At 38.5% G+C, this 72,089-nt stretch overlaps 1 protein-coding gene and 1 long non-coding RNA gene across 2 annotated transcripts; both read left to right on the forward strand.

Moving 5' to 3' along the window:
- The first annotated feature begins 35,304 nt into the window (after positions 1-35,304).
- On the forward strand, positions 35,305-35,855 carry LOC148020648 (uncharacterized). The gene is made up of 3 exons (XR_015694731.1): positions 35,305-35,448; positions 35,558-35,677; positions 35,787-35,855. It is a non-coding gene; the product is annotated as an uncharacterized LOC148020648 (long non-coding RNA).
- Positions 35,856-50,871: 15,016 nt separating this feature from the next.
- Positions 50,872-51,925, forward strand: LOC148020649 (uncharacterized). Its single transcript, XM_087699424.1, has one exon. The coding sequence runs from the start codon at positions 51,036-51,038 to the stop codon at positions 51,558-51,560; it is 525 nt and encodes a 174-aa protein (XP_087555550.1). The 5' UTR covers positions 50,872-51,035; the 3' UTR covers positions 51,561-51,925.
- The last annotated feature ends 20,164 nt before the right edge of the window (positions 51,926-72,089 follow it).

Here is a 72,089-nt window from a genome sequence, read left to right on the forward strand (position 1 = left end):
CTATACTGAAATCATAAAACTGATAGATGAAATAAATACATGATATCGCATAAAATGCGATTGGTACAATCATAAAACAATATCACTAATACATAGAAAATGTCTACATAGATCGGGCGACTAAAAACTAAAGGTATGTGAGCGCTAAGGATCCGAGGGCGAGCTACAAATCGTCGTCCCCCGAAAGCTCGTCCCTCTGCAAAGGAGCATCAAACGGATTCTGCAGAAAAAGAAACAACATATCAATCCACCATACAATAATGCATTCAAATATCTCATGGTAACTACGGACATGAAAGATGAGAGACTTACTGGGCCGCCGCGTCTGTACAATCGGTCGATCAATGATCTGAGACCGTGCCTCTCTGCATATTGAGTCTCAAGGCCTTGCGGATCACGATTTGTAATGGAGTGCTGCAAAGAAAACAAAATGCTAACTGTTAGAAATATGATTGTCAGTACAAATAATATCTCAAAAAAACAAATAAGCAAAACAAAAGAGAAACTTACAAAGTCCTCCAAATATGTCCTGTGGCCGCCACTCCCAAGATGATGTACCGATCCGGCCTCGATTCGTGCCCTCGCCGCCTCCCGCTGCTGACTCCAACGTCCTGGCGAATTTGTAGCCTCCTCCCTCAGTCGGCGCCAGTCCTCTGCATCTAACCACTCGGGCTTTGGAGCCCCACTCTTGATTGCCTTGCGTGCGTCGGATCGTCTATGTGACATGTATGCACGCATGCAATCCATCATCCAGCCCGTAGAGAATCTATCCACTGCGGCTGGCACCGGGAACTCCTCATGCAAGGATGCTACTATGTACTCCTTGCTCCCCTCCGGTATGTTCCTCCAATGATCCAGGACGTTGTGCCGAAAAACTTGTTGGCACAACTCCCTCATGCGAGCTATCACCCTCCTCCCCTCATCATTCATGATGATAGCTCCTGACTACATCCCCTCGAGAACTCCCACTCCTCCATTGAGACCTCTGCCCCTTCGCTGGATGCTGCGATCAAGGCTCCATGCAACCATCGTGTTGACATAAACCGCGGCATCTCCTCCATGCCTTCGGGATATCGAATCGGTCGGTGACGCGTACTGCGTCGGAATTCAGCTCGCGCTTCCTCTCGATCTTGCCTTGCAATCTGGTACTTGGCGAGCCACGTCTCCATGGAGGCATGGTGCAACATACAAAAGCGATTCACTTTCTCTTCCATTGAGGCATCCATTCTTTTTTCTACCCCATTTCCAACCACCACATCTCCAGTCAGCCTGTCATCGTCCTTGAGCGTCCATAGCATTTCATTGTCTGGTTCCACCGTTGGTAGCCATTGTGAGATATGCACTAATGCCTCTGACACCAACCAACCCTCCGCCATGCTACCTTCCGGACGAGCTCGTTGTCGCACAAAGCCTTTCAGGGTTTTCATGAAGCGCTCCAGGAAGAACATCCATCGCGTATGGACAGGTCCGGCAATCTCCACTTCGTCCACAAGATGCACAAGAAGGTGAACTTGTATCGTGAGCATGCTAGTGGGCAGGTATTTCTCAAAGAGACAGACCGTCTCAACTGCTCCCCGCCTTGCGGATTCAATAGAGGACGTCTTAATCTCTTTCTGTGAGATCCATTGCACCAAAGTCGACAGCTTGTAAATGGCCCCACGAATTTCTGGAGTTAGGCATCCCGCGATCGCGATCGGTAGGACAAACTGCCACAAATGAGAAAGCATTAAGAATAATGGTCACTTTTCAAATTTCAAAATGTCCACGCTTATTAAAATCCATTCTGTTCACAAACCTGACATATCTTATGCCAATCATGGGATTTTAGCCCAGACATTTGGTCATCTTTAGAAAATGCGGACCTGAGAGAACGCATCATACCCGTCGGAGTGCGGATAGACTTGATTACTTGCTTCACAATGCGCTCTTCTTTGGTAGACAAAACCCAGGGAGCGCGAGGAAGCTGCACTCCCCCTTCAGCACTCGACTGCGGCCAAAGCGCCTCCATATTTACAATAATACTGTTTAAAAAAAAAACAATGAAGTCTGTATGCAAGGTACCTGAATAACTCAGTCACACTCGTATCGCTCCAACCGTATTTCGCTTGCACACTTAAGAGTGCAAGCAATGTCTTCAACCGAGATACTCGGCACCCATCATATAATGGTATGGATGCTTCCTCTCTAAGCGGGTCAGATGTCTCAACATCCATGGGAATGAATGCATCGATCATTGCCTCCATCTCAGGCTCCAAGATTGTAGGCAAGTCGGGAAGGTTGTCTGTCTCCTCTGGCATTGACGATATAGATGGGCCTTGCGAGTGGTCTATTGGCTCCTGCCATCCATCCATCTCATGTCCACGAACTCTTCTAATTGGCCGCAAAGGGTGCTCTCCCCCTTGGGTCGAGACATCACCCCCCTGGACACAAAATTTGCCAACAAGACCCAATCTTATTGTGTATGGTTTTCAATTAGCTTGAGAGTACAATGCATGAAAAATGCTAACTTGAAAATACCGTTTGCTGAAAATCTGCAATCGCCTGATCAATAATCTCAGGTTGAAACTCGCCAAATCGTCGTACGTGTTCTATAGACAATCGACGTTTTCGTCTAATTGCCAACTTGCATTGAGAGCAAGGACATGGGACACGCTGATTAAGATACGACTCGCGGTCTTGAACAATAGGACCTTCTTCGTTTGCCATCTTATCTACATTACAGCAAACGAGGCTTAAATGGATAGCTTTTTGGAGATGTACGTCAACTTGCAAGTTGACCATAAACCTTGCATTGTATATAGTAGTCGAGAGATTTTCCGATGTTATATCTCGGCCTTGTATCATGCTCAACGATTTGTTTGTCCCGGTAGATAATTTTTTGTTATATCTCGGCTTTGAGTATAAGTAATCCATTTTAAAATTAATGCGCGCCATCTATGAAATTTTACAACTATAGTAATAAAATTTATTTCAATCAATTCTACTCATAGTCATAAGACCTGAGAGAAATTATCCTATACTCAATTTAAGGGATCTCCACTTCTATAACAATAATTTTGGGTTAATTTTGATGAAGTACGTGGCCGTATGCAAAGCACATTGCATACCATTATCGATACGTATATTATCTTAAATTTCATTCCCTTCCCTCTCCCTCTCCCTCTCCCTCACCCTCTCCCTCTCTTTCTCTCACCCTCTCCCTCACCCTCTCGTTCTCTTTCTCTCCCTCTCTCATTTCCTCCCTCCTCCTCCCTCTCCCTCTCCCTCCCTCTTTCTCCCTCTTTCTCCCTCTCCCTCTCCCTCGCTCCCTCGCTCCCTCTCCCTCCCCCTCCCTCTTTCTCTCCCTCTCTCATTTCCTTCCCCTCCCCCTCCCTCTCCCTCTCCCTCTCCCTCTCTTTTTCTCCCTCTCCCTCTCTATCTCTCTTTCTCTCTCATTTCCTAAACAAGCAAAAAATAAAGTGATTTAAACATCCTCCAAGCAAAAGGGAGAGGGAGAGATACAATGCACTCTCCCTCTCTTTCTCTTTCTATCCCTCTCTCATTTCCTTCCCCTTCCTATCCCTCTCACTCTCTTTCTCTCTCATTTCCTCTCCTAAACAAGAAAAAAATAAAGTGATTCAAACATTAAACAAGCAAAAGGGAGAGGGAGGGAGAGAGAGAATGCACTCTCCCTCCTTCTCCCTCTCTTTTTCTTTCTCTCCCTCTCCTATTTCCTCCCCCTCCCTCTCCCTCTCCCTCTATTTCTCTTTCTCTTTCTTTCCCTTTCCCTCTCCCTCTCCCTCTCTTTCTCTCTTACTCTCTCGTTTCCTCTCCTAAACAAGCAAAGAAGAAAGTAATTTAAACATTAAACAAGCAAAAGGGAGAGAGAGAGAGAGAGAATGCACTCTCACTCTCTTTCTCTCCCTCTCCCTCTCTTTCTCTCCCTCTCTCTCCCTCTCCCTCTCCTTCTCTTTCTTTTCCTCTCCTAAATAAACAAAAGAGAACGATTTAAACCTTCAACAAGTAAAAGAAAGAGAGAGGGAGACTCACCAATGAGATATGGCGAGCGTGGGCGGCTTCTCTTTGCAACGAGGGCTCCTCCTCTCCTTCGCGAACAACGACGGTGGCGGTGGCGGCGGTGGCGGCAACAAGTCTCTTCCTCCTCTTCTTTCACAAAGCCTTGGCTCTCTCCCTCGCTCTCGCTCTCAAAAGGCGAAGAAAACAAAATGAAAACGGCGCTCTGGTTTCGGCCGCGCTTTTTTTTTCCTGCGGCGTCGCTATATGCGTCGCTATATGCGTCGCTATTTGCGTCGCTATTTGCGTCGCTATTTGCGTCGCAAATAGCGACGCAAATAGCGACGCGTATAGCGACGCATATAGCGACGCCAATAGCGACGCCAATAGCGACGCCGATAAACGCCGTCGCTAATCGGCGTCGCTATTGCCCCAGTCCCTTGTAGTGAGATACCACCACCGCCACTGCCATCCATGAAGAGGGAGGAGGAGACATGTGTAAAGAAAAAGAAGGGAACCTGTGAAGAAGAAGAAAAAGAAGGAGGGAAGTATGAAGGGATTCTTTCTCAAGTTTTAAGGTAAGAGCATTCTCCTGTCTCTCTTTTTTTTTCTCTTTTCTTCTCTTTTTCTTTTTGTTGATGAAGAGATGTATAGAGAGAATAAGGAAGAGAGAGAAAGGGAGAAAGATCAAAGCAAAGGAGGTTGAGAGAGAGAGAGAGAGGCCGCCGCTACTATCATTGCCACCGTCATCCATGAAGAGAGAGGAGACAAATCCAAAGTAGGAGGAAACCCATGAAGGAGAAGAAGACAAAGGAGAGAAACACAAAAGGATTCTTCTTCAAGCTTTGAGGTAAGTGCATTCTCTCTTCTCTCTTTTCTCTGCTTCTATCTTTCTTATTGTTTATGAAGAGATGCATACAAGGAGAGAGGGAGGGAGAGAGAAATAAAGAGAGTGAAGAAGAGAAAAATGGAGAGGGAAATACAAAGAGAGAGGAAAATAGAGAGGAGAGATAGAGAGAGAATATATATATATATATATACATATGCTATGGCAAGTGAAGATTGCTCAAGACCTCAACACAGAGCTACACTGAGGTGGAATTGGGACACTGCCTTTCGATCCAAAGAAGCGAAAGAGCGGCCGAACCATACTTGAAGAAGAAAATGAGAGCCAAAAGAGTCCAAGAGCTAAAAAATGGAGTGAAGGTGACCAAAGAAGAACTAAGGAGCCAAGTAAAGAAAAAACATATGAATAAAGATAAATAATTTTGGTCAGATGAAGATTGTGATGAAGAAAAGGGAGAGGATGAGCTCAGCCTAGATCTTGGAACACCTCATTCCCAACAAGAAGGAGCCAACTGCTATTACCTCAACTGCTACCATGAAGACTACTACCAAGAAGGCTACCCTAAAGACCAGCACCTATATAAATAATACCCTCCTCAAGGAGATGGATATTGCTACCCTGAATATTTCCCCATTGACTACCACCTAGGAGAATACCTCTACACCGACTACCCCTATCCCAAAGAATGTCAATCTGAAGGAGTCCAAGAAGAGAAACAAATGATGGAGTATTATGTTAAGGGAAAAGGATAGACAATGGATGTGTGTTTAAAGGCAGAAAGCGTTATGATGGAGTTAGGATACAAAAAAGAAGGCAAAGATAGGTGGACATGTTAAAAGGATGAACCCTTGCGCGCACGGGTTGTAGCTCAAGAAATAGATTTTGAGAAGGGAGAGGATGAGCTTGATCCTTTTGATCTTGAAACACCTCCACCATTTGAGATTGAGGGTGAGGCTAGGTTGGCACCCTCTTGTGAGTCATGAGAGACCTTTGATGAAGGGCGAGGCCGAGGAAGAAGAGATAGAAGATGACTTAAACATAGGTAAAAACAAGAAGGAAGAAGCAGAGCTCATAGACACTACTCCTCTCTATATAGGTGTTTTTGGATCCGGCACCATGGTATAACTCTTACAAATGCTCAAATTCTCCCCCAAAAAGACTTGAACAAGTTTGGAATAAGCTACAGTAAATAGAAGATCAATGGAACTTATTCATACCTCAAGGTCCTAACTACAATGAAAGCTTGAAGTGAAGCTCCTCTTCTTGAGCCTAAGTAAGTGATGAAAAAACTCCTTGAGTAATACTTTTTTGAATTTATTATATCTAGCTTTTTTAATCAAAAGCTCTTCTTCTTGGGCCTAAGCAAGTGATGAAAAAACTCATTGCATAATGAGGACTTTGTAAGTTTTCTTTTGGTTCTTCTCACTTTCTTATTTGGAATATCACTTATACTAACAATCTTGTTTCTAACAATGCTATTCTATTTTTTTTGTAGCACTCCATCATAAACCATGATCCCACAGGTTTGGAGACTTGATATGTAGAGAGACATGGTCTCACTCTACTAGTCAATAAACCATGATCCCACAAGTTTGGAGACTTGATATGTAGAGAGACATGGTCTCACTCTACTAGTCAATACATTGATTGTGCATGGCGGCCCAGTAATTCAATCCTCTTTCTTGTCGATGGTCACTAGTTTTTTTTAATGATGCATTATGTATAGTGGACTAATGTCTGCATGTTCATTTTACAGATTTCGTTTGATGCTACTTTACATCGAGATGAGCTTTCAGATGGTGAGGATCCATAGCACACACTTGGATTCGTGGAGCGCATGCCATCTTCTTTTTTGGTCTTGTGATTTGTGCAAGCCTCTTCCATATAGCATTCCTTTGATATACTTATCATCCTTTGTATAAAATTACACTTTGTGAAATTTACAAATAGATTTTTATGTTTGTTTTGGCTCTGCTCTCCATGATTCCCTTTAATTTCACGAGTTTTCATCACTAGTCTTGTACTTATTTTATGAGTTATCAGTCTTGTGGTTTTAAGTAGTTTTTGTGCCCGTCTTGACAATGATTGCATATCCAATATGTAATTTTTTTGTAGAATATTATATAGCACATGGTGCTATAGGTGGCAAGGAAGCTTGTTGCCCTACCACATTTCCCCCCCCCCTATAACCGTCACTATTTGCATCGTTAATTTACTATACGCATTGCTACTAGCATAGCAGAGCATCACTATTAGCATCACAATTACCATTGCAAAAGCGATGCTAATTAGTGGTTTCCCACTATGACGAATTTGTAGAGAGGCTTATACTAATGCTTTTAGCGATAACAAGGGTAATTTTTTTTAATGAACATTTGCATCGCTTTGAACATCGATATGAGGCTAGTATCTTGTAGTGTAATTTTCTATCAACAATCCCTACTAATATCTCCGAAAAAAGTCAATAAATATAAGGCCTTTAATACCTTCAAATGTTACTACTCTAGAAGTTATTGATATGAAATAAAATAGGCAACATCTTTGAATAGTTTTATTACTAAATATTACATAATATCTAGGGTATGAAGCTAGGTGTAATGTTGAAAAAATTTGAGATATCCTCGTCTCTATAGAAACTAGGGATACATTCTCAAAAGTGATTCACTCTACTTAAGAATGAATTTCTTCTCTTGGAGTTCACTATGCTTATATCTAGACATTCATGAGGTTATAAAGTACATTTTATCTTAGATTCTCAAGACACCATGCCATTAAATTCAATAACTAATTTAGTGTTGAGGGTTGAAATGATTAGATTTTTTGGTAGATTTTTGTTGTTTTTGAGGATTGAATGGTTGATTTTTGATGAATTTTATATGATGATGAGTTTTTTTGGAATTTGGGATTAGTTTGATTAGGTTTAAGAAGCTCATGATGTTTTTTAGTGGAGATATGATGTTCTTACATGTCAATTGTTAGTGTTTGATAGTGACTGATTGAGTCTATTGGGATTCTGTTTTGCTGAGTTGTCTTCTGTATGAGAAGTTGGAATGATGATTGGTGAATTTTGAGAGTGTTTGGAAGTTTATTAATTGATTTTTAATTATTTTTAATGATTTTAGTTGAGCTAAAAGCTTTCTAATGTCTTTCTGTTAACCCTCTGTTGACCATCTACAGTGCCTCTATCTCTGTTATGTCTTGTTCTATATGCCTCTATAAGTGTTATATTGGATGAATGCGTAGCTTGGGGAAGTTTTCCAACCTTAGGAAGATATTAATAAAAGTTAAGAATATCTCAAAGAAGTGGAAGAAGTAGCTCCTGAAGACTCAAGTAAAGACGAAAGTGACATTGACATTGTTGAGCTACGAATGGACACTGTAGTGGCTCTGGTGACCTTTCATATCAGACATAACTACTGGAAGGGGTATCCATAACCAAAGAGATGTTATGAATTATTATTCTTGATTATCCCATTGTACTATTTAGAGAGAGCATGTACGAGAGAGTGAAAGTGAGAGATAGCAAGATCTATGCAAAAAATGTATCTATGAGTGAGAAATTATAAGAGAAAGATATGACATTGTTGAAAAACAATACTATGTGATGATTTCCATTCAAAGTTGTATATTTTCTTGTGTCTTTTTGATCTATTGATGAATTCTATGAATAATATAAAGAGCCTAATCAAAAAATTTCAAGTTAAGACCGTGAGAGAACTATTTTTATAAAGATGTGTGAAGATTTCTTATTCATTGTATTCTTTTCCTTGGTCACATAAAATATGAAATGAATGCTTATTAATGATATAAGATAGATTTTCTTGCAATAGATTCCTTATTTCCTTGGTGTTCCTCTTGGGTCTTCATGTTTTTGGTACGTAGACATGAAACACTACCATCAACAAGCATCAAAAGGGATTGAAAATGAAAGAAATGGCATTGTTGAGAGGAGAAGAATTCAATGGATGCTTGCAAAGTTCATTCTACCACTGAAGAATTGAAAATCCTCATTGCCAAATCCACGTTCTACAAGAAGTTCATCCCATAATGGCGAAAACATATTAGCATCTTGATGCAGAGTTGGAATCTATTTGTAGATGCTCAACAGTAAGATACATGGGATGCTTGGTGTATTGACAACCTTCTATTTGTCCAATTAGCAACCCACTGGAAGCTATTAGATAGAGTGTTCTTCACAACATACACTATTGAAACCATTAGAAGCTAGCATTACTATGATGATGACAACATAATGATGCTCAGAAGAATGAGTTTTGATACCTTCAGAACTGAATATCTTCCTCTTTGTAGTGAAATGAAAGTTGAATTTAGAGACGTTGAAAAAAAGGAAGTAGAAGAAATTTTGGCAAGAGAGTCCTCCAGATACTAAAGCCCTTTATTTCTATTCTCTTGAGTATAGACAAACTGGGTGGAGCTAACTCCCTGATGAATGATGTGATCAAGAGGCAAGCACTAAAATGAGTCGAGAGGTATCTGAGAAGAGAGAAGGCCAAAATCAAAGTTGAGAATGAGCTAGTAGTGGCACCCTCCTTTGATGCCCTAGTGGCACTCTTTATAGAAGTCCCCATGGTGACTGAAGGTTCCCTTCCTAATTAGATTAGTCTTGGAAATATTGATGATATGCCAGCGAATGTAGTCCATTGCCCATCTTTAAGGGAGAGTACAATGAAGACCCTGATATTCATGTACCAGAGTTTATGGTAGCATGTGTAGCTAACAATGCCTGAACCCTCAAGCATTGTTTGGTAATATTCCCTGTCACTTTCAAAGATGCAGTGTTGCACTAGTATGAGAGGCAAGCATAATAGGAACTTTTGGCACATGGAACAACATGAAGTTGGCCTTCCTCTCACTGAATTCAAGTGTGAAGGTTTTAAAGAGTGGATGCGAGACGAGTTTATGGACTTAAGTGAGCCATCTAGTGAATGGGTGAAAGCATATGTCTTTAGAATGGAATCCATATTGAAGAGATGGACCAACCATCACTTGGACGAAGGCATCTAGAAGGGAGTTTTCCTTAGAGGCCTACAACCAGAAGTTCGTAAGTTTATGGAATTAAGAATACCAGTCAATGTTCAAGCTACAATGTTTGTGGAAGATGCAAGAATATATGATGAAGTTGAAGCAAGGCTGTCACTTGATGACCTTAGGAAGAGGAGTCTTACCTCCTCCCATGCCAAGAATGGTATACCCACCAAATGTAGTCCCAAGGACGCTGCCCCTACCCTTAGAAGCTCTGAATCACAATTAGAACAGAGGACCCTCTGAATCAACCCAACCAATTTATGCACTGATTACAAAGGCTTCTCAAAATCCTACCACAAGTACTCTAGGAGGTGAAAACTTGAAGGACTTCCTGTCCAATTCTATTGCAATCATCAAGAAGGAGTTGATGGATGTGATTACAGGATAGTTGTATATGCTGAAGGTCAATACCGCCAACATATCCACTCCTACAAGACCTAGAAGAGATGTGTTGTGATGATCTAATACATGGTGTGGAAGTGCCATAAGGGAAACATTTAGCCATTGAATGTACCTAAAAATCAACCATTCGTGGAGCCTTTTGTTTATACTATTTAAGGGAGAACTATACAGAGGATATTTTCTCTAAAGGAAATGCATGAGAGAAGGAAGAAAGACAAAGAAGCAAGATTCAACTTATTTGAATCCAAGATGAAAACTCAAGATATCGAACCCTAAAGAGTTTGTGGTCCTAATTTCGATCCAAGGAGGTTTCCCTATTAAAGTTACAAAGGACAAAAGTCTAGTGATGGCCAGAGAGAGATTAGAAGTTGAGTGTTACAGATGTGGAGAGAAGGGACATCTCTCACCAAATTGCCCAAACCCTAGAAGATCCATGGACTACAAACCCCTTTGCAATTGATATAAAGAATAAGGCCACATTGTAAAAGACTATCCTAGTCCAGCTCTTGTGAAAGCTACCACTAATATCCAATAGAAGACCCAAGAGTCTACCTCCAACCTGGTGGAATTGGAAGTTGCTACAATAACATTGTAAAAGATTGTCCTAGTCCAGCTCTTGTGAAAGCTACCACTAATATCCAATAGAAGACCCAAGAGTCTGCCTCCAACCTGGTGGAATTGGAAGTTGCTACAATAACATTATCTGAGTGTTTGGGGTTGAAAGTCTACCATGAGGGTAAGAGACAGTAGGGTGAAGAGAGATTCAAGGAGAGGAGTAGACCAAAGAGAAGGGGTTTAAAGAAATAGAAGATGTAGAAGAATACTCATAGAGGTGATGCTTGTCAATTTATTTTTGCATCTTGAGGAGATAAATCCCTTGTAGACCAAAAACGTGCATAAAACAATAGCTTCCTCTCTACTACTCAGACTGCCAATCTGATGCTTCCATTGGCTCCGAAAGGGCGGTAGAATACCAAGATACCTAGTCAGATTTCTCCCAAATCGCTCCTTTTTCTCCCAGTTTGGAGTGTTGTTTTGCTGCTTGTAAATTGCGATTGCGCCCCACATGATTTTGCCAATCCTTCTTTTTGCATAAAATTCCCCAAAAATTATTGAAAGCCACTTGCTTTTTTAAAAAAATATCATCCTATTCTAGAAGTTGTCTACAACTTTTAGATAGGATATTTACAAGAAATAATATCCAAAATATCAAAAATAGGCTAAACTTGTCCAAAAATCTAGTATTTTTGAACCATCCACACTACAAACACACTAACACTAATGACTAATATGGCATTGACTCTCTAGATTAAAAAGAAAGCCGAATGACAATGTACTCTAGATTTTTTCACACTGTGTGTCTGCATAGCGCCATGACATCCACCCCCTCTTAACCTGCACATCCTCTATCATGTGCTAAAGTCTTATGGATCTGCAGTGTCAGAAGAAGTATCCTATGCCATGTCAATGTATTTATCTTCTACCTCTTCTTCTTCTTCCATATTCTCACATTCACTCTCAGTATCCAACTCCTTCAACTCATATGCTAAAGACTCCCTATGTTTAAAGAGCTTGATACATTTTCCAACCACTAGAATCCTTACAACTGTCCCATCCATCTCATTTAATGCATAAGTAGCATTATCAAAAACAAACCTTACTACATATGGACCAAACCACCACTTTGCCATATTCCAACTGTCACTATGTTGATTTTTCAAGCTACTGTCATAAACCAGCACCTAGTCCCCTTCCTATATAGCTCATAGTCAAAGTCTATGTCGCTTGTCAAACCACTTCTTGTTATTGATCCTTGTAGTCTTCAACTTTTTCATGGATATCTCAATGTCTTTAGGCCTTCTTTCTAATTGACTAATGCATAAGACAAGCAACTCTTCTCTATTCAAACCCTCTTCCCACGGTAGAATACTCCAAGTAGCAATATTCTCCTCAATAGGCATGATTGGTTGTTGTCCATATATTAATTCAATAGGCATATACCCTGTAATTGCACTATGAGTGGTCCTATTAGCCCACAAAGCAAAGGGTAACATTCTTAGCGACTCTTTGATCCTACCCTTGCATGACTTTGCTAATGCCTTAATGATAGGCTGATGACCTCTTTCACTTTTTCCATTTTCTTTAGGATTGTAGGATGAAGCAAAAGCTAACTTGATACCCAATCATTAAAAAAAGCCACGAGCCTTATCCATATCCAAGTCTCCTCTATCTACAACCACTTTACCTACACAATCATACCTGCAAAAGACTTCTTCCAATAAGAACCTGCAAAAACTGCTTGAGTAGTCTTTGTATTAAGAGCTCGACCTTCCACTTGATTTGTCAAGTCTTCTCGTGCAAGCACAGAATATCTCATATTCCATAAACCTGTAGGCATGGTAACCAAATCAACTACCCATTTGTAATGCATCTACAATGGATAGGTCGGTTGCAACCCATCTTTATGCTTTACCACATGGAATACATCTGACAGACACTGCATGATTCCACATAATGCTCCACATCTTTATCCATGTTTTTCAACCAATACTTCTCTTTGATCTTGGCAAATGTGCCACAAACTCCTCTATGTTCAGCCCATAAACTTTCATGAAACTCCTACATCACTTGTTGTTGAGAATCCCTATCTCCCAATACATGTACTTGAGCTTCTCTCTTTTTGTTTGCATGCTTCCATAAATATCCATCTTCTAAGAAAAACCCATAAGCTTTTCTTTTAATCCTTTTGAATTCAGCTGTTCTCATTGAAGCATAACACTGATGATACTTTCTCTCTATTGCCCATCTCTTCTCCATCGTTGTAAGCTCTTTTCTTACTGCTAAAATCATTGTTACAACAGTTATACCTATAGTAACAACAACTGCATACTCATTCCCTTAACACCTATCACATTGTCCTCTTCATCTTCCATCAGCTTCTCTTCATCTTCAAACCTTGCTCATGAAATCATATCAACCACGGTGTTTTCTCTACCTCCGATACATTGAAACATGTCTCGCGCATCCTGTTTATGGCATCAATCTTTACTAGTGAGGACTTTCTTCCATATGGTCCACATATGTGCCCAACAACTAATACTTCCTCCAATCCAAAATTTGACTTTTCTCTTGACAGAGTCAAATGCACTTCTTTAAGACAGCTCAAAATCCTATCACAATCAATAATATGATTAGCCACAAACCTTCTACATCCCTGCTTATTTAGCTCTTCATTCTAATCTGGGTTTTCTACAAACCGGATTTCTACCATAAAATTTGGCCAAAACCCCTATCAAGAGCCTTACCCATCACTTAAACCCTACATCTTATCACTTTGGGTTTACTCTTCAAGCACTAGGTATGCTACATTGCTTCTCAGTTATGATAACTCTAGCAAGTGGGGAAACAAGTTCTTAGGAGGGATTTCGATGTAAAGGGTAAAAGGAATTGGTTATCTTAGTGAAGGTGGAAATGGATTACACCTAGGGGTTGAATGAGTGCATAGATTTTTACAAAGGACTAACCTCCAACTACACTTGGGTTCCACCTGCATCACCAAGATTTGGGATCTATCACCATCATTTGAGGACACCTCACCCTTGTACACAACTCAATGTCCACATCATGGTGTCATTTGGATCTTATACAAAAGCTTACAAGCATGGGCTCCCTTTGTCACATGCTTATATGTATATATATAAGGAATTAAAGTCAAAGCAGCTTTTGGAAGTCTTTTTTATAATTTTAATAAATCCCAGGGAAAATCAAATTTCAAGAAAATTCCTACTGTTAGCGCCTTCTCTCTCCTACCCTCTGCCCACTTTTTTTAAAATTTACACTTAAAAAGAAAAACATAAAAAAGTAACACCTCAACATATATATATATATATATATATATATATATAACCTAAACTTTTTAGAAAAATAGCAAACCAATCAATAATTTAAAAAACAAAAAAACAACACCACACTAGACACACACACACACAATAATAATTAACAAAGGAAACAAAAAAAAAAACAAACAACAACACATACCTTTTCCATTTAAAAAAAAAACCTTACCCTCCTCCATTTTTTTTACCCTTCCCCCCATCTCCTTTCCCCCCTTCCCTTCAATGCCTAACCATCCTCTTCCACTCTTGTTCGCGTGTTATATCTCTCTTAAGGTCTTGTTCGCATGTGAGGTTTTGGATCTCGTGCACACGTTCGTGCTTGCGCTCGTTTATGTGCGAGGACACATGTGTAGTTTTTTTTCGCGCAGTCGAGAGCTTGTAGCAGTTTACGCATGCCCATGTAGTTCGTAACCAGATTCCATATTTTCAACCTTTTAATTTTTAAAAAATGATAAATATATTAAAAAATCAAATACAATAAAAATTTACAAAAATCTAAAAAACTTCTAAAAATTTGGAGCATTTTCTATTACTTGAAAAATACCAATAAAAATAAAATATTCAAATATTCAAATATTCAAAAAACTTTAACATGTAATAAATATTCAATAAAAATCTTGATTTTTTTATAGAAAATTATTTAAAATCTTGAAAAATAAAGAAAAAAATCCAAATAAATTTCCATCATGATTATGACTAGTTAAAAATACATAAATTTTAGAAAACATACTGAAAATGATTGATTTGAATAAACAAGCTTAACCAATGAAAGAAATTGAGAAAATTTTTAAAAAATGGTTGTTTAAACGCCTAAAAATTCCAACAAAATTCTTTTTATATTTCTAATAATTATATTACAATTTGGGTATTCGCATTTATATATTTATTCATAAATGAAAAAAACAAACAAAAAAAAACCAATCCCCAAATCAACAAAGAAAACAAAACAAAACAAAACAACATTCAACTTATCTCTTGATGAATTCTATGAAGAATATGAAGAACATAATCTATTTTGTTCAAGTTAAAACCATGGGAGAACTATTTCTATGAAGCTACATGAAGATTTCTTGTTCTTGGTGTTCTTTTCCTTGTTCTGGTCATATATAATATGCAATGAATGCTTGTTGATGATATAAGATATATTTTCTTACAGAAGATTCCCCGTTTTCTTAGTGTTCCTCTTGGGCTCTATTTAGTTATACATAACCCTCTCAAGCCAAACTCAATAACTAAGACACTATGCTATCAACTCAATAACTAATTTAATTATCCACAATCCTTTTAACTCAAACACTTGGATCTACTCTACCAACTCATTTTGAATTAGTATATCACTCTTCTCCCCTTAATTTGGGATATTTCTTCCTCATAGGAAGTGACATGAATATCACTTTCATTATCCAACCCTCTCAAAATTGACTTGGACTAAGTTCCCCCAAGAAATTTACATGCATATTCAATTACTTGGACTAAGTTTAAAACAAGACAATTATCTCTCATGCTCTCAAAATTTTATTTTTGTAAATCCCTACACTTTGATAATCTTTTGCTATGATAAAATGTATAACATACTTGCCCCTAGCTAGGCTAGGGTGAGGTATCATTTAGTAGTCATCTTGGACACCTCTTCACAAATAACACCATCTCGATCAAATTTGAATACATGGATTGAACTGGTCTCTTTGAGGCTACTCCATAGAGGAATATCAAGGCCTTAATCTGATGGATCAACTTGAGGGTTCCTAACTACAAAGGTCTCCTACGCAACAATTTGATGCCCACTTCAGAAGGATTACTTTGTAACCAATCAAAGGTGAGAATAGGCTACTATCCCACTTGGCTTAAAGAGAGTAGAGCTATCTTTTGGACTTCTATGGCCATTAGGAATGATAGGGATGCAGAGCTACATTATCCCCACCATGGATTTTAGGGATGGATACCTTCAAGTATTGGTCAAGAAGGAATGAGCTTGAGGGGTCAAAAGCCCTCATGAGGGATCGAGACAACTTCATGGAAGTTGGGATACTTGTGGTAGATTATAATAAAGGAATTGAAACCTAAATAAAAGGAACTACCATTCTTATTAATTATTATATATTGTGTCTAAATTATGTATGATGAGCCTTGTGTAAGGGAATAATAAAAGAAAGTTGTTCTTATATGCTCTCACAATGTAGTTATAGCATACTTTTCTAATTAGATAACTAAAACAAAACCCTTGAGGAAAGTGGGATGCCTCAGTCCTCATGAATGAGATTCTATAGTTGTATGGACACTATCATTCGGGTAACTTTTCTAAATATTAGATAAAGATGCTAAGATGTGACCCCTAATTCAATAGGATAGTTAACTGGCTTAATATTATTTTAGGGGCCTAGAGTGCGGTTGAGTATAGGAGTAGAATTGTTATAGGCAAACTCAACCAAATGGAGCCATGAGTTTCATGTTGTCAAAGCATATACTATGAAAGGCCTTAATTGTGGGGGTTATGATGAGAAAGGTACAAGTATTCCATACTAGCAAGAATAAGAAAAGTGAGGATCAAAATCAATTTTAGACACATAAGATCAAAATAGGTGCCCTTAGAAAGTCCTTTGATTCAATCTTTATATGATAGATTTTCACAAATACAATCACACATGCACTCATGTACAAGTACATAACCTAAACTTTGAGACTTTGACTCAAATATCATCATATTCATTGAGATAACCCCTCATTACATTGCTTATTCAAATGATCTTAGCTCTAAAACTATGCATAAACTATGAAACAATCTCATATATGGTAGCCCCTATTGATCGGGCATACAGCCAAGCTTTAGCACCTACATTAGTTCTTGCTAAAACCTTGTACGGGGACCAAATTAGTGATTCAATCCTATTTTGAGAGTTGCATTACAGCAAAGGAGAATAATCTCTATGTTGTCCCAAATATTTGTAAAACCATGTACTCATATTGTATCAATGCTTTTTCATTCCTAGATCACTAGATGCATAAAGGAGATGCCTTTGAAGGATCTCGAACACCCTAAGAAACCTTTGTTTATAGTAGATACTCTATCGGTCACACAGGGGATTCACTAGTAATAATAAGGAGACGTCACCTGCATGCAAGAAATATATGAAAATACCCCTTATCTACCCCCTATTTATGGGACCTTACCTTATAAAATGTACCTTCCTTCCCTTAAATAACCCCCCTCCCTTACACTCACGTGGTACCATACGGTAAACCCTAGTGGACCCCCCCCCCTCCCCCCCCGGGATTGGTCATTGTTATTACAATAGTGAAAATGCAATCCTTTGCTCCTCCAATCCTTCACAAAACCATGGATTCTTATTTTACCAATGATCTAATATCAATAGAGCATCACATACATGAAGGAGATGCCTTGGAAGAATTAGAATCACCATGTGAATGCTTTATAATAGCAGATACGTTGTTGGTTAGTGCTATTATAGTAGCATAAAGTGCTGAAGATCCAACTTCTAAGCTTCAAGCTACTCCCAAGGTATCATTGGGTCCACTCCCATTGAGTCTTTCCCTTGCTCTAGCTTTCTCATGAGCTATGGAGGCCTCTTTAAGAGCTCCAAAAACATGTCACTTGGAAGGAGGAGATGCCTTGGAAGAATTAGAATCACCATGTGAATACTTTATAATAGTAGATACCTTGGTGGTTAGTGTTATTATAGTAGCATAAAGTGTTCAAGATCCGACTTCTAAACTTCAAGCTCCTCCCACGGTATCATTGGATCCACTCCCATTGAGTCTTACTCTTGCTTGAGCTTTCTCATGAGCTATGATGGCCTCTTTAAGAGCTCCAAAAACATGTCACTTGGAAGAAGGATGCCTTATAAGACTTAGAATCACCATCTGAATACTTTATAATAGCAGATACCTTGATGGTTATTGCTATTATAGTAGCATAAAGTGTTCAAGATCCAACTTCTAAGCTTCAAGCTCCTCCCAAGGTATCATTGGGTCCACTCCCATTGAGTCTTCCTCTGGCTCCAACTTTCTCATGAGCTATGGTGGCCTCTCCAAGAGCTCCAAAAACATATCACTTTTTTTGTGGCTACCCAAATGTCTTCTTGCACTAGTTTTGGTCTCCCCCTTATAGCTTCACATCCCCTTCCCTAAAGTTTAGGCATGAGAAACCTTAAGCAAGTCACTTACTTTCTTAACTTAGGCCACATGCATACAAACTCCCTCTTCCTAGCTTGTGTGACTTGATTCAAACATTGCATCTAATCTTGACTTTGGTATGCTTAACAATGATCTTTTCATGCATTGGCAAGTTCGTGCACTAAGGAAATAACTGGTAAATGACATTGTTTACTTTCCCACATGCAAATCATAGAAGAAATACTTTCATGGTATAAACAAAGAATCATTTGACTTCTTTCCCCTCCAAACTTGCACATCCTTAGAGCCTCAATAATTTGCAAATTTATAGCCTTCTCCATCCATCATGTCTTCTTCTTCCTCCTCTTCCACACTATGATGTGTAATATCTATATCCAACTCATGTAGCTCATATGTAGTAGACTTCTAACTCTTAAAGAGCTTGCCGCAAGGTCAAGGTTTGGCATTATAAAGTAGTTGCATGATTCAAAAGCCAAAAATAGCATCCAAGAGGCCAAGATAGTAGTTTTCGATGCCACGAACATGCTTGTGGTTTCAGATTTCAATTTTGAGTTTGTTTGGGCCTTTGATGTTAAGCAAACCACTTGTCAAGGAGTGCAAACATGAAGGAGTTAAATTGGTTAATTTGCAAGTTAGTGGCTAATGAAGATTAGAAGCTTCAAATCATGAAAAAACTCAACAAATGGAGGAGAAGGGGGGGCGTATTTTTCAACTCCCCCCTTCGCGCCCTCAAAAATGGCAATTTTTGCCTAGTGAAATCACAAGGAACAGGCTTGGCCATGGCTTCCTATAAATTTTTGCTCTATTTCACTACGAAAGCCAAGAGAAATAATGTACTACATGAAAAGATCAAAATCTAGTCTTTCTCTCTTCTCTTTCTCTCTCGCCATAATTACTATTTGTATGGGTTGAAAGGATGAGGGAAATAGGCGTCCGTTCATTACAAGACACAAGGAATGGAGTAATGAAGCAAAAGGTGAGTGTTAGTGGCCGTGTGATTGCACTAGTGGCTCTATTTTTTGAAATACAGTACACCATGTATGCAGGATCTAGTATAAGTGCTGATTTATTGTATATTATATCGTATCTATTGTCTCTATCATGGAACATGAGACATGTGTAGTTATGCAAAGCTTGGGTGTTTTCAACGGTTTATCCCTTTCTAATGGTATTCTTGGGTTATTTATATACATGACATATTCAAAAGTTTTGTGATGATTGCTAATTTAGTAAGCATAATTTAAACTCAAGTGAAATTGTACTAAGTATCAATGGATTTAATGTGAAAATGAGGATTTTTTTGGGTTTCCAGGGTTTAATGTTGTTCACATGGAATTATAATTGATATGCTAATGGATCATAGTCCATACTAGTCATTTAAATTAGAAAAGCAAAAAAAATCAATAATTTATATTGAAATAAATAAATAAACATGAAAAATAATCTTTTTGAGAATTTTTTAGAAAAAAACTAGTTTTAATGTGTGGAAAATGATCAAAAATGAAAAGTGTGTATGTGGATGTATAAAGAGGATAGGGCATGAGGATGTGCCTCGTTTATGTATGAAAAGCATGCATTTACAGCTATTTATGTAAAAAAATGAGGACAAAACCCTTTTACACCTATACATGAAAGCAAAACCCAAGAAATAGGGAAAAAAAGGTTTAAAAGAGATAATATTTGAATAAGTTTTGATTTCATTGTATATTATGGTATATATACTTCGGTTTATTTAAGTTTAAGGAGAAATAGTAGCACGGGTTAGCTTGATAATTTCCCTTTGCAACAATGTAGCAAAATGTTACAGGAAAGAAATCATGGAGAGACTATTTTTGCATAATACTTCACTGATTTATAGATAAAATTGTTTAAGCATAGTGAGTCATACACATTGCATTTGCATTTAAGCATGATATAAAAAAGAAAAGCTCCCAGATGCATAGCACTTATATGTCTAGTTGTGACCAATGCTGAGTGTCTAAGGTTTCTTTATTGTAAGGTAGCATGGTGATCTTTGGGGAGACATTATGTGAGGCTAAAATATTCATACATCATTATATACATCATGAGAGGATTTTATCATGTTTATTCTTTATGTTTGAGACGATGCATTCTTGGGCCAATCTTTGGGATGTAGGAGAGCCGTAGGAGCCACAACAATAAGCTGGGATGTAGGAGAGCCATAGGAGCCACAATAATATGCTAGGGGGTACTCTATTCGTGTATATAATGAGGTGTTAGTCACCTATATGTATGGGATACTCCCTCTGCTTGGAGTCAAGATGGGAAGTACATTGGACTAGAGTTTGAAATTCATGTATAAAAACACAATAGTTAGATAAACCATTTCATATTATCTAGATACTCCTGGCCATGAGGCTGTGAGGGTTGTTTGGTGTGTGTAGGAGCCCAGCTAGAGCCTTAAAGCTATTGTCGAGCCCATTTTTGGTCTAATATAATGTCCGTGCTTTCAATAGGCAATTGAAACTTATTGAGATGTAGAGAGAGAATATATTTAGGGATGCAATAGAGAGATAAGAGACACACCATATACACTCCAAAATACTATGTCATATTCATCACAATCTACATATACATAGGTGAGATCTAGTCTAGATAGGGTGGTGAGCTATATACAGCTCCAACACCCCCACTCAAAAAAAGGTCTCTAGCTGCGGATGAAAAAAAAAAACCTTGGGAAGCACAAGGGAAAATTCCGGGATCCTATATACAAATGTACAAACATGATGAAGAAGGATTATTGTGTGCATGTAAAGTGAACCCATGCATGTGAAGTGAAATTTAATATCTATGTACAAAGATGACCAAGAAGTCTAAGGTGTATGTGTATATGTGAAGTGTATGGTGCCTGCAAGGAATATGTACAATGGCACTACAATGTCATAATATATTAATTCCCAAAGATTGAAGCTAAGACAACTCCAAGTTCTTGCATAATAGAGTGAAGTGTGCTTCATTAATTCCTTTGGTGAATACATTATCAATATATTCATGACTTTTATTGATGACGTCTCAAGATACACAACTATTTTTCTCTTACAACACAAATCAAAAACTTTATTCTCTTTTAAGAAATATCAAAAGGCTGTAGAACTTCATATTGGTTGTCACATCAAACAAACTTCATTGAAGATATTATTCAGATGTTTGGTTTGGGTTCTACACATCTTGCTACTACTCCTTGTGAGCTCTACCAAAAACTCTCACTTTCTACAAAGTGATGGACAATTAGCATTACATCAATCTAATGCTAATCTTGTTGGATGTCTTCAATTTGTTGGCTTGAATTCCAACCTTGACATTCTTTTTGCTATGTAGACTTTCTTGGATAACATCTTAGTTCTCCATGCCTTAAACATTGGACTACAACTAAATGAGTTTTGAAGTATCAACATAAAGATCAATGCAAAGGTCATCATCAGCACAGTAATAGGTGCACATTGTGAATCCTAATTTGAAGAGTCAATATTATCTCATAAAGGAGGTTTATCATCATATAGAAAAGGAAAAGAAGTGAATAATGACTTTGTATCATCAGCGTGCTCTAGTGACCACGTTTGCCTAGCATCCTCCTGAGACCATGTGTTGCCCATAAGTTGCTCATTGAAAATAACATCACAACTTATAATTACCTTCTTGGAAGATGGATCATAAAACTTATATCCCTTAGAAAAAGTTGAAAATCCAATGAAAATAACTTTCAAACTGGGAGGATCAAGTTTTTTGCGAGTCTCTTTGAGTACATGAATATAAGCAATGCATCAAAAAGTTCAAAAATATAAAATAGAATGAGTTTCACGTGTCCAAGTAGTAATCGGTATTTTATTAAAATGAGCAATTGTAAGAAGATACTATTGTTAAGATTGCTTCAACCTAGAAACATCAAGATAATCTAGAATGAACGAGCATACATCGCATGGCATTGAGAATAGTCCTATTTTTATGTTTAGCAATACCATTCTGTTGAGGAGAGTAGGGAACTATATTCATGATAAATACCTTGGTTATTATAATAATGATCAAGATCATTTAAAATGCATTCTCCACCATTATCACTGCGAAGTTTCTTGATGTGACAACTAATATGAAGTTCTACAGCTTTTTGATATTGCTTAAAAGAGAATAAAGCTTCTGATTTGTGTTGCAAGAGAAAAACAATCCTGTAGACATCATCAATAAAAGTCATGAAATACTAATATCTAGATTTTGATGGAGGAAAAGGTCCACAAATATCTGTGTGAAAAAGATCAACTAAATCTCTAGAATGAGTGGTGGTGGAAATGGAAAAGGGTTTGCGAAAATGCTTTCCAAGTGCACAATATTCACAAATACCCATATGAGGATGAGCTTTTAATTCCATTCCTTAAACAAGGTCAAGCCGATAAAGATCCACAAGCTTAGAAAAATAAGTGTGAACAAAGAGATGATGCCATATCTTGCTACTAAGATTACAAGGAGTTGTAACAACATTTGCAATTTCTTCATTTAAAGATAACTCAAAAAGATTACCATTTTGAGGAGCAACAACTATGGTTTGGCTATCTTTATCAATGTGACACTTGGTATGGTCAAAACCGATAAAGAGACCAGGATCCACATGTCTTGCATTGAAAGAAGATTCCTTTGTAAATTTGGGACATGTAAAACTCCACACAGAATTCTTGTTGAAGAAAGAGTACCGAGATATAAATCACCTATACTTTTGACTTGATAGGTTGTGTCAACATCAAGATAAATCAATTTCTTGACAGTAATAGAATGATAATTATGTAATCATTGGGATTGATATGTCATGTTTCCCATAGCACCAAAATCAATAATAAAAAGAGATCCATCACAAACATGAAGTATCCTTTTCAGAGAGAGAGAATAACTCACACAATTTGCTTCTTCACTAGTGTTGTCATGTGTAGCAGCATATGCTCTATTATGATCTGAATCAAAACACCACTTGAAACATAGATGGGTTGGATGATCACTATTTTTGTAGTAGTCATAATGAAAATAATCTCTGGATAAACATGGTCGTTTATTTATAATACCATGTTCTTCATCGTAGTGTTTTGCCCAGCAATCATCTGTAGTGTGACAATTTCTATTGCAATAAGAGCAATGCCTATTAGGAAACTTGAGATGAGAGAAGTTACCACCACCATGATGACTCTTATGTGTAGAGCATTGAAAGGGACACCGTCAAGCAGATAAAGCTTCGTGGATTTGTTCTGACTATGCATCCTCTTGGGAGATCATAATTGTTACTTGATTTGTGTGTCATCTTTCATGTCTTGTGAATATTCAATCAAAGATATACAAGCTTGATCAAAATTGATTCCATCTTTGTTAGGTAATATGGTAACAATATTATCACAAGTAGGATCCTTTATAGTATCAAGAAGTTGGGTTACTAATTGCTTTCATGAATAGCATCACAGCAGCAAGTTGATTGATAATGTTCTTGAATTATTTGATATGTGTTGTCATAGAAGTTCCAATGTTGTATTGTAACTCGATGAGCTGACTACGAAGATAAAGTATCTATGTAATAGATTTATTCTCAAAATTTATTATCAAATACTCCCATATAGCTTGTGAGGTTGAAAGATTACATACATCAAGCATAAGAGATTTTTGAAGAGTAGAAAGAATGTATCAATGAGCTCCTTTGTTGCACCTGACACCCACTCATTATAAATAATTTTCCATTCTTCAAAGATAGGTCCTTCAATTACAAGGGTATTATCATGAGCCAGATCAATTATTTGACGCGAACATTCATAATTACCAAAGAATAATATCATGCAAGTCATCGCCTTCAAGATTTAATAGCATCTTTACTTTCCATCCAAGGAATCCTTATCCTTGAAAGTGAGGAACAGAATGTTGTTTAGAAGGAAATCTATTGATGATTATAGAATTCGACATAGCTAGTTGGGAGAATGCGTATAATATAAGATCATAGAATTTGCACACCATATACAAAAGGACGAGACGAAAGTGCAGTAGCACAACAAATCGTACATAGAAGCTATATTGTAAAGGAAAGAAATTTGGTTCAAAAAGCATACTCCAAAAGAAAGATATCCAAGATAGATGAAACATGAGTAAGAATAAAGTAATCCAAAATAGACAAAACATGTGAGAAGAAATCAATCCAACATAGATTAGAAATATAAACAATGCTCAAAACTTTATCACTTTGCTTTTTGGCCAAGAATAGATGATAATTTGGCTAATTTTGGCAAAAATGCAAAAAAGCAAGAATGAGTAATCGTGACAAAACCTCTAACCTACGTCATTGAAGTCTGCACGGAAAGTTGTTGTCCTATTTGTTTATCTATTTCAAGTCGAGTTTACCTCAATAGACATGACTTTTGACACAGAACTCCAAATTGAGCATAGATTTGATAAGAAGGCATTCCCTTAAGAGTTTTCCAAATAGAAACTTTTAGGATATCTAAGTAAGACAAATCTACAATTCAACATATTTGCAATCTAAATGATGATCGAGTGAACTTCTTCTATACTTAAAATTCAAAGCATAAGATACTCATATATACACAATACATCAAATTTAATCATGAAAAGAATATGAATCAAGAATTGAAGAGATACTACATAGGTATACTCCCTAATTGTCTTCTTCATGGAATCGGTTGTAGTCGATTGTGATAGCTCTGATACCATGTTGAGATATAGAGAGAGAGGATATGTAGAGACATGATAGGGAGAGAAGAGACGCACTATATACACTCCCAAATACTATATCATATTGATCACAATCTACATATATATAGGTGAGACCCAATCTAGATAGAGTGGTGAGCTATATATAGCTCCATCAAAATTGATCATAGCCAAAGTATAAGTCACTCAAAGAATAAATTGCTCTTCTTGCGAAAGCCTTTGTAAATTCATCTACTCTAAGGCTTGCTCCCACATTTCTTATTGTCACTTTACTGACGGGCTACATATATCAAATGATCCTCAATGCTTCATTTTTCTAAGATATGATAAATCAACAATTAGAGTATAAAGCAAAAGACATTTTCAATATCTTTATGCATATCTTCTCATTCAAGAGTTCCATTAACTTAGGTAAAGAAGCTCTAGGTACCAGAATGGAACTTAGATTTCATGGCACATGTGGCACTATGAAAATCACCATTGAAGACACAATATTTGAGTCTACATAGCCTATTTTAGTTGTCTGAAATGCAAATGCATTCCCATGATTCGAGTCAAAAACATTTCAAAAATGACACTTGTAAGAAAATGATTAAGTTGCTAATTAGTTGAGGTTTTAAAAAGATAAACCCTTAAAATTTGGCCATTCAAACATTATTAATAAGATAATATATTATTCATTTAAGAGGTCAGCCATTAAATGCCTAAGGACATTAATTCATGTCAGAGGTCACTTTTCGGCCATTATTCTTTCTTTTTGAATGGTAAAATATTCTACTATCACATTTTCCACTTAAATCATGCATGTTTTTTATTTACATTCATTTTAACTATTGTTCTCTCCTCTTCTCTTTGTTTCTTAGTTCTTAAAGTAGATTACACTCTATCGTAAATTTTCTCACCAAAATCACATTCGATTCTTACTAGTAGTCTCCATTGGTCTCTCTTTGTCTCCTTTCACAAAATCTTAAGAAGGTGATTAACAATCAAAATAGTCTCTACATAGAGGACTAGTGCCACTTGTCCAATTGAGCTTTAGAGATATGGTCCTCCATGGACCTAAAATGAGATCAACTCGTTAGTTTTCAGTAGAACCAACTAGGTGGGGATATCCAAGCCGCATCTTTACTTTGTTCCCCAAGTCATCCATTTGGTACAATTTTGTTTCAACCAAGTCCAAGCTTTTTCTTCCATCACTTCAACTTGATTCATAAGAAAATGTTTAAAAGAGACTCATGGTGTTGATGCAAATTGGTAGGGATAGATATACTAAGGATGAACCTAAAGCTAATAGAATAGAAAGTGAAACTTTTCAGCTTGATCATGGGATTTGAAAATAGAATATCTTCATTATATAATGTTGTAATATCATATTTTTAGGAAGCATTAATGGATAAGGCAAGGGTGATATATTATAAAAAGAATAAAGGAATTACTTTGAGTTTTGGGAGACAGAAACATTACTTCAAACAATCTTGCTACAAATGGTAAACCTCCTTCTTTTTTTAATATTTATTATTCAACTTTTATTCTATTAAAATATAAAAATATTAACCTAGTAATAGATAAAATTATTAGTGAGGATTTCATGCGTGCAGGATGCTTGAGAGAATATGAAGGGTATATCTTTTTTCTTGATATTAGCTCTTAGGAGTCATTTTCTCATCATACTCTCAATTGTGATTCTTACCAAGCTTCAATATCCTCAATTGCGATTCTTAATAGCACTATTAGGTTTCAATACCTAAATGGTGGCTTGATGTCATGGGATGATACTACTCATGTTATCATATCTTTAGCAATCTCTTAAGATCTCTTTCCTTGATTTGTAGAAAGAAATAGAAATGACTTAACTCTATTTCTTCCTCTTAAAACTCTAATTCTAATGAAGACTAGTTTTATGCCTTATCCTTGTATATCTTTATTCAAATATACTATATCTCATGTTTCACAAAAAAATGTCCATAAAGATAATCCTTGTGATTATAGATCTCCTTTGCTCTATAGTATTCATGATATTCTACTTTTTAAAAATGGTTTAAAGAGTATTATATGATATCATACAAAGTTTTTTACATGAAATAACATGAACTTTTGACAAGTTAATGAAGTTACATAAATAAATTATTGGTAGAGTCCTTAATATAGCAATATAAACTTTTGATAAATCCATGAAGTTGAATAAATAAGTCATGAGTAGTAAAATTTTTATATGAAACCCATGATAATAGATATAATTATTCAATATCTCTTCAATCTTTTTCTATAGCTCAAAAGGACATAATATATTATTTAGCAAAGATAAACTATATTCCATAACTTTTCACAAGGATACTCTCTCTAAAATAAAAATAATTTAGTAAATTGATAGAGTGATTAGTAAATAATTTTTTAAAAAAAATTCTCTTAAAAATATATAAATATTCAATATTTTTTATATATTTTTAAAGCTTCTAAAGAAGATAGAATTTATATAGTAAATATATACTAATGTAATATCTATTCAAAAAGATAGTCTCTTTTGGATCCAAATTATGTAATGATAGGTAGAAAAAACATCAAAGGAATAGCACAAAAATTTTTAAGATTTAGGATAATAGTCACATGTGGTGACTTTGTGATAATGTCATGATCTTTATTTTTAGTGAGACCTAAAAATATTCTTTTTTTAAAAAATCAATAAATATCCTAGACTTTGAAACAATTTTAAAATTTTAAAAGAATTTTTTAGCTCATTTGGTATTTTAAAAATATTTTCAAACCTAGAAATAAGCTTTAAAATGACTGAAAAATCACAAAAAATAGGGCATCACAAAATGCATGAATAGGAGATATGGAAGCCTAAAAATGGCAAAAAAATCACTAAAAGTAGGGCATCACAAAACACGTGAATAGGGGAGGTGGGCACCTATTTTCTTGGCTTAAGAATAGTTTTAAAATAACATATGAGCTCAAAAATTTATTTAAAATTTTCTAGTTCTTTTTCAAAGCCTAAGATATTTATGAATCTTTTTAAAAAAATTGATAGGTGTAAGGGCTTAGAAAAAAATAGAGCATCACAAAACAGTGCGAATAGGGAGAGATTGGGTGATGAGACCCAATCCCTATATTCGCGTTGTTTTGTGATGCCCTATTTCTTGTGATTTATTTGTGATTAAAAATAAATCACAAAAAATGAGGCATCACAAAATAGTGTGAATAGGGAGGTTGGGTGATCACAAAATGGCATGAATAGGGGGATTGGGTGATTGCATCATAAAACATTGCGAATAGGGGGGTTGGGTTATCCCAATGTGAATAGTTGGGTGCATCACCCAACCCCCCTGTTCATGCTGTTTTATGATGTCCTTTTTGTGATTTAATTGTGATTTTTGGTCATTTTTAAAGTTTATTTTTGGCTTGAAAATAGTTTAAAAATAGCAAATGAGCTCACAAAATTCTTTTTAAAAATAAAGATAATAGAAGTATACGATACTTGTTCCAAATATTTCTTCAAAAGAAATGCTAATGAGCAAGTCCAAATTCTCAATGGTTTATATATTTTTTGTTCAAAAAATATAGACATATATACCTTATATGAAGCAAATAATATTCAAATATTTTTAAATGGTGTACATTATTAAGCTTGAATATATATCTAGAAACTATATTTTATAATAAAAAACTTAGAATATATTCATACTATTTAACTCAATCTTATATCTTTGTTTTGTTTTGAATTATGAATTAGGTATGCAAAACTAGGTTTTGCAAGGTATCCACCATTGGAACTCTCCTATGACATGATAGCATCCCTTGCGGCCTCTCCAATTGTCCCACTTGCACCCCTTGGATGGTCCCCTATGACACGATAGTCACTTATTTGCCTAAATGGTTGAGAATGTTTCTCGAGATGCAGATAAATTAGAGGATTGCCTTAGTATATCTTCGGAAGACAAGAGTATATTATAGAAGAAATATATTTAGCTATTAGATTTTATTGTTGATCTACTTCTCTCCATGGATTTTTTTTCAAAGTTTTGTTGCATGATTTTAAATTTTTATGATAGTGCCATACGCACACATACCTTTTTTCTATATGTTGAAAGGAAAATCCCTTATACATGGTTACTTTTGGTGATTTTTTTCCATATTTGTTCGTAACTAATGATTTCTTTACATGGGTCATTGGAGTCTAATCTACTTTGATATGCTTGCTCCAAAGGTTATACTTATGAATTCTCTTTCAAGAATTCATGGCATAGAAAAAATGTATCATCAATAGTCTTTTCTTGTTTTCTAGATTTTTTCCATATAATCTAGACTCTGTCCTAAGACAAGTATTCATTTCCAGTGTTGTTAGAATTGTTGCTACCCGCTTGGATGCCAGTTTTGAAGATATTGCTGACTCTGAAAGACCTCTTAAGTTTATCCTTCAAGAGGTCCCACTACAAAGTGATGTACATAGTTGTGGATGGAGAGTTACCTCAAATGCTAGCACGACTATAGATTCAAAGTTATTGAATTTAGATGGGATGAATGTAAGTGTTTTATCTTTTGCTTTTAATTTAAAAATCTATTGTGTTCTCAATTGAGTGGTTGTGTGCCTTGAGTCATATATATTGTGGATAAGGGAGAGGTATACTGAGATAATTTTGGATAAAGCAATCACACTTGTGGACCTTGACTTCCCTCTTCCTCCTAAATCTTCCATGGGCATAGCCAAGAGACAGGTGAAATCTACAAGTGGTAAGGGCACTACCAAGGCAACCACCAAAAAGTCTTTTGTTGTCTCCATAAAGAAAGATATGCTAAAGCTTTATCCCTTGAACTTTGATCCATCTCCTATGAATCCTCTCAAGAGAAGAGGGTATCTATGAATTGAAATTCTTCCAACAACAAAAAAAATAGCCTATAGTAAGGAACCTAGAAAGGATGAATGAAACTAATGAAGATGAACGTATGTCAAAGAAGGAGAAAAGTTCAAAGGAAGGAAAATTGAACATCAGAAAGCTGACTAGCCTTGTCTTTAAACCATGACAAGCATAATCTTCTAGATATCCTTCTAGGCATCATAGCCTTTTGAATGTCTTTGGCTATTTTGAGTTTGAAGCTCTTTATCGTTACTTCATTAGGAGTCTCCCACTTCAAGGATGTAAGGTTTGGGAATGGTAAATCCTCAACATGTCCATGTACACCTTCTCTTGACGGAACCACATATTGTCATACTATACAAAAATCCTACCTTCACTAAAAAAACTTGTAGTTTGATCAGTATAGATAATGTCTGCAAATTCTTTATGAGTTGCATAGAATGTGCCACTAAGACTCTCCACAGGTTGCCATTTAGAACTTGTCGAGGAAAAGATATTTAACACCAATAATCTACTATTTACTTAGTTCTTCAAAAAAATATATTTGTATACAAGATTCAACTCAAAATTAAACTTACAATACCTTTGCTTAGGAAAACGTTCATTTGGAGGCAAGTGACCCACCCCTGAGCTGTGATGTTGAAACCAGTGGTATGTCCCTTCCCATAATACTTGATATCCTCTCCTTTTTTTTTCTTCACCTTATGAGAGCCCCCACAAAATGGCAACATGGTAACCCAATCGTTTATCCTAAACATTTTGGGCTCCCATTTTCTATCTACACTTCTATTAAAGATGGTGCAAGAGTTTACAAAATGAGAAGGACGCCTTGTGGAAGCCATGGAAAAAAGGGAGCACACTTAGTGTGCAAAGAAGAAAAATCAGAGAGAAAAGGTTGATGAACCTAAAATGAATTTCAAGAAGGCTAATGAAAATACACTTTGCTGCTAAGAAGAATACTCAAATGTATCTTGAAAGTTACAAAACCAATAGTATTAATTGCATCTCATTTTTATCTCATATTTTGTTAGCCTTTATTAGCTTTTGGATCATGCAAGTTTGGCTGCCTTGACACCTACTCATGCATATCCTCGCTACCTAGTGGAATGACAAAGAAACTAGCTTAACTTTCTTATCAATCTTCTTATATTTTGTTTTAACAATTACATCAGTCCATTCATTTACTTGTGACATTTCTTATTGAGCAAACAATGCTAGTCTCATACATCTCCAAAGAACATACTAAAAGTATCTTGTTTTTAGCCTCATTTTCAACAGTTATAATTGCTTTAATTTTAGCCATAGTGTTAATAAAATTAAACCTCTCAAACATGCCCATAATGTAATCATCTACAACCAAAACCTCATGCCTTTTTAGCTCTTTTTTAGCCCTCTTAATATACTTCTCTTTAGCCCTATTCATGTTGTCTATTCTCTTAAACAAACCAAAACTACTTGCTCTCCAAACATAAATGCCAAAAGTAAAAATAGTTTGCAAGAAGAACTGCCATAGCCTCTCCTTATGGCAGAACCATCTAAAAACCCTTGAATGCTTTGACATTTCATGGCACAAGATGATCTCTAACTATATCTCAATTATGTGAACAATTGAAACTCATTGTCAGAAATTGAATTGCCTTCCTCCTATCTCCACTCCTTACACAAGCATATGACAACCTATCATCAAGTGCTTCTACTTCCATCCTAGTTTGCACAATGTATGGCTATCCCAAAATCACTAGATAACTACCCATATGCTACACAAAGAAATGTTGGTCATCTTGGACATCCCCAATGGTAACTTGAACATTTAGGCACACATCATATGAATCCCCAAATGATTTATTTGTAGCCCTCATTCTCCATGTAGGATCTATATCGATTGGCCAACCACCATTTTCATACAAGATTCGTGACATGGCATTGATCTCAGACCCATGGTCCAACTATGCAACACTTGGAGTTTCCTGCTCCACCAATCTTTACTACAATATTTGTCATGGCCTTTGCCTAGTGTGTATCAGAATAATGGCCGTTAGGAATAAGGAAAACATCATCATCATCATCATCATGTGAGTGGTGTTGCATAACCTACTTTTGAATAATGCTATGTACTATGATATTTTTAGCCAATAAATCCTCTTTTCTACCCATAATTAGCCCATTTGTGGCTTCACTTCACTTTCAAACAACAATGGGATTGCTAGTAGACTTTACATAAATTCCTTGAGAATCCAAATTCTCATCAACTTGCAACAAAGCTTGATTGTCTTGGTGATTTCTATATTAGATTACAATTTGTAGCAAGCCTTCTTTCCTCTCTTTTTCCCATATTGCATCTTTTCTTGCCCAACCTCTTCCATAACATACTCAAGATTGGCTTTTTTTTGCAGCCTTTTGATACTTTGATTTACTTCATGTCATCCATTTTGAGGTACCTATAGCCTCATCATCTCTTTTTCCTTTTTCCTCAACAACAACATCAATGTTTTGTACTTTAGCCAAATATGCATATGCTATAAATGAATCCGTTATAGCATACCAATCTGTTCTACTCTGTATGTTTTGCCCAACACATGATATATCACCCATAGATATTTTTTTCCCTTTTTGCAAAATTTGAAGCTCATGACCATACATCGACTGGATTTTGGAATAGTGACAACCTTGGCAGGGACTTCCTCTCTCTATAAACCAAATATAGATGCATGGATTGTTGAAACTACATTCTTGTCAGCCAAAACTTCCACCAATTTTTGCTTTCCTCCCTTTCCAAAATTCAAGGCAAGAGGCATACCCATTTTCTATGCATGAATTTTATTATTTTTCCAATAGATTATCCTATGATCCAAAGCACGACAAAATGACTCATAGTCTTGCCACTCATATTACAATCTATCACAGCACATATATTGCTTGACAAAGCCCTCCTTGGGTTCCTTAGAGCCTATTAAATGACCAAAATTTTCAAGCTCTATATACTTAAGATCCAAGTCATGCAAAGATTTTGTTATCTCCTCAATTACATCATCTCTAGATGAAGAAACAGGAGGCATAGCCAATGGCTCCCTCAAATAGGCTTTGACTTAGCCCTAACAACAAGCTTAGTTTGCAAAAGACTAGCAATAGTACAAGGTGTAATCAATAACTCTCTTCTTTTCTACCGATTTACCAACTTTGTCACTAAAGCTTGTACATTAACCCAATAGATAATGTACATTTTCCCTACAAGAATAAGATAATATTTTCTATTTCCAAAGGCAACACCTCAACAGTATCCAACTAATCATAATGTACATTTCCCATTCCAATTCTTCCACATAAACCTTTTGGTACTGAGAAACATTCCTGACATCAAATTTTTGCACCTTTGCAACCACACTCTACAAAGCCCTAATAATTTCCTTTTCCCTCTTATGCATGCCATAAATCCACACAAACTCTCTGAATCCTAGACTAAGATTATCATCTGCATGGTTTCCCATCCTGCAACCTTCCTATCGCCTTCACATTGGGTTCACCAATGTTGGAGTGTATAATATCAAAGACCTTAACTGCAAGGATTATGACAAGAAGGGTATAGATATTTAGGTCCATAAAGAATAAGAAAAGATAGGAGAAAAATCAAGTTTAAACACAGAACATCAAGATATGTGCCCTCAGAAAATCCTTGGATTCAATCTTTTTATGACAGAGTTTCTCAAATACAATCATTGCATGCACTCATGTACAAGCACATAACCCAATCTCTAAGACTTTGACCCAAAGAGCATCTTGTTCACTAGTTTAACCCTATATTACATAGGCTTACTCAAATGATTTTGGCTCTAGAACTATGCATAACCGGTCAAACAATGCCATATATGGCAGCCCTTATCCATTGGGCATCCTGTTAAGCTTCAACATACATTAGTTCATGCTAAAACCTTGTATGGGGACTGAATTAGTACTTCTGCCTTGTTTTGAAAGTTTTATTACAACAAAGGAAAATAATACATATGCTATCCCAAATCTTCATAAAACGATGCATTTTCATTCTATTAGTGTTCTATAATCCCTAGAGCACCACATGCATGAAGAAGATGCCTTTGAAGGCTCTAGAACACCATCAAAAGCTTTTATTGCAATAGATACCTTGTTGGTCATTATTATTACAGTAGTAAAAATGCAAGCCTTTTCTTCTCCAATACTTCATAGAACAATGGATTCTTATTCTAGCAATGATCTAGCATAAGTAGAGCATCATATACATGAAGGAGGTACCCTGGAAGACTTAGAATCACCCTACGAGCTTTTTGACACAACAGATACCTTGCTAGTTACTATTATTATAGCAATATAATGTATTCAAGATTCAAATTCTAAGTTTTAAGAAACTCCCAAGACATCATTGGGTCCACTCCCATTGAGTTTTTCTCTTGTGTCAGCTTTCTCATGAGCTATGGTGGCCTCTCGAAGAGCTCCAAAAACATGTCATGTTGCTGCCCCCTCTGTCTTTCATGTGAGATAGTAAATGGAACAATTTGCCAATTATTTTCTCACTGTAGTGACTTGCCAATGCATGAAAGATAGGTGTTGATCATGCCAAGGTTGAGATTAGGTGGAATGTTTGAATCAAGTCACACAAGTTGGGAAGATAAAGTTTGTGTGCATGTGTCCAAGTTAAGGAGGTAAGTGACTTGCTTAAGACTTCTCATTTCTAAACTTTAGGGAAGGGGACATGAGGTAGGGGGAGACAAAAAGTACATAGACTAAGGTCTTAGAGACCCTTCATTTCTATCATGAGATAAAAGGTGTTTGACCATCCCTTTTCCTAGGACAATATTTTATCGTGTGAGCCTTTTGAACTACACATTTTACATTGCTTCATATTTGAATTCATTAGGAGAAATATGGACTCTCTTTTTTGCCCCTTAAGGAGTGAATAAACAAATATAGGCCTAACCAATGAGAGAACTGGGATTCCAGATTCATGTAACATGAATCTTCTAGCCATATCTTGGACCAAATCTTCCCTTAGCAATAAAATAAGGGAAAATGTGGAGACTACAATGCTGTCACTTCTTGGAAGTTTGTGCCTCAAATTTTCATTTTCTTATTTTTTATGTTTGACTTTTCTTTTCTCCCCTTTTCATTTTCCCCCTCTTTCTTAGGCGGAACTCAAATTTGTCATATCTCTTTCCCCGCTTCTTCTTTCCTGACGAAATTTTACAGCCTCACTATTGCTTGCCCTATCTGTAACCCTGTAAAATTTCATTTGCTTTGCACAAGCACAGAGAGAGTTTCATGTGTTTTATGAGAGCAGAGCTTGTTTTACCAAAGCCCTAAGATTCTCTTCACAAAACTCTACAGGTATATTTTTCTCTTCCATAGATGTTCTATGGTAAAGTTTTATCTCGTTTGGAGAAAACCTGTGCAAGTTATGTGCATTCTCTGACATGTAATTTCTTTTGTTTTGATGCTCTAGGAGTCTCTTACAGTCAAGAATAGTGATATTTTGAACACTCAACTTCTTCTTCAACATCTTAGGGTTTCTCTGTAAACAAAGTTACAGGTATATTGTCTTGTTTTTTTGTTGCTCCACTGTTAAATTTTATCTCGTTTAGACAAAATGTATACAAGTTACATGCATACTGAGCTTTCCTTTGTTTTTTTACTCCAAGAATCTCCGAGGGTGAAGAACAATGATTTATTAAGAACTCAACTTCTACAACATCTTTGGGATTTTGAACACTCAACTTCTTCTTCAACATCTTAGGGTTTCTCTGTAAACAAAGTTACAGGTATATTGTCTTGTTTTTTTGTTGCTCCACTGTTAAATTTTATCTCGTTTAGACAAAATGTATACAAGTTACATGCATACTGAGCTTTCCTTTGTTTTTTTACTCCAAGAATCTCCGAGGGTGAAGAACAATGATTTATTAAGAACTCAACTTCTACAACATCTTTGGGATTTTGAACACTCAACTTCTTCTTCAACATCTTAGGGTTTCTCTGTAAACAAAGTTACAGGTATATTGTCTTGTTTTTTTGTTGCTCCACTGTTAAATTTTATCTCGTTTAGACAAAATGTATACAAGTTACATGCATACTGAGCTTTCCTTTGTTTTTTTACTCCAAGAATCTCCGAGGGTGAAGAACAATGATTTATTAAGAACTCAACTTCTACAACATCTTTGGGATTTTGAACACTCAACTTCTTCTTCAACATCTTAGGGTTTCTCTGTAAACAAAGTTACAGGTATATTGTCTTGTTTTTTTGTTGCTCCACTGTTAAATTTTATCTCGTTTAGACAAAATGTATACAAGTTACATGCATACTGAGCTTTCCTTTGTTTTTTTACTCCAAGAATCTCCGAGGGTGAAGAACAATGATTTATTAAGAACTCAACTTCTACAACATCTTTGGGATTTTTTGCAGAGAAAGCCACAGGTATATTGCCATTTTTTACTGCTGTTCCATGGTTAAATTTCAATGCATTTGGACAAAGCCTATATAAGTTATATGTATGCGTTGACCCAAGATTTCTTTTGTTTTTGTACTGCAGGAATCTGTCATCAGTGAAGGAACAATGGTCTTGCTATAAGTCAACTTCTTATTCAACATATCTAGGGATCTTTGTGAAAGAAATTACAGGTACAATGTTTCTTTTTTAAATTGATCCATTTAAATTTAATTTCATTTGGAGAGAACATTTGCAAATTATACACATGTTGATAGGTAACTTTTGTATTTGGTTGTTACAGATGTCTTCACGGAGGAAAAATATCAGTAGCATACTTGCAGTGGAGGTCTTCAACAGGAAAGATAATGGCGGTAATTGGATTTGTGATAAGTATTATAAGTTGGATTGGATTTTGATGCACCCAAGTACTCGAGGGAGTTTCAAGGTCAAGCGCAAGGATGTTGCAAACCCTAGCAAACATTGGAAAGTTAGAATTCTAGAGTTCAGAAAAGTGTTTAATGGCACAAGTGCAGTAACAGAAGTGTTGATTCAACATGTTTATACGCATAAACAAATCTCTGTACACGACGAGAACAACATTGCAAATTATAAACAAAACAGTAAGTTGTTAAATTTAATCATTGATTATTCTTTTGTATCAGAGTTGTTTTTAAAAGTCTTTGCAGTATTCTAATTCAGTCTTGTTTGATTGACAGCTCTATATCCATCGACTTTGCATGAATGGCAGAATGTGGAATGTTTAAGCGGCAAGATACATGTTTGGCATGAAGAGATAGGTTCTTTGATCTATGATAATACCTCTGAAAGTCAACTTGCCACTCAAAATATCTTTTTTTATAATTCATTGTATGTGGTAGAAAGCTAGAGATTGCAGCATGTCCCATTGCCGCCACTGTCTAGTGGTGAATGGTTCATTGGTAGCTTGGAGTTGTCAGGAGCTTGCAAGTCGAAGATAAAATCTGACATCAATAGTGCTATGAAACCCACCACAGGCTCCAAAGATGTGCATCTTAGTTGGTTTATTCCATTCTCATTGTTTGCACATTTGTTTGGTTCATGTGATGTTTTGAAGAAAACAAAGATTACTTATCAATGCAAGTGTTCATCCAAGGAATGGATGAGTCAGCTATTGGGTGAGTCTTGGCAAGTCAAAAGAACACATTTTGATGAGACAATTGAGTGCAGGGTCAACCAATCTGATATTACATTCAGGTAAAACTTTTTTACTACTTTGCATACCTTGATTTAATTGACATAGGTCTCGCTTAGATGAATTGTTATGTTAGTCGCATTCACTTACCATTATTTTTGTTTTTATTACAGGTATTTCATTGCTAGACAAACTCTGTGCGTTCGCTTTCGATATAGAAGATGGCGACTTTTGCGAGGGGAGTGGATCAGCTTGGATCAAGATATCCGAGATGACACACATACAACGCTCGTAGATGTGGTAATCTTGTGGAGTGGTCATAATCCTTTCGTAGTCAGCGCAGAGAGTCATTGGCCCATTTATTTTCTGAGACAAAAAATCCAACTAATGTCCAGTGAGCCCCTCTACAACTTCTATTTCAAGTTAGATAATAGAAAAGTCAGGACTCGTAGTGAGCAATCCATGACATGTAAACAATGTGCTTCTCCACATATCCTTGAGATAGTGGAATCCTTGTAAAAAAACTTTATAAAGAGCGAATACATATCTTTTTTGAACTTCTGAGTACTTTAAATTTTAGTTTACTGTGATCCAAGCGTGCGATAATACATACTGTAATTACTCAATCGTGCAGTTAAAAATCATAATTAAATTGCAGGTTAGAGGTCTATAATCTAGAGAATATTGTCTTTGCACAATGATATATTGTAGCGCATCTCTGCTGCTCGTTTCTTAAATTTTAATATTAAATTGGATCCAAAGGGAATTTCAAGGCCTTTCAGATTTATTTTCTTTAAAAAATTATATATTTTCTCTCGTTAGACTTGAATATACTCAACGACCCAAACATATTCGAGGATATAATAATGTAGAACGAAGCGTTTGTCTGTATGAGTAATTTTAACAGTGACTTTAAAGTACTGAAATAAAGAAACTAAGGTAAGAGTTTTAATTTGAAACTTTAGAGTTAATAACTTTATAAAGAACCTTTATTTAAAACCCTAGACACATAAAAGCTATAACTCCAAACTCATTTTCACTTTCATTCTCCACTTCCCTACACTTGTGCTCTCCTTCCTTGTCTCTTTGTGTGCCATGGCTACCACTCCCGCCTTCGCCGCATGGATCAGCTCCACATGCTACGCGCACATAGGGGACCAGATATACCCTAGGTTTTGTGTGACCTTGAGTCTAGAGAGCTCGCTTTCCGCTGTAGACCATGACTCTAGTATACTAGCATCGTTTTGTGATGCAGTGAACCCTCTCACTTGCTCTATTCCTGACTCCACTCTCAGGTGGGTTCCCATGGATTTTTTGTATAGTTTGTGTGCCGGATCCAGCCATGCAAAGGTGATAAGTCGAGCCCTAGTGCATGTGGGGCAACATCTCCGCGCTAGAGCAGTGCCCACCTCGTCATAGGACCACCTCACGATGGATCTCATTGAGAGGGATGCCGCCTTTGCCATATATGTTATGTGCACTGAGGTGCAAGAGGACAGTGACGAGGACATCGACGCACCCTCTCGGCCACTACTAGAGTACTTTGAGAGGGAGCCTGAGGAGATCACTCTCGATCTGAGTGTTGAGGCAGCACAGAGCTTGGCCATTGTGCACCCACCTCCCTGCCTTGATGAGATGCCCACGAGCGAAGAGCCACCCCTCTCTTCTCTCCATGCTATCACCATCGAGGGGGTGGAATATCTACTCATGCATGATGTGCTAGAGTTGTTGGAGCTTAGGGAAGAAGAACTATACTGTATCATGGTGCGTGATGCACCTAGTGATTTCATAGATTTTGATTTACAGGATGCCCCACCACATGTTGATGAGGTGGCTCGTTATGATGGCACGAGCATCGATGACATCTCTGCCATTGTGAGCATCCAGGAGCAGATTGAGGATGCGGCGCCACAGTATCAGATCTCTGATGAGGAGTTCGAGCGGTTGCAGGAAAGCCTTTTTGGTCCTCGACCCGACTATGCAGTGCCTACCCAGGAGAGAGACGAGGGCGGCCCAGTGGGGCAGGAGCAGACCTGGATGCTCCATTACAGCGGCCGGCAGATAGATGATGCAGAGAAGGTAATGTTCTCGGTTTCATATGAAACTTAACCAGTAGGGCCTCTAGGGCATCGGGAACGCACACATGTGTTTTTGTCAGGATCGGGCCCCCAGATGTGCCCTGGCCGGAGGCTCGCGTCTCGGGGCCTGAATCTGCAGATTCAAGCCCCCAGACGCGAGCCTGGGGGCGAGCCTCCAGCCAGGGCACATTTGGGGGCCCGATCCCGACAAAAATGCAGATTCAGGCCCCCAGACGCGAGCCTTCGGCCAGGGCACATCTGGGGGCCCGATCCCGACAAAAACACATGTGTGCGCTCTCGATGCCCTGGAGATTCAGGCCCCCAGACGCGAGCCTCCGGCTAGGGCACATCTGGGGGCCCGATCCCGACAAAAACACATGTGTGCGCTCCCGATGCCCTGGAGGCCCTACTGGTTAAGTTTCATATGAATATGATTTATATATCTTCAGCACACTCCATGCATAGTGAGTCTGATACTGAACTTGTGTGTTGCAGGAGATTGTCTATATAGATGAGTTTTCATCTAGGCAGGGTGGCCGATCTGGTAGCCAAGGAAGGGTGCAAGACTCGGCATTGAAGGAGTACGTTGGGTAGCTTGTCAACGACATTATTGTATTTCATAAGACATGCTTATCTTCTTTTGCCGATAACTTCTTGAAGTTGAGGGCACTAACAAAGGCTGGGCCCTTCAAGACCATCCCGACCAACTCCAGCCTGGAGAAAGTAGTGTTGCTTCGACATTCGAAGATACTCTACTTATTCACGAGTACTAGGTCTAGCCCACTTTTCTCCATGGTGGCCCGTGGCATGGTTGCCGGTGTTGAAGACCCCACTGTCATTAGACAGGAACTATTGGGGCAAAATGTATTGTTGCCTATGATCAAGAATAGCTCTGACCATGGGGATCCTAGCTCGAAGAAGCCTAGGAGAGAATAGATGTACTTATTGCCTACTGATATCGCATCACTGATGTACTGCACTTTGTAATCTTCTCTTCAAGTAATGAAAACCGATGTTTGTTGGATTCGCGTGCAATGTAGTTTGTGATACGTGTCATTTACTATTGTTTTTTACTTGAATGTCACATTTATTTGTCGAATTTATACGTAACACGATTCGTACCCTAAATTTAATACGCAGTGCTTTATCGAATTCGTGCGCAACATGTATTTGTTCGAACGCATGTAACGATAACTCAACGATGTAAATAAAATAAATATCAAGCGACTAAACAAAAATAAGACACGCCAAAAACTTTGTATTTGTATTAATAACAATTTTACATGGGGTCCATTACAACCAAGGCTTTACAAAATGTCTTCAGAACCTACATTCCATGTGCTTTTGAGTTGTACACCTCTATACTTGCTGACCTCCACGAGGACTATCTTCCCATCGCCGAAAGAACCTGACTATCTGCAGATCCCTGTCAGTGACGGTGACCCTCCTTGCATGCACCGCTGCATAGACTGAGTCTCCAAATAAGTCGATGAGGTAGGCTTCAACAGCTTCTTGTAGTGTGAGGAGGGCCTGGGCAGTCCAGCGATCCGGTTGTTTTGCACGTGATGTATCTGGAAACAGGGTCCTGTTGTTCCTGATCAGTATGCCCTCCATGATCTCCCGCACCAACTTCTGGAATGGAGCCTTCGATATCAGGAGGTGAGTGGTCTTCTGGTAGTGGCGGATCTCGCGAAGAGCCACTGTGCCTGGCTTCCATCGACGCTTGCGATGCTGGCGTCGTGGTGGTGGTGGTGGAGCTGGAGGACGTGGCTGCCGTATGGAATTTCCAGGGGTGTATCTCCGGGCCGCTTGCTTGGTGCGTACCATGACTTCTAGGAGAGAGAACTCAGAACTCAAAAGTGAAATGTATAAAATGAGGTGAAACTTTAAACTTATAGTCAAACTTTTCAGAAACCCTAAAATTTTAATTAATGAATCCACGCTTTGGAAAAATATCACCAATGCTCCGATTCACATGAAATTTTACCTGTAGGCTCCTCAAGGACACATCAACCACCCAAAAAAATTTTGGCCCCAACAGAAGCCTCTGGATCACCAGACGCGAGCCTCCGGACGCGAGCCTCCGGACAGGTGACCCAGACGCGAGCCTCCGGACAGGTGACCCAGAGGCTTCTGATGGGGCCAAATTTTTAATATAAATGAGTTTTTCTAATGCCCAGCATGAGGGTGAAGTTTCACCAGATTCCGATTTATAAATTTGACGGTTCAATCTTTTTTTGAAAATGTGTTAACTGCATTATACTGCACTGATAATGTATTGTCAACCTCGCAACTGTAGATTAGATGTACTGATAATGAGTGTGCGCAACTGCAGATTAAATATATTGTCAACCTCGCAATGCAAAACATTGGAAACTTAAAAATTGACAAAAAATAAATCATGGGTAAAATGGAATATCGCATATCGGATATACTGTTGCCAAACCACTAAATATAGTAAGGATATAGTGCATCGGCCCATGTACAACCGATCACCGACATGTACGTGGTTGCACATTGAATTTATCCTCAACAAAACTACTTACAAAATTGGAAACTTGAAAATTCACACAATTCGAAACATGGTCAAAATAGAATATCACATATTGGATTTAGCATTGCGAAACTATGAAATACACGGTAGATAGTGCATCGCACCAAGTACAACTAGAGCTAGGGAAAATTTAGCTCCATTTTGCAAGCCACTACTATCAAATACTTGAAGGTCTACTGGAAAGATAACCCAAAACTAAGCTCCTTACAATCTACAACCAAACCTGAGCTAAAAACATAGATCCAATTACAAGGTAGCTTCTCAAAGCATATTGTTGACATTAAGATTAAATGCATCCTTGTTATTGCGGATCCTGCGAATAAGAACCAGATCTATGGGCTTAATAGTGATACGTCGGGCATGAATGGCTAAAAGTTGACCATCACTCATTAGATCAATCAAGTAGCTTTCAGCTGCTTCTTGGAGAGCAAGTAAGGCTTGGCTTGACCATCGCCCCACATTCCTTGCCTGGTTCCTCGAAAAGAACTTGTGATGATGCCCTGACTGTAGATCTTGTAGTATTTCTCGCACCAACCTGGAGAATGGTGCCTTAGGAATAATCAAGTTGGCACTCTTCTGGAATTTCCTTATCTCGCATAGCGCAGCTGTGCCTGGTCTCTATCTTCGCTTTTTATGTGTTGGAGGGCGTGTATTATGAGTTGGAGCAGTAGTGGGAGGTGGAGCAGCTGGAGCATGTGGACCACCATTTCTGGACAATGGCGAACCATCATTATCGACCACACTAGGGCCAGCATTGTTGGTCACAATAGCGCCACCATTATTGGCTGCAGTAGGGCCACCGTTATCCGTCACCAGGGGATCTTTGTCACTCACAGTACGCTCACTAGATTCGGAAGAGTGTTGAGCTCTTGCTCTTGCAGGCACCTTTTTGATAGGAAGCTTGAAACGTGCCATGGCTGTGATGATGAAGGATAGAAAGGTGGAGGGTAGAGTGGAGAGCAATGGGAAAAAATGAAAGGAGAGACGACTTAAATACGAAAATTTCAAACTTACTGTGGTGTAAATGAATTTTAAATTTATCATTTCATTTCATTTCTCCACCCCATCCCTACCTCTCTCTATCTCCTGACACCCCCCTCATGCCCCCTCTCTCTCTCTAGGCCAATGAATGTTCCAATGTTTGGAATTTTCATATCTTTGTCTTAGGATTTCAAAATCGACTTTTCATAATTAAAAAACAAAGTTCGAAATCGACTTTGAAAAACATAGTGACAAACCTTTGAAATTTTAAAGAAAATTTATAAGACATCTCATGTTAGAGATATGAGTATTGATGTGTCATATCCTTGGGACTTGTGCTCTCTTGTGGACTCTAAATGCATCAAAATTATTATCTTTATCTAGGTCTCCATTTTTTGCCATCTCTCTCTTGGGTTGCCAACCATTCTGTGTGCCGTTGTCTAGCTATGCTGTTTTCATATCTTTCTTTTCTCACTTCATATATTGCCCTACTTATAGATTCTGCTTGAGATGTTTTGGACTTCTTTTCTTTTTCCTTGTATCGTATCTCTAGTCTCCTATACCACCATTGGAATAATTGCCTCATAGAATTGCAATCATTGATGCCACCTCTATGATCAGTTGCCTTTTGAAAAGCACAGCGAGCTTGCCAGTGAGATCTTTCCATGCCTTGAGTTGACCATATTGCCAAACTTCCTTGATCTACAAAGTATGGACCATGTGCTTCAAGTATATGCTGCATAAGAAAAGAGATTAGAAACACAAAGTAATTCGAAATGATGATTTTTTTTTGCAATGGTGATAATACTGACCATGTAGTGTGTTATGCTATTTGTATAGTCCATGCCTCCACCATGGACTTATGAAATTTAGCAGCTGTCTCTTTAAATGCATTGGCATCACCATCCATAAACCTCAACTTCTGTAAGAGAGCTGCTAATCTATCTAGGTGTATCCACACTTCTGCCTTCGCAATCCTCGTTCGTCCCCCATTGCTCCAATCTGAAACAGCAAGGTGCAACTTTTTCCATGCTTCGTACTTCTCTGGTTGTTTTACTAGTATATTGCCTTCCTCATCTCGAGGTGGAGATAAAAACTTCCTAGCCTTGGGTCTGCCAAAGCATGGTTTACAAGGAACATTTCCACTCTTCCCCGATTTTTTCTCGTCCTTTTTTATTTCTACTTGGCCTCCGTGCAATCCAACTTCAGAGAGGACTTGTTCTACCTTCTTGCATGTAGCATCAGATTCTGGCACGGGCTGCATCTTGTATGAAAAGCATATATATTCATATACTAGCTTCTTAATTATTCTAACCAAACAATGCAATGTGCAAAAGTGAACCCTTGTTAGTGGTATTTCCAAAATAGGGCGCCAGTTTGGATCCATTGGAATTAGCATTCCATTTCTCATGACTTTCTGATCACGTGTCGGAGCACCCTGTTGTCCTGCCTTGGCAAGCCATTCTTTCTTTCCATCTTCCCCTTTCTTCCTAGTTTGCATGCAGTATATGCACGGAAATTTTGCATTTGCTACATTTGATAAACCAAACATACACTTCAATGTTTTTAAATCACCTACAAGATGCCATTCAACTTGATAGTCCCCAAACCCCTCAACGTGTAAAACTGCTCCATTATTTTGCTGTTGAATAACACTGGGTATATTAGTGAGGTTAAAAAAAACTTTAAGTACTTCATGGTCCTCCTTTGGTACTTCAAATGCTGCAAGCCACCATATTTCATTCTCCGATTGTACACTGAAGTATAAAGGATGTTTTTCATAGATGTTGGGATCCAATGCTCGATTCATAAGTGTTATACTCACACGCTCAAGTTTTTGCCCCTTGATAATCTCACTCTCATCAAGTTTGAGGACAAACTTAAGCTTGCCTCTACATTCTTCCATAGACATATTGTAGAACTTGACCATAGCAATCTGAACCCTATATATATCCAATACAAAGTTGTTGGATGCACTCAATACAAAAGCAACTTCTTTGGAACCATACTTCAATATGTGTGTGTGTTCCAGATGCGTAGGCTCACCAATTAGTTCTAAAACTTTCTCATTTAGTTGTTTTCGAGCCTTCTTCACGTGAAATGGTTTTGGCAGAGGCATTACTTGCTTAGTATTGAAGACTTGCTTAAAACCTGTATCCAATTGTTGATAGAGCATACTATATGACTCAGAACTCATTCCCACCTTGTCACATAATCCCTGAGCATTTGTAGCAGTAAACAAGTTGCTCACATCCCTAAGACGTTCACTAGCAACACCATCCACAATGTCCCTGAATTTACGATTTTCCAATGCATTTTTGACCATATCCTTGCTAAGGACTTTGGCAATAGTATCATTCTCTGCATGAGGAAACATATTTCTCATTGTAGTAGATTGAGCATATATCCGTCTATGATATTGTCCACTTCCTTTGGCTAATTGACCAATTGGCTTAACGAATCGGATGCGCCGACATGCCTCTTTGGTTTTTAAAGTGGGCCCAATCTCCAAAGTTATTGTGAGCTTCCTCTCTATGTTTCGATTCTCCTTCTCCAAGTCATTGACTTTAGACTGTAACTCCATATTCTGCACGTGTGTAGCATGCATAGCATCTTCAATGACAGACATTGCTTGTTGTAGGTTCTGGTTCTCTCTATCCTTCTCAGCCAATAATCTATCCTTTTCCATCAAAGACTGCATATTCCCTTGTAATCTTGTCTGCATATTTGTCAAGGTTTGATGAGCCCTTGCTAATCCTTGTGTGACAAGTCTGCATGTGTATCCATACAATCCTTCATTGCCTTCACAAGCAAACTTTACAAATGATGTAAGCCCTTCAAATTGTGGTGGCCTTCGAGTGAGTGGATCGGGTGGATAAATGCACCCATCAACCCAAAGGTCCACATTTTTTTTCCCTGCATTTCTTTCTTGTTGCATCCTGCATCTTATTGCATCATCTCTTTCCACAGTTCTTTTGAACATTGGTGCATATTCATCCTCCAATTGAAAATGAATATCTCTCTTTCTCTTGGTACATCCTGCACCTGTATTCTGCAAAAAAAAAGTATGCAAATGTTAACTTGGATTAACATTCAAATCGCAGAACTACACCCCTTTGATTCACTATATCTGTGTTTTTTTAAAAACCCAGTTGGTTCTTGTCTCTTTCTCTTGCTTTCAGTCTTGATAGACCCTAATCAACCCCTAATCAACCTGTAATCTTGGCTTTTAATCTACCTCTAATTAGCATCAAATCTTATCTTGTGTTCTATCCAAAATATTCTCTCTCTCTCTCTCTCTCTCTCTCTCTCTCTCTCTCTCTCTCTCTCTCTCTCCAAAAATTCATCAAGGAAACCCTAAACACATTCATACCGAAGCTTGACTAGTGGAAAACAATAACATCATCTTATCTTCTGCCCTAATTTACTATCTGTCACTCTATCACTTATTTTCTTTGTTCATTTCACACAGTCCTCTCTGTCCCCCCCTTCTCCCCTCCTCTCTCTCTCTCTCTCTCTCCCCCCCTCTCTCACTCTATGAATTGATGCTTAAGGACTGAACAACAACTGTGAAGAATAATAACATCACAAAGATTAAAAAAATAAAGATACCTCCATTATCACTGGATTGCTTGTAGTATAGACTGTTGAAGACGGAGATTTCTTACTGCATATTTCTGAAGAGGAAGATGGCTTGTAGTAGGGTAGAGTGTGTTGTAGATAGAGATTATTTGATTTCAACAAATGGTATCAAAACTACTCCTCAATGCTGCTTCAGAAGAACTCGTATGTAAGAAACCATATTCTGGAGGGAAAGAGAAGAATGCACAAAATTTGGGACAAAACTAGAGCTTTCTGAGGGAATGAAAAAATGCCCAGAAATAGGTATATACTTGTCCAAAAAAGATGAAAATTTACAAGGAAACTCTCGAGTCAAAAAGGTGTCTCTGGGTAAAAAATAATCTTAAAATATGATGTGTACGTCATTTTATATCGTTTTTTAACTTCCGCCCTTTTAAGAAGGGAGAATGAGAATGATTCTAATATATTTTAATGTTGAAAAGTCATGAGGGCATTAAAGAGTCATGTATCAATGATTGGCTGTGTTTTTAGAAAAAATAGAATTGTATTTTTTTAGTTATGAGGATTTTGAGAAAAAGTGACCTTATCCTGCAGTTTGGGAATAAAATAATAGGTGAAATCTATTGAAAACACAAAAACGAGATTTTCTTGATTGTAGAAGATCTCTTTTTATAATATTATTTTGGAATCTCTTTTTAGAGAGAGAGAGAGGTGAGAGAAACCCCTTAAGGGGCAAAAAAGAGAGTCCATATTTCTCCTAATGTTTACAAAGGGGTACAAAAGCAAAGTGTCAATTAGCAAAGGGATGTTTCCATGTTGAGCACATTTTGGTGCCTATATTTGCACAAATTTCCTAGTCATCAAAAAGCCAATCATGAAGGAGGGTTTGGTGGTCATTTTACTTTTAAACCACTACATAGAAGATCCTAATGGAAGGCTATGTGTGACTATCTTTATAGAGAGATATTACTCAGTGGTACAGGACTTGCCCATAATGTGAACAAATGGGAGAAAAGAGTTTCAAAACTTATATTAGGATAAATGTTTGTCTCTTTTGATATCTTTGAAAGATAGGGTGTTGATGTCATTAGACCCCTACCTATGACTATTAGACATAAGATGCATATATTTTACAAGAGTGGACTACGTATTTGAATGGGCAAAGTCCTTGTCGTCCAACACGTTAAGAGATAACGGTTTCCAAGTTTATCTATGAGGATATTTATTGTAGGTATAGAGTACCTTTGGAAATTATATCTAACAATAGACCAAGATTTAGAGGGAAACTCATTGAGAATCTTTCTAGAAAAATTGTACTCTCTAAGAGATTCACCTAGAAGCCAGAGAATTGATAGACAAAATTGGGATCCTTCATTTATAGAGGTCCTTTTCCATGTCTAGTAGGCCCACTAGGAAAATAAGAAGACCCATTTAGATGGTTGAGATATTTCAAGGTGTTGCCTCGTGAGAGGCAATTGCATTATAGTGAACTGCAATTAAGAATGTCAAAAAGGGTCAGGAAACCAGTTGATAGACTAACATACACTGGGTATTGAGCTCGAAATTATGCATACATGACAAAAGTGACCGGATACAAAGAACCTACTAGGTTCAATGAGGTAGTTGTAGATAAAAATTAGTGTGCTACCATGGACGAAGAATATGTAGCATTGGTGAAAAATGAAACATGAGATTTGGTTAGTTTTCCTAAAGGAAAAACACCCATTGTCTATAAATGGGTTTATAAAGTGAAATGCAAGGCAAATGGTTCATTGGAAAGGTATAAAGCCTAGTTAGTTGAAAAGGGATATGCAATGCAGTATGGCTTAGACTATGAGGAGACTTTTAACCTAGTTGCAAAGATGACAACCGTAAGATCAGTTGTTGCATTAGTAGCTTCTAAGGGATGGCAATTATGGTAGATGGATATCAAAAATGCATTCTTGAATTGTGACTTGATTGAGGTGTATATGGAACAACTTGAGAGCTATATACACCCCAACTATCTGACACACGTATGTACACTGAAAAAGGCATTGTATGGGTTGAAACATGCACCGAGAGCATGGAATGTTCATATCAGTACTTATCTACAGTAGCTTGGTTTTCAGATGGGTCATGCAAACCATAGCTTTTTTACAAAGAAAATAAAGAATGGTTATGTTTTCTTGGTGATTTATGTGGATGATTTGATCATCACTAGAGATTATGATCATGGGATTGCTGAAATTAAGTCATGGTTACAGGTTGAATTCAAGGTGAAGGACCTTGGAGAGTTGAAATACTTCATTGGGATTGAGGTTATGTCTACACCTCGAGGTATATGGCTATTGCAAAAATAGTATGATCATGGTATGCTGTTGAAATATGGCATGATGGAGTGTAAAGCCATGGAAAAACCATTGGATTAGAATGTCAAACTTGCAGTTGATGTTGGAATGAAATAGAGAATGTCACTATGTACAAACAAGTGGTGGGCAGCTTGATTTATCTCACTATCACCCATCCTGGCCTCAGTTATGCAGTGGGACTGATTAGCCAATTTATGCATAAGCCTTGTAAGCCACATCTAGATGCAGTTAGAAGGATTATGCGATACGTGAAGGGTACTGCTGATTATGGATTGTTTTATGGACATAGAAAGTCATCTGACTTGAAGGTTATATGGATGCTGATTTTGGGCCGGTTGTGCCTATGACAAAAGGTCAACTGGTGGTTATGCCTTCAGCCACCTGGGTAGTAGTATGATCATTTCGAGTAGTAAGAAGCAGCCGATTGTTGCTTTATCTAGTGAAGAGGTACAATACATGGGTGCAGCCTTTTATTTGGCATGCAAAGCAGTTTGGCTTGTAAAATTGCTACATGACTTGGGTATATAGTCAGACAGGAAGGTTACCTTGTATTGTGACAATCTTAGTAGAGTGATGTTGGCCAGCAACCCCGTCTATTATGCTAGATCCAAATACATGGAAGTTCATTAGCATTTCATCAGGGAGTGAATCTACTCCATGTGAAGACTGAAGACCAGGTAGGAGATATCTTTACTAAATCACTTGTTGGTAAAGAGAAGTTTGTGCATTTCAAGAAGCTACTTGGAGTACAACAGTTAGCTTGAGCTTGAGGGGAAGTGTTGAGAATCAAGATTGTGATCAGTATCACTGATATGAATGATATTATCTAGAAAGTTGTAGTCTTATCTGTCATCACTAACATAACCAATCTTATCTAGACAGTTGTAGTCTTTGTTATCACTCTCCATGTGTGTTGTAATAACAGAGTCGGTCACACTCAACCACATTTAATAGTATAGTCAGTTAGTGACCTAGTGTGTTTTCAGCTATGTGCAATTGGACTTTAGAAAGTATTATGCAATAACGAGAAGAAGAGAACAATGAGAGTACACTACTGTCTATTACAGCTCCATGTCTTTGCCTCTCTCTCCCTTTGAAATCTTGACATCTTTATCTGACATGGAGCTGTAATAGACAGTTGTAGTCTTTGATGTCACTCTCCATGTGTGTTGTAATAAAAATGAGTCGGTCAGACTCAACCACATTTAGTGGTACGGTCAGTTAGTGACCTAGTGTGTTTTTAGTTATGTGTAACTGGACTTTAGAAAGTATTATGCAATAACAAGAAGATGAGAACAATGAGAGTACACTACTCTCTATTACAGCTCCATGTCTTTGTCTCTCTCTCCCTTTGAAATCTTGACATCTTTATTTGAGTGATTGGGTCAAATTCTTGAATAAACCAACTTGTTGGATATGACTACAACTATTCCTACAATTCAAACTAGCTATAACTTAGTTATGTTAATCAAAGTGATTGTGGATTGGGATGCATTACTAACATTTGAGTTGTAAAAATTCCCTATGGAAGCATGCCTAGGGATGATTGATAAAAATGAAGGAATAAAAAATTCTAAAACACACAAGAAGAGCTGAGCTTTACCCATATTCTTCCGACCACTCAAATTTCAATACCATACATTTCTTTTCTGTAACCTCTTAAAAGTAAAAGTGCAAACTTCAAAAGGTAGGCTGGGGGGCATCTGGAAAAACAAGGTGATGTAATGACAAGGGCCCTCGTGAAAGGTGTTGGTGTTGTAATCAGAAGGGCCCTCGTGATCACATCACTTTGTTTTTGAGAGATGCGCCTTGAAGTTTCAAGCGGCGAGACCACGCCCCTATAAAGTTTCTGTCAAGCGGATCAAGCGCAAAGACCACGCCTCATTTTGGTCTTCTAAAAGCACAGCGGGTATTCGATTCCTCGGCCGCCTCCTGCTGCGCCTCTTCTCACATTCTCTCTTCCTCTCCATCTATCGCCATGTCCAGCGCCAGTCTGCGCAACGAGGGAAACGTCCTCTACAAGCAGGCCGCCGATGGGGGCTTCGGGCCTTCCGCCAAGAGAAGCAAGCTGGCCCGGGCCAAGCAGCTTTACACCCAGGCACTCAGGGCGAGCGGCACGGAGGACGATCGAGCCTCGTGCTGCAAGAATCTGGGAATGCTACATGGGCTGTGGGGTAAGTCAGACCTGCAGTTCGCACTCGAGGAGGCCGCCATGACTCTCTCGGACATCTCCGTCTGCAAACACTACCTGCGGGAGTCGGTGCGGTGGCTGTCTCAGGCCAAGGGCCATGGCCGCCGAGCTGCGAAGCCAAAGGCATGGCTCGACCACATCGACGGCGTACTGGAGGGCATGGTCCGCTGGTCAGTGGATCAGGATCTGCGCCTGCCCCCGTCCGTTGGCACGCGCACGCCTCTCCAGCGATGCCTCTGCGACGCCCTAGAGAGAGAGAGAGAGAGAGAGAGAGAGAGAGAGAGAGAGCGCACGAGAGAGAGAGAGAGATAGAGAGAGAGAGAGAGCGCGAGAGAGAGTTAGACACTACTCTCAAAGTTTCGAAGATTATTTTCGGTGATCATATCCTATATTCTCTTGAGAGAGAGAGAGAGAGAGAGAGAGAGAGAGAGAGAGAATATGTGTTTATGTGTGTTTTATTGGGTAAGGGAGATGATAGAAAATAAATATAGCCCCCACTTATCCTTCAAGAAAAAGTCATGTAAATTATTTCTTGAATATCAAACTTATTCTCTTTATGCCATACAAGTTTGGAAGCCTTCTAGTTGGCTTGGGATCCCCAAGGCAAAACACTCAATAATATATAGAATAGATTATATTGTATCATAGAAAAAGAAGAGCTACACATATGCTTAAAGTTAATTTTCAATTCAACTTGTTAGCTTGGCAGAATCTAGCTTTATGACAATTTAAAAACACTACAAAAGAACTGAAAATAGAAGCTTGTGATGCATCTTAACTCATAATTATTAATACATCAAGAGATTCACATTGAAAAACACGTTTTATTTTATGAACTACTAAGTGCAATCTTTTTACGCATTTGTAAATTTAATTCATTTGTAATTTTCATAGAACAGTCATTTAAATATGATACGTTTGCAGTTTTTACGGACCATTTTAGAGGACTCTGAACATGTTGCACAAGAAAAAAATTAGAGAGCTGTTGATTGCAAACTTGTAGCTCTATCCACAATTTTGTAACTAGCAAGTGCGCGGATATTTTTTTGCTCCTTCATGCGTGAATTTTTTTTCGCTCCTTACATATTCATTGGGCATTAATATTACAAATTGAATCCACATACTAAGTAGCAGTACGACATAAATGACCAAAAGTGACTTGTATTACTACAAATATATAAAATGTGTATACATGATTTTAGAGCCACCTATTATGGCTTTTAGTACTTAATTTGCTACTTCTGTGCAAGAAAAAAATTAGAGAGCTATTGTTTTGTAGACTTGTGGCTCCATCCATAGTTTTGTAAACCGGTAAAGTTTTGATATTCTTTGCCCCTCCTTACCTACTCATTGGGCATTAATTTTACAATTGAATCCACGTACTAAGAAACACAATAGAAATGACAAAAAATAGCTTATATTAGTAGAAATATATAAAAGATGTATACATGATTTTGGAGCCATCTATTATGGCTTGTAGTACTTAACATGCTGCTATGTACATCATCAAAGTGTATCTATCCTTCAAAGACCTATTATCACCAGCCCCTCCATCTTCATTGCAATCCTCATCCTTATCACCATCGTTGTCATCATCTTTGTGCTATTTTCTCTCTATATCACCCCCTATTTTGCACCCTCCCTCTTCAACTATCTCATTGTGTTGTTGCCTCTATAGATGTGGAAACTTTAAGCTTAGAATAACAAAGAGGTTTCAATACAATTGACATAAGAAATGAAATAACAAATTCTTCATGCCATGATTTCATATCAATGTTTCTCTATGATGATGCCCTGAATCCACAATTGTATCCATATATCCAACATGTTATAATAATACTTATAAGTTCTATCGTGGCTAATAGGTAGTTGGTTGACAATACTCAATTGCAAATGAAGAGACTATGAGTGTTAAATACAATCAATGTCAAATAGTGATATATAAAAACTCGAAAACAAAATTAGATACTTACAAAATCTAGCTCTCATGTATCAATGCCTCCTAACAGAAAATGTAAGGAACAAATCACTCCATTTGGATTCTTTATGCTGTCCTCTCTTATAAGCTGAAAACATCACGCTCCACCATATTTTGGGCTTTGATTCACTCTTGACCATAAGTAGTCGGCATTGCCTTAGGATCTCTAATCTCCTCATATTTTTCACTACTCTTTGTTTGACCATTGCCCTATTGATGGCATGAGGCATATTCCACGATGGATTTCGTGAGATCACTGTGAATTCTGAGAGGTTTTGCAGTGGATTTCATACAATTATATTTATTTGCTAGGGCTCATATACAAGGTGGATTACTTGTGCGAAAAGTTGACGGGGATGCCTGTCTTTTTTAGGTGTCATGCTAATTTAATGTACACGTGGGTGATTCCATAGTGGGTGATTCTGCAAAATACATACTTAAATTAATAGACGTTTATGAGTTTAGAGTACACTCATATTAAATTAAGGTTAGGATAGAGTTTCAACCTATTTTATTATTTTATAGCTGAAGACTGCTAGATATTCACTTTTGTTGGTTTAATTTTATTATTTTTTAATAATTGTGAATGCTTCAGTTGATGTGTAGAGCAGACAATGCTGGCATTGGGAAGCACTGGGCGATAGCGTGTACCTAGAAGAAATTATCATTTTTGATAGGTGTGCGGCTTATCATTTAAGGTGTGGTGCTAATATTTATTTAGGCGCACTTATTTATTGAAGCACTTGATAAAAATTTATTATTTTGCATGCGTATAAACGCTCGGTTTAAATATTTCATTATTGGATATTATATCTGGGCACAGTCCAACTTTTGGGTCGCCCAACCGCTTTATTCTTTATTTGGATAAAAGCATACACAAAATCCAAAATCATACTAATTGTAAATTTGGCTAATTTTTAGCTTGGAGATGAATAAATTTATAAATACATACCTTATGGAGCGCTCACACAAGGCATGGGGAGAGATTGTACCCAATTTTTAGCTTGGAGATGAATAAATTTATAAATACATACCTTATGGAGTGCTCACACAAGGCATGGGGAGAGATTGTACCCAATTTGTATCCTTGATGTCGTGCAAATATCTCTTATTTCTTTTTGAGCTTAAGTAGAGTTCTTTTGTTCTTGGGGACCTTTTAGCGCTCGCTACGCATGTATCCAGCATCCGATTTGCGCACCAGTGATATCAGAGCGAAGCGGAGATCAAGGGCTTCCAATCGCTTACCATCTCACGTAAGGGCGAAGCTCTTGGAATGAACAGGATCTATTGCAATCGCTTACCATCTCACATAAGGGCGAAGCTCTTGGAATGAACAGGCTCTACTGTCAGTCTCACGACGAACCATCAATACCAGTGTGTTCCTTTGGCGGTGAAGAACCCCCTACTGTGCAATTGGATTGCGAAGGATCACTCTCTGTCCGATGAAGGACCACCTCCCAAGCTTCCTTACATACTAGTCTTATTGATAGAGAAGAGTTGATTAAGTGTGGGATTATAAAGCTTAATAAGCTTTATAATAAAGCTTATCTCTCCAAATTCCAACATCAACGGCCGCAGGAGGATGTACTATAGGACGTTGACATCGTCAAACACATACTGTTGTCATGTTGCTAGAAAAACGATTGCCTTAAGCTTTTTATTTAAAGCTTAAGTTCTTTAAGCTTTACTAAGGCTTAAAAATTTCAAGCTTAAATCTCTTTCTTAGTTTGGATGAAGAAAAGAGGAATCACAAAGAAAGTAGCAACATTAGTCAGGCATCTTCAACTTCCTGTGATCAAGTATCGGTACATACAGCTCTCTCACTAGATGTTCTTTCTGTAAGAAAAAAGGACATCTTGTAAACAACTGTTGGAAGAAGTATCCCGAGAAAATGAAATGTAACAAATGCAAGAAGACAGAGCATATCACTAGTAAATGCCCCAACACTCCTGATGTACTTAAAGAATTGGTGGCCAACTATGCCTCCAATCTATCTGAAGATCGACTATTTTAACTCTTTAAATCATCTACCTAAAGCACTCTTGTAAGCCTTATTTATAAAGGCATCCCGGGGAAGGGGAGACATCTTACATACCTTGTAATCCAATGCCACCCTGGCATTGGGGGGGTGTTAGAAGATAGGCATGGGAACCAACTATAAGCAAGGGAGTATGAGGGCAGATGGGTGTGAATAGCCTTAGGGGCAGGGGAAACCCTAACCCTAGCTTGATAGAGGCTATATAAACAGCCTATGGATTACTATCAAACTTGAGATAGAGTGTACCCAAGTTGTACCTTGAGCAACTTATTAAACAAGAATTTTTTATTGTACTTTGAGCCTCTTTCTCCCTCTTATGCACACATTCCAATGCTGCAACTCTGCTTTCTAACACACTCTGATAGATCCAATTTCGAGCAAGCAAATTGTCATATGTAGCCTACACGGAAGAAGTATTCGCTTGGAAGAAGACCTCATCAATTTTCGTACTCACAAAAGAACAAGATCGCAAAAAGTCATTTTAAAAAAAAAGCAAGCCTTGTAAATCCAAATTTGAGCTATGCTCATCCCTCTAATAATATTTCGAGTGTGTGAGGTTGTTTGAAATTTTGCAAGATGTCCGATCAAACTATTGAAGATTTTATGGTCGAAGGTGATTTACCGAAACCAACGATGGAGCAAAAATTGGACCTAATTATGATGCAACTTCAAGAGGAACGAAGAGCATATCAAACTTTGCAAGCTCAACTGGCTACTCTTCAACAATCCACTGTCGATCAAGATGGACCGCAACCCCGAAGATGTTATATGATGTATGATCGATGCGACACTTAAAGCACAATCTATCAAGAAAGAAGCCAAGATAAGTAAAATAAATTTCAAATTCCGTACTTTTATGAAGAATAGTATGATAAAAAAGATAAACTCAAATGGGCTATGTGACCAAAAAAATGTTCTCACTTTTATCAATCAGTTTGATGATTACTTTCATGAAGAATACTATGCTAAGAAAGATAAACTTAAATGTGTCTCTAACCATTTAGTGGGCAGAGCATCGTTATGGTAGACTGTTGTCCGCAAGAGTATTGATTGTCCTACTTGGGAGGCTTTTCAAAAGAAATTTTTACAGAATTTTATTCCACCTCAATTCCATGAAAAAGCAATCAAACAGTGGAATCTTCTGCAACAAAGAGATCGTGAGCCTATTCCACAATACATTGAGCGTTTCTAGAATGCCTTATTGCAACTTTGAATGCTTGAAGATGTACCTGAGAGGCAATCCACAAGCACAAGTATATGTTCGGTTTGCTTGGTCACTTCTATGCGGAAGTGAACATGTTCAAGCCAACAACCTTGGAGGATGCGATTTCTTTGGCCCATGATGTCGAAGACAAAATTTGTGGATGAGAAAAACAACCGCAACAATTTCCAACTAATGGTAACTTTAGTAGAAAGCAATTCAATTCTAACTTTCAAAGATTCAATCAAAATCGCTTTGTTTCTTCTTCTTTTCATAAACCCTAGACACGATCCCCTGCTTTTCCATCAAACACAAATTCAAATCCTAAGCTATCTCTACAGCCATATCCCAACATACCTAAACTCCCATCCATTACCAATAACGTTTCCAATGCCAAGTCTTTAGTTTGCTGTAAGTGTCAACGACCTGGACACTTAGTGGTGAATTGTCAATCTAAGAAGCCAATAGTTCAAATCAATTATTTGAGAGCAACAGAAGATGACCATGAAGAAATGCCAGATTTCACAGAAGATGATGATGACATCGGTACCACTTCAGATACTTTACCAGGTATGCCAAATCCTCATTCATTATTAATGATGAAATGCCTTGTGCATGGTAAAGAAAAGATTATTTTACATGATGGGAACACATATGATTTTATTTCTGCAAAGTTGGTTAAAGAATTAAATTTACATACTGTTCCAACCCATTATCGCATAAAAGCTGCATTCTTAGGCACTAGATACAATGGTACATAAGAAGTTCATGACTTAGAAATTAAAATTGGTGATTATGTTGAGCGTAGAAATTTCTTGGTTGTACCTTTGCAATCTAGTGATATTATTTTAGGAATGCCTTGGTGTCACAAATACAATCTTGACATAGATTATTCCACACATTCCATGAAAATTCATTCTAATAGAAAACAAATCACATTACATGGAGTGCACACCTTTGATAATTTTCCATTGCTTAGTCACACACAAGCTAAACGTGCATTAAGAAAATGTACCAAATCATATTTAGTATAGGTGAATGAGATTGAAGCTAAGAAAAATGAGATGCATCCTAGGCACACACAATTTCTTTCACAATTTAAAGATTGTTTTGTTGCTGATTTACCCCCTGGTTTACCACCTACATGTCCTGAAGATCATAAAATAGATTTAATCCGTGGTTCTCAACCACCATGTAAAGTACGTTATGTTGATAAATACGACATATCCTAATGTTGAGATATCGAGCTCCACTCGTAATATGCCAGGGTGATCGTTGTGCATTTATGTCACCGACTTGTTAGCTGCAGATGCAGTTGGTACACCGCCCATGAATAATAGCTAGATGACAGTTATCCTTATCTACTATAGTTCATGGCTCATTTAGTATGCCACCTTAGTTAGTTGAGTTTGGTTTGAGACCCATATATAGGGTTCTTCTATTTCTATGTACTTGAGTTCTTTTTGGCTTACACAACTAAGAAGAGGAAAACTGTTTTCAGCCTCCACCTTTGTGTGTATTCCCCCATTGTGCAAGTGAGAAAGCTATAAGTGAGACTCCTTCCTTCTCTCCCACAATCTTGACATGGTATCAGAGCCTTGTTCGTGGTAAGGAGCTCAAGAAAGTAAACCAAGTTCGCGATGTTCTGGTAAGAGGACTAGTATTGCTTTCATCAAGTCTCTGCAAGTAGCACAGCTGGAAAGTGCAAGAGTGCATTGTCTCTGATTGAGACGTCCTTCGCGGTGTAGCAAGAGGGTAGGATATGCTACGGGCCAGGGCTTGAGCCCTTGGTTGCCCTATTTTTTTGATTTGAGGCCATTTCGGGGCCTGTTTTGGAGGCGGAAGTTTTCCACATGCACTCAGGAAAAGGCCTTGTTTTTTGCTGTGTGACCATTGTTCTACAGGTCGGTGAAAAGTTACCGTAGAAATTACATTGTATGCCTGTGCGCAGAGACATTGGAGTGACAGAATTCTTTGCAGTGTTCTGTAATGGCGTCTGATTCTCTTTCACAGATTGTCACTGAAAAGCTTGACAATAACAACTTCCAAGCATGGAAGTTTAGAATGACGAATTTCCTTATGGGAAAAGGATATTGGGAATTCGTTACAGGAAATAAAGAAGAACCAGTTCTTCCTGATGTTCCCAATCAACAACAAATGCAGGCATTTAAAGGATGGCATGGGAGAGCCAGAAAAGTTATGTACTGGCTGTCTATCAGTATTTTAGACTCTATAATTGTGCATATTCAGGATGCAAGTACGCCAAAGGAGGCATGGGATACTTTGTCAAAAATGTATAGCACAAATACGTAAGCCAGAAAAATGCAGCTCAAGCAAGAGTTGCACAATGTGCAAAGAGAAAGTATGAGCATCAATGACTACCACATGAAGGTGAAGAAGATTGCAGACGCACTTGCTTCCATTGGGTCGCCAGTGGAAGATGATGATTTAGTTTCTGTGACCTTGAATGGTCTAGGAAAGGATTATGCACAGTTCCAAACATCCATTTCCGTTCGTGAAAGATTTCCTGATTTTGAGAAGTTGATTGCTCTTCTAATTTCTGAGTAGCAGAGAAATGATGGTGCATCTTCTTCAGGAGGAACTTCAAAAGAAACTGTCTTCTACTCAAATGCTGGAAGAGGTAGAGGCAGAGGAAGAGGAGGCCGATCTAAAGGCCGTGGTAGAAATCAGAATATGCAGCAAACTCAAGAAAACCAGTCCTATGAAGGAGGACGTGGTAACTCTAGAGGCAGGGGAAGCCAAAGAGGTCATGGTGGATGGCAAAGAGGCCAAAATGCAAACAACAATGTTGAATGCTAATACTGTAGTAAAATGGATCATATGGTTAAAGACTGCTATAAAAAGCAGAATGACATCATGAATGAAAAATTGCAACAAGGGAATTATGCATCTTCTAGTAGACAGGGTGATGACAGAAATGAGCATTTGTTTATGGTACAGCACATGAAAAATTCTGTGACAAGTGTAGAAGAAAGCAACGAAGTGTGGTATGTTGACTCAGGTGTGTCAAACCACATGACAGGTCATGCAGAATGGATGCAGGATGTAAGGGAAATGGAAAAACCAGGATTTGTGGAGATGGTGATGATACTGCACATCCTATTGTGCAGATTGGAAAAATTCCTTTGTCTATGCAAGATGGGAAAAAGAAATACCTATCAGATGTATTTCATGTCTCGAATATCACCAAGAACCTGGTTTCTGTTGGTCAAATGGTTGAGCAGGGCTTGCAGGTGAGATTTAATCCTCATGGATGCTTTGTTGAGGATATGAAAAATAAAGGTCGCTTGATAGCAAAAGGAAAGAAGAAGGGAAGAATGTTTACGTTGGATGCAGACATGCGTGAATTGAGTGCAGCAATGTTTGCACATGGGACCGTTGTAGTTGCAGATATTGATATCTGGCATGAACGCATTGATCATGTTAATGTACAGCGACTTCAATCAATGTAGGCCCAAAATATTGTTGTAGGATTGCCTAAATTCAAGGTTGCAGAAATGCATAACGTAAGTGAAGCCTGTCAATTTGGAAAACAGGCAAGGAAACCATTTCTTAGACATGTTCAAGAGAGTAAGAAGCCATTGGAATTAATCCACTCTGATGTGTGGACTACTAAAGCTGCATCTATTGGAGGCTGTCATTATTTTATCACTTTTATTGATGACTATAACAGAAAAGTTTGGGTGTATTTTATGAAAAAGAAAAGTGAAGTGTTTGGGAATTTTAAAACTCTTAAAGCTATGGTTGAAAAAGAAACAGGCCTGCAAATAAAATGCCTAAGGTCAGATGGAGGGGGAGAGCACCTCTCAAATGAGTTTGCAAGGTTCTTGAGCATGGCATAAAGCAGCAATATTCATGCAGTCATACCCCACAACAAAATGGAATTGCAGAAAGGAAAAACATGCATATTGGAGAGGTATCTCGTGCCATGCTCAACGAAAAAGACTTGCTGGATTTTTACTAGGCTGAAGCAGTTGCTACAGCAGTCTACATAATGAACAGGACTCCCACTGCAGCAATACATGGGATGACTCCAGAGGAGAGGTATACTGGTAGGAAACCAGATATTTCTCATTTGAAAATTTTTGGTTGCATTGCCTATGTTCATGTGCCAGATGAGTTGAGATCCAAGTTGGATCCAAAAGCTGAGAAGTGCATCTTTATTGGCTACTCTCTGCAGAGCAGAAAGGGTATAGATGCTATAACCCTTCTACTCGTAAGTTTACAGTGAGTAGAGATGTTTTTGATGAGATGAGTAGCTGGTATAAACCAGTAAATGTGATTGATGATGTAGATGCACAAAATGGTAATGATGCACAGATTTCACAGCAGCAGTCACAAAATATTAGTGGATCTGGAGTGTCCTTTAGCAGTGGTTCACATTCTTTGCCATGGACAGGCAGATTGAGATCAGGAGAATCTCCTCAAAACAATGCAGATAGTGGTATGCAGGTTTCACGAAAAGGAAAAGAGAAGGTAGATCAGCCCATGTTTGATGTGAATGCAGGTCACTCTTATGTGGATGGTGAATCCAGTGGCTCAGAACAGAGCATTGATGATGAGCTGGGTATTCCTTCTATTGTTACACCTGGAGTAAGGAAGACCAGGGATGTTTTGAGAGCACCTAGAAGTGAGCCTACTTTGTGCAGGCCTACTAGAGCTAGGTATCCTGTGGATAGGCTGAAATATGATGGATTTACAGCCATTCATTATGCCTATATAGTCAAAGTGATACAGGAACCAGAACCCACTTCTTTTGAGCAAGCCATGGGAAAAGAAAAATTGAGAAAGCCATGGATGAAGAAATGGATGCTTTGGAAGCAAATGCTACATGGGAATTGGTACCTTTGCGTAAATATAAGAATGAAATTGGTTGTAAGTGGGTTTATAAGGTGAAGCACAATGCAGATGGTTCCATGAACAGATACAAGGCAAGATTAGTAGTCAAGGGGTATGCACAAACATATGGCATTGATTATGAAGAAACATTCAGTCCGGTTGCAAGGATGGAAACTGTAAGAGTAGTCATTGCTCTGGCTGCATCAAAGGGATGGTCTTTACATCAGATGGATGTAAAGAATGCCTTCTTGCATGGTGATTTGCAAGAAGAGGTCTATATGGAGCAGCCACCAGGTTATGTGCATGATGTTCATCCTGAGTTTGTTTGCAGGTTGAAGAAAGCCTTGTATGGCTTGAAGCAAGCACCTAGAGCATGGTCTGACAAGATAGGACAATATCTTGTCACTATTGGCTTTCAGATTTTCAAGGCAAATTTCTCACTTTATGTGAGAAAAACAGAGAAAGGTATTATGCTACTTGTCATTTATGTTGATGATTTGATTATCACAGGTGATAGTGATGAAGATATCCTTCATGTGAAAATGCTATTGAAGTAGAAGTTTGAGATGAAGGATTTGGGAGAGCTGTGTTATTTCTTGGGCATGGAGGTGATTAGATCACCAAGTGGGATATGGCTCTTGCAGAGGCAGTATGGATTGGACATGCTGTCCAAATATGGGATGACAGGCTGTAAGCCTATTTCAGTTCCTTTGAGCAGAATGTGAAGCTGAGCGTAGATGCAAGTGGGCTTCTGGAAGACCCTGCTATATACACACGCATAGTAGGAAGTTTGATTTATATGACTATTACCAGGCCAGATTTGAGCTATGCTGTTGGATTGGTAAGTCAGTTTATGCAGGCTCCAAGGAAACCGCATTTAGATGCTGCTAGACGCATACTCAGGTATGTGAAGTCCACATTGCAGTATGGACTATTTTATGAGACTGGGGTTCAGATATAGCTGCATGGATACACTGATGCTGATTGGGCTGGTAGTATTTCTGATAGACGATCTACCAGTGGATATGTGTTCTCTTTTGGGAGTGCTGCAGTCACTTGGAGCAGCAAGAAACAACCTACAGTTGCCTTGTCGAGCACAGAGGCTGAGTACAGGGGTGCAACAATGGCTGCATGTGAGGTAGCCTGGTTGCATAAGCTACTTTATGATATGCATCAGTCTCCAGATGGACTAGTTGTCATTTATTGTGACAACATGAGTAGTATACACTTGGCAAATAACCCAGTCTATCATGCTAGAACAAAGCACATTGAGGTGCATTATCACTATGTGTGAGAGAGAGTTTTACTAGGTCTTATTGATCTAGTTTATGTCGGCACAGAGGATCAGGTAGCTAACATATTTACGAAGGCATTAGGTGCAGAGAAGCTATGCAAGTTCAGAAACCTGCTTAGTGTGCAGGAATTGGGATTGAGATCGAGGGGGAGTGTTGAGATATCGAGCTCCACTTCTGATATGCCAGGGTGACCGTTGTGCATTTATGTCCCCGACTTATTAGCTGCAGATGTGGTTGGTATACCACCCATGAATAATAGCTAGGTGATAGCTATCCTTATCTACTATAGTTCGTGGCTCAGTTAGTATGCCACCTTAGTTAGTTGAGTTTGGTTTGAGACCCATATATAGGGTTCTTCTATTTCTATGTACTTGAGTTCTTTTTGGCTTACACAACTAAGAAGAGAAAAACTGTTTTCAGCCTCCACCTTTGTGTGTATTCCCCCATTGTGCAAGTGAGAAAGCTACAAATGAGACTCCTTCCTTCTCTTCCACAATCTTGACACCTAAGTCATATCCTATGGATGTATGTATCTAAAATAGAAGTATATGTAAAGTGTCCTTAAGTTGGGGGTATCTATCTTTTGAGGATACCAATTGTTGTAGTTGACTTAGAGAATGGAATAAGAATAATGGAGGAGAAGATAACATGGAGCTCTTGACCTCTAATTTGCTCTATCTCACGGACTCCCTCCACTTTAGTTTTTCATTTTGGTATCAAAGCACAAGTGAAGATGTGGATAATTGGGAAAGGCACCGTGAAAGAAGAAAAATTTACAGAGAGGATGAGGACAAGGAGGAGAGGCACAGAAATACCAGGGATGCAGATCCTGGTGTAGATGGCAGGGAGGCAAAGCAAAGGAGGAAGGAGGAGCGAGCGGAGCCCTCTCTATGACCTCTCTACCTACAAATGGACACAATTTTTTGAACGAGCGCCATCGCTACGCCTCCTTAATTCCTCGACCACCCTCCCCCTCCCCGCAATTCCACCTGCAATTGGTGTGCAGTAATCTATGATGGGACTAGAAATCATGCAAGAAAAAACTGTTCCTCTTCCACTTGCTGTAAGTGAATCTTCCTCTTCAGTCCTTCAAACACAGGGATACAGGACAACGATATTGTACGCCTCAAGAATAATACATCTCCCTGGCTTGAACTTGAGTGGCATTGATGCCGGACGAAGTTGCTATAGAGGAATGTCCGATGTGTAGATTTGAGGAGAAACAACTTGGATGTGCATGATGCAAAAGTTGGAAGGTGGAGGACCAATAGTAAGGAGATAGTTACAATTGTTATGTCGGCACATCCCAAGATGCCGCTTGCGGATTTGTAACGTGTCCACCTATTATCTTCACGACACGTCTTAGCAGTCCATCAGAAAGGATGTCTAGAAAGCTCCGCCCGGCACTCCCATGGAATGTTATGGGGTTTGCGATCTAGGACTTTCTGCGTCTTCCACGTAGCAAAAGTATTCTGGCCATTCCCACTTAGGACCGACTTGAATTAGGGTTTTCCCTAATAGTCATTTCCTAAACGGAAACTAGTGTCAAACCCCAAGCGAACTACTTTACGCAGAAACGCCAGGGCCGAAGCAGATTCTTGCTGCACTTGGTTCAAGGAGAATGGGAAAGGAGAGGGATGCAAAGCTCAACCTCTCTGCCATAAAGCATAGACCCATTCCGTTCCCCTAAAACAGCGTAAATCGGGATTATTATAACTTAGACTCTACGTCAACGCCCTTGTTGTTTGTGTCCTTTGAAACGATCTTCTTGCTGTCCATCATGATTGGGAAAAGTTCCTAGCCAAGTGGGACCACCCATCCGTAGGACGGACCCATGGCCACATCCATCGCACTTTCCTCAGGTTGTTTTAGTTATCTAATTACCTACCACATTTAGTTGGACATGCATCAATCAGCTTTTTTAATTAGCCCGTTAGGTACCGGTTCCTTCACGTAATCATAACACTTGACATAGAAAAATAGTGTCAAACAAGTTCCTTTTCAACAGGTTATCATATTTATCTTTGAAATACATTTATAAAATCTAGCCCGTAGGCTTATCCATAATCCGCCCGAAGGCTATCCAGCAATCCACAGGGATTACTAATCCAAGATTCCGCCCGTAAACTCGTATGCGGGCCTCGAGATCCAATCTCGAGTCACGTTGGCCTCTTGTACAGGGCCGGAAAGGCGAGGGATTTATAGCCAGAGCTCCCCCGGCACCCAAGCATCCTCCTGCTCCAAGTAGTGCTCAACGGAGAGACCTCTCGCGGTGGGTTCAGTCCACCTTCCCGGCGCGGTTAACAACCCCCTTGGTTAGGGTCAGGCAGGCAGTTGGGGGTAACTGAAGCTGCCTCTCCCTTCATGCCTTCAATCTGAAGCATTATCTTTTCATTATTTAATTCCTTGAGCAAACAAAGCAAACAGTGCTCTATACAATTGTTACAAGCACAATCATTTCCAGTGGTCGTTATTTGGCCAACTGCTAAGGAGTGAATCCTTCTTTCCGAATGCATCCAGCACTCGATCCGGGATCAATTGTGACTTGGCAAGATCCCCAAGGGTTTGTTTGTTAACCCTTATGTCCTTGGGTTAGGGCCATACCCTATTAACCCAACTTTAACCAATACCTTAAGTTTAATTAATAGTGAATATGTCGCTCCAAATTTTGATTGGTCCTTTGCTTCCAAGAAAATATCTAATTCCCTTATCTTGGTCACTTTTCCCAAGAAAGGTGCTATATCAGGATGACTACTCATCCTCTTGTTTGCAAGATAAACTTACACAAGAATCGACCAATCTTATTCCGAGGAATTTGGTCATTCCCTCGTGATCAAATCACAAGATCATGTGACTCAATAACTTGTTGTACAAGTGTCGCATCTAATCCATGGGACTATTTTACCCATCAAACGGCGTCTTCTAATCACGGAGTCATGATTAGGTAGGAAACAAGGTTAGGGTGTCTTCATAATAATCCGTTCCTGATTGTACTAGGCCGACATTGTCTATCCTAAGGTTCCAAATTCAAATCGAGTTTCATCCTTTTAGCACGAGCAATCCTTAGGGTATAAACCCTAGATCGTTTCTCGCAAGTATGTCCTATTGTCCTTGCATTCCATGAATGTGGATAGGTTTTTTTAGGGTATGAGAGTTTCAACTTGGCAATAAGTGCGACTAGGTCATATCCTCAACGTGCTACCCTAGTTAGCACTTTGGGATGTTTTGCATCGATTTAACCATTCCTAAGTGAGCCCCTTGCGTTTTAGGTGTTTAGGTTAGCCAATTTACTTGTCTATTCTTGAAGATATTTGCGATACCATTTTCGTAATCACATGATTCATTTCCTACGTATGAGTAGATTTACAAACCCTAACTTTTCAAAGCATATGCCAAGTTATGGCATCATTCCTAATGATCCTTCTATAACATGCAATCAAGATTCATGCAACTAAGCTTTAGGGTTTTATGTGTAGGGTTTTATGTGAACAATGCAGCCTTTTCCTAATTTCATTCCTGAATGAATTATTCGTATGTTGAATTTACACAACCTTTCGTAAATACTTGCGTAATTGATCGAGATTTATGTCAATTTCCTAGAGATTAATCTACTTCATGTAGCCCTAGAATCATTTCCATGCCTTGCAAATTCCTACGGTTATTAGTAACTTTCTTTAACAAATCATTGCGAAGAAAAGATGACTAATAATGCGACATGCAATTTATACTTTTCATGCATAAACGAAGTGTACAATAATAAATTTGACTTTGTAAAGATGGTCATTAGTTGATCTAATTTCTTTACTTTGCAATGCATATAAACAATTTGCTAAGAATGCATAGATGTCTTATGTCCATCATTCATTCGTTCCTTTGAAAAATACGAATGACCGATTCTTTGATCATAAGCTATTTCCTTTGATTTAGCGAAAGTATTTTAATCGAAAAAGTGCATCCTATTTCCAAAAATGATCCATGCACAATTGTGATATTACGACGTAAATCAAAATTAGGAAGAAAACCTGGACTTGTGGTGAAATGTCCACATGGATGTTAGGAGATGATCCTCCCGCGGTTGCGCCTTGTGCCTTCTTAGGGGCCATCACAAATTTGGCCTTTTCGCCTTGGATGCAGATTTATGATCTTGGCCGTCTCCTTTGCACGCAAAACTCCCTTTGTGATTTGGCTTCCTTGATCGATTCCACCGTCTTTCAGAATCGAGCTTTAGAAGGCCTTAAAGCTGCCTCCTCGAAGTAAGGAATGGATTTAAAAGACTTGAAATGGAAAGCTTTTAAAAGGGAATTGGGGTTGTAAAAAAAGCTTTGTGGAATTGCTAGGGAAAGGCCTTTAAAACCCGGATGGTGGGCTTATGGGGGATGCAAGGGGAAAAAGGTTAATTCGTGAGGATGCAAGGGAAAGGCCTTAATTCCGAGGGTGTAAAGATTGCTTTGCACGGCCAATAATTAATCGTGGATATTGCGGATCTACAAGAAGGGGAAAAGAGAACCCGGCTATGGTGTCTTTTGGGAAAACCAAGGGCCGAAAGGGTTTAATTTCCAGGGGATATAAGGGAAGAAAAAGGCCTTAAACTCCAAGGGAAAAGGGGTGTAAAAGATCACTTTAGGAAGGCAAATAAAAGGGGAAATTGAAAAGATCCCGGGGGTTAAATGGCAATTGGAAAGGGGTTTTAAGAAACTCGGAGGTTAAAAGTGGCCAAAAAGGAATTTGTATGGAACCCCATGGGAAAGGGGGGTTTTAAATGGACTATGTGGATTGGAAAAGGGGGGGAAAGGGGGTGTAAAGATTGCATGTGAAGGGGGGCTTATGAAAGCTACCTTATATATCCTTATCCTCTTGACCTCCTCCCAAGAGGAGGTTCATACGAGGATAATCGGTTTCTTTTTCTTTGGTCTTTGTTTATGCCAATGGAGATTGTACAATTGCATTGTCCATATATTCAATGCCAACATCGTCATTGCCTGAGACTCACGCATGTACATAATATTTTTCAGCAGGAATATTACAAGATTTGCATAGGGATCTAATCAATCTGATTTTAAAGATGAAGGTGAATTTTCATCACATCCTGATCCTAGCCGATATTTGAATAGAGACCAAAATCAAGGAACACTGCAGCACCCGACAAACTCACTGTATGAGCCACCAAGGGATTACATGGTGTGAGCCTCAGGAGCAATCACATACCTATTTATAGATGTAGAGGTTGGCCCCTGGAGTGTATATTTGTAACCTATGGAAGTTTTTGGGGTCATACTCCCAGATTTGTTGTCTACATCAACTCTTTTAACAAATGGTGCTTTAGGAGGCTTCTGTTGACTCGTAAGTTCTGTGCCTGGAAGGCCATGCATGAAAAGCCATTTGTCACCCTTGGAACAATATCCTTGAGTGAAATAGAAACATGGAGTTTTGGACTTGATGGCTGCTGCTGTGGTTGTTGGTGCTGCTATTGTAGGCCTTGACGTTGAAGCTGAGGGTGCTGAATCAAGAGGTAGCGGTGTAGACGTAGAGGACGGCCTTTCATCAAGAGGAGGATGCCGAAATGAACAATTTGCATTTAGGTCAAGGGGGAGGCCAGAAAATACACGCAGTCAGTGTTCTTCTTCTAGGCCTCTTTGTCCATGGCGAGAGCATGGGTCCGTCCCTCTGTATCTGTCTATGCTAAGTCATCGACAAGAGACCAGTAAGAAGAACTAAGAGAGGAACAGCCTATAGCGGATGACGAACTGGGTGAATTGCCCAAAGGGATGTATATGATAGATTTTGGACACATGTATGACAATCATATTGCTGGAAGCTATTTTTACATGCATTTTTGGACTATTTTTTATGCTTTTTGGTCTCAGATTGTACCATTGATGTTCCGGATTGGGGCATACTACTGAATATCATTTGTGGACAGTTTGTATTGCTTTTTTTTTTTGAATTTGCAGTAATCATAATGTTTGACATGGCACAGATCACTCAAATTGTGAGAGACAAATTGACCAAAGACAATTATAGTGTTTGGTCTTACAGGATGGAGAATTTTTTGATGGGTAGAGATCTATGGGACCCCATAACAGGTGATGATGAATGTCCAGAAGTTCCTGAACATCCAACTGAACAGCAAAAGAAAGCGTACAAGGATTGGACAGGGAAGAACAAGAAGGTTTTGCATTGGATCTCCATAAGTATTTCAGAAACATTGATTCCTCATATCAAAAAGGCAAGTACATGTAAGGAGGCATGGGAAATCATAGAAAAAATGTATGGAACATGTACACAGGCTCGTAAGATACAACTCAAGCAGAGATTACATGGTGAATGGAGAGGCAATCACAATATCAATGACTATGTGGCAGAAATCAAGCAAATTGCAGAAGACCTTACATCCATTAATGCACCTATTGATGATGATGATTTAGTCTCAGTGACACTAAATGGACTTGGACCAGCTTTCAAATCTTTGGATACCTCTATTTCAGTTAGAGGAGGCTCTATGCCTAATTTTGAGGAGCTTATTGGATTGCTACTTCCGAAGAAATCAAGTTGGGATTGAATGCATCTAGCAATGGCAAAAATGTAGGTGGAGACAGTGTTTTCTATCAGTAGAGAGATCGTGGCAGCTCATCTAGAGCTAGAGGCTCTTCACTTGGTCATAGTAATTATTGTTTTTCACGTGGAAGAGGTAACTTTGGTCGTGGTGACTTTATGCATAGAGGCAGGGGGATATCTTTCCCTAGAGGTAGAGGATGGTCTATTCCTTCTTCACAGAGAGATGGCCTTGTCATTATTGTGGGCAGTTTGGTCACTTTGAGAGGGATTGGTATCAAAAATAGAATGCCATATCTAGGGGTTGTGGAAGGACCCAATATGGCCACTATGCATGCACTTATAGTGGTACAGGTTATGGACCTAGAGGTGGATTGCCTAGAGGCCACCTATTTGCTATGGAGCATGTGCTTGGGAGCATGACTCACCCTCTTTGTGAGAATGATTGGTTTTTGGATTCAGGAGCTACAAACCACATGACTCATCATGCTGAGTGGTTTGATAGCAAGGAGCAAATGCAGAATGAGGAACATGTTGCCACTGGTGATGATACTTTACATAAAATTACTCATATTGGTAGTGTGCCACTTGTTACTAAAGATGGGATTGAGAACAAGATTGGTGATGTACTTTATGTGCCCACAATAACCAAAAACTTAGCATCGGTTGTCAAATGATAAATCAAGGATTGCAAGTGAGATTCAATAAGTTTGGATGTTTCATTGAAGAGTTCCATAATGGGAGAACTGGCAGCGTGATTGCTCATGGTAGAAAGAAAGGGAGTAAAACGTGTCCACCTGTTCTCTTCAGAACACGTCTTAGCAGTCCATCGGAAAGGAGATCTAGAAAGCTCCGCTCGGCACTCCCATGGAATGTTACGGGGTTTGCGATCCATGACTTTCCGCATCTGCCACGTAGCGAAAGTATTCTGGCCGTTCCCACTTAGGACCGACCTGAATCAGGGTTTTCCCTAATGGTCATTTCCTAAACGGCAACTAGCGTCGAACCCCAACAAGCGAACTACTTTACGCAGAAACACTAGGGCCGAAGCGGATTCACACTGCATTTGGTTCAAGGAGAATGGGACACAAGATGGATGAAAGGCTTGACCTCTCTGCCATAAGGCATAGTCCCATTTCGTTCCCCTAAAACATCGTACATCGGGATTATTATAACTTAGACTCTAGGTCAGCGCCCTTGCTATTCATTTCCTTTGAAATGATCATCTTGCTGTCCATCATGATTGAGAAAAGTTCTCGGCCAACCGGGACCATCCATCCATAGGACGAACCCATGGCCTCATCCACCACACTTTCCTCAGTTGTTTTAGTTGTCTAATTACCTACCACATTTAGTTTCACATGTATCAAGCAGCTTCCTTAATTAGCCCATTAGGCACCGGTTCCTTCACGTAATCATAACACGACATAGAAAAGCAGTGTCAAACAAGTTCCTTTCAATAGGTTATCATATTTATCTTTGAAATACATTTATAAAGTCCAGCCCGTAGGCTTATCCATAATCCACTCGAAGGCTATCCAGCAATCCATAGGGATTACTAATCCAAGATTCCACCCATAGACTAGTATGCGGGCCTCGAGATCCAATCCCGACATTTAGTTTCACATGTATCAAGCTGCTTCCTTAATTAGCCTGTTAGGCACCGGTTCCTTCACGTAATCATAGCACTTGACATAGAAAAGCAGTGTCAAACAAGTTCCTTTCAATAGGTTATCATATTTATCTTTGAAATACATTTATAAATTCCATCCCGTAGGCTTATCCATAATCCACCTGAAGGCTATCCAGCAATCCACAAGGATTACTAATCTAAGATTCCACCCGTAGACTAGTATGCGGGCCTCGAGATCCAATCCCGAGTCACGTTGGCCTCTTGTGCAGGGCTCGGAAGGCGAGGGATTTACAGCTAGAGCCCCCCTGGCACCCAAGCGTCCTTCTGCTCCAAGTAGCACTCAACAGAGAGACCTCATGCGGTGGGTTCGGTCCACCTTCCCGGCACGGTTAACAACCCCCTTGGTTAGGGTCAGGAAGACAGTGGGGGGTAACTGAGGCTGCCTCTCCCTTTAGGCCTTCAACCTGAAGCAATAGATATCTTTTGATCCTTTAGTTCCTTGAGCAAACAAAGCAAACATTGCTCTCTAAACTGTTACAAGCACAATCAATTCCAGTGGTCGTTATTTGGCCAACTGCTAAGGAGTGAATCCTTCTCTCCAAATGCATCCAGCATTTGATTTGGAATCAATTGTGACTCGGCAAGATCCCCAAGGGTTTGTTTGTTAACCAGTATGTCCTTGGGTTAGGGCAGTACCCTATTAACCCAACTTAACCAATACCTTAAGTTCTATTAATAGTAAGTATGTTGCTCCAAATTATTGATTGGTCTTTTGCTTCCAAGCAATTATCTAATCCCCTTATCTTGATCACTTTTCCCAAGAAAGGTGCTATGTCAGGATGACTACTCATCCTCTTGCAAGATAAACTTGCGCAAGAATTTGCCAATCTCATTCCGAGGAATTTGGACGTTCCCTTGTGATCAAACCACAAGATCATGCGACTTTGCAATTTGTTGCACAAGTGTCGCATTTATTTCATGGGACTATTTTACCCATGGAAATGTGTCTTCTAATCATGGAATCATGATTAGATAGGAAATAGGGTTAGGGTGTCTTCATATCCAATCCATTCCTGATTGCACTAGGCCGACATCGTCGGTCCTAGGGTTCCAACTCAATCCAAGTTTTTTCTTTTTAATCGAGTGATCCTTAGGGTAGAAACCCTAGATCGTTACTTGCAAGTATGTCCTATCGTCCCTACATTCCGTGAATGTGGGCAAGTCTTTAGGGTATGAGAGTTTCAAATTGGCAATAAGTGCGACTAGGTCACGTCCTCAACATGC

The sequence above is a fragment of the Lygodium microphyllum genome, chromosome 18 (genome assembly GCF_053477565.2).
Source record: "Lygodium microphyllum isolate KBCC chromosome 18, Lygodium_microphyllum_v1.1.10, whole genome shotgun sequence".
NCBI classification, from domain to species: Eukaryota; Viridiplantae; Streptophyta; class Polypodiopsida; order Schizaeales; family Lygodiaceae; genus Lygodium; species Lygodium microphyllum.

What these genes read in the sequence shown, in the direction of transcription:
- LOC148020649 (XM_087699424.1), top strand. Translation starts at nt 51,036, where the DNA reads ATGTCCAGCGCCAGTCTGCGCAACGAGGGAAACGTCCTCTACAAGCAG.